Here is a 65,798-nt window from a genome sequence, read left to right as displayed (position 1 = left end):
GCTGACAATCATGCCAGGCGAACTCAGTTACAGTAATGAACTTGCTGAACTTTAGCTGAACAGACACGTGGAAACATAAGAAAAGGGAGAGAAAGTCACAATGTGTTTCCAAACAACAGAAGACAACGAACAGCTCAAAGTCAATTTACCAGTTCTACTAGTTTCTATCTTCATCAAGAGCAGATCTTTGGGGTCTTAATGAGACCGTGCCACCCTCAAAATCTTTATTTCCCAAAGGAATAGCTTGTCAAAAATATTAAAAATTATCTAGTTATTTTTAATTACAAAAATGTGAGTGAAGCACTGAAAGGGTTAAATGGATGCAATTACTCAACGAAAGCTGCAGTTCAATATAAGCAGGTGTGCCTGTAGATTAGTACACCTCAGTGTTAGTTGCCTTCAGTATGAAGAGGCTTCAGTCTGAGAAAGGCCTCAGTGTGAGGTAAACCTCAGTATTAGTAGGTCTCAGAGTTAGTAGGCCTCAGTATGAAGAGGCCTGGTGTGAGAAGCTTTGGTGAGAGGAACCCCAGGTTGAAGACCTTGTGTGTGAAGGCTGCATCATGTAAAAAGCTACTGTGTGAGGCTCCTGTGTGAGAGGAAGCTCAGTGAGGGAGAAGCTGTTTATCGGCATGAAAAAGAAGCCTAACATGAAAACAAAGATAGAAGTATAAAGAACTTTATTTGTGTTATGGTCTTGTAAATAGTGCAACCATATTATTTTACTAAAAGGAAAGCCTCCTAAATAAGAGATAACATTGGTCTGTGTTTTTTTGTTCTTTTTATCACTTTTGGCTACTGGTGCTGGGTCACACTGCCGCTAATAAGTTACTCTGCTGTACATTTATGAGGAGGGTCTTTTGTTAATAAGCCTACTTGCCTAACATAGCTTACTACATTTTTAGAGAAATAACCACTACCCCCCCACCCCCCCAGACGCACACACTTAAAACCGTGTCCAAAAATTATTCTGCCTCTGTTTCTCCAAGTCAAGAAATTTAGGTTCAGGTAAACAAATCAATAACTGAATGGTGCTTGTGCGTTTAATTTTTTCTTTTTCTTGAATAATTTTAAAAGGATACCATTATCAAACAATTACTCATTGAAGTACTGCTGCCAATCTCCACAAAAATAAGGCCCAGTGTGCTTTAAAAAGTTTATATAGGAGTATCTCTGGAACAGTAATTGTTGCATCTCAGCCATTTTAAATGTAAGTGGTCTGATTACATTCAGCCTTTAAAAAATATATTCAAGAAAAAATGGCACTATGGCATGCTGGAAACTGGGTAAGAATGTCAATTAAAGTTTTTTTTAAAAAAAATATGGCTAAGACTGCATTTAACAGGGGAACAATTTAAGTATTTACTTTTAAAGGTAAGTCTCTAAATGAAGGATGGGCAGTGGTGGGTCTAGGAAGCAAGTTGCTGGATTGCAATTTATTACAGAATACAACCCTGGAGGGATTTAAAGTGTCCTTCCCGTTAGTTCTTCTCAGTTTTCCATCTGTTTTGGCTGACATTTAATTGAGCTGAGCAGGTGAAATGGAAAAAAAATGTTCTGTAGATATTTTTTTCAGCAAGAAAACAAAAAATCCAAAGAGAAAGGGGCTGGCAGTTTCGGAATGATGGAAGGGGTTTGTGGGATTCAAGGAAGAGACTGGGGTGCACTTTACCCAGAAAAAAAAACAAAAACAGGAAATAATTTGCTATTAAAAATAGTTGTGGGCTGAACTACCGCTGTAGTCCTCTCCTGTTACATTCTATCTCTGGAGATCAACAGCTAATATTTACCAGGTAGACTTTTTATGTTCTGCGAATTGTAGGAGTGGTTTCCATACAACTCACATAAACTAAAAGGGTACGACTTTGCCCTTTTAGTTACAAACTTTTGTGCTTTCCGTGCTGGTTGTCTAAAACAATTACAAACACTACCCGTTGAAAGGTCTTGTGGCCTGGGATGTGATAGGGCCTTTTCTGTGGTGGCCCCTCGGCTGTGGAACGCCCTTCCCATGGAGGTGAGATCAGCCCCCTCGCTAATGGTGTTTCGAAGAAGATTAAAAACCTGGATGTTCGAACAGGCATTCGGATAAACAGTGCAATGAATGTGATGATCACAGGAATGGAAATATGGACGACAAATTGGATCACGACTCTAGTGATTAGATGTATTGGGTTCTTACTGTTGTGTTAATATTTGTATACTGTGTTCTTATGGTTTTAAATTGTATATCATTGATTGACTTTTTACCCTTGTTGTAAACCGCGTTGAGTCGCCTGTTGGGCTGAGAAACTGCGGTATACAAGTAAAGTAAATAAATAAATAAATACTTTAAATATATCTAAATATACAAATATAGCTCAAATGCTATTTCCGTCTCATCTTTGAGCAAATCATAGTTTTGACCATCTTGATGCCATAATTCAGACGCAGAATGATTTCAGCTTCCTTGCAGATTCCAAGGCAAGGGAGGCACACACAAGGCCAAGGCTATTTTTGATGCTCTCTATCATAGTCCTGTCTGAAAGCACCCCTTGTCAAAGTATTTATGTGAGGACTTGAGAAGTACAGTTGAAATAACCAATCACCTTGCAACTGAATAAAATATAGGGTTGTTGTAGGTTTTTTTGGGCTATATGGCCATGTTCTAGAGGCATTCTCTCCTGACATTTCGCCTGCATCTACGGCAAGCATCCTCAGAGGTAGTGAGGATGCTTGCCATAGATGCAGGAGAAACGTCAGGAGAGAATTCCTCTAGAACATGGCCATATAGCCCAAAAAAACCTACAACAACCCAGTGATTCCGGCCGTGAAAGCCTTCGACAATACATTGAATAAAATATATTTTCGCCAACAGATGGCAGCATTGGATTATCTTGTGGTACTCTTATTTCTGTTCAATTTTATTTTGCAGTAAGCAGGCTCCAGTTTCTACAAAGAAGTAAAACAAAAGGCAGCTTGATTCAAGAATCAATAGGACAGATGAAAAGAATACTGATCTTAGTTTCTCTTTTTCCTCAGTTTCACCCATCTTGGAATCCAGCTCAGCACTCATAACGTTTGCCAAGCCACAGTGAAGCCTTATCCATAAGGGACAGGTCTCTATTAGGTGGGAGCATTTTTCCACATGTTGAAAATAGGATGGTAGATTACATTTAGAATAATTCTTTTTCTGAACACAGGGTGAGAAATAACAAGACAGCACCCTACCTTAGGTGTGTTTTTGGCCAGTCCCTGAAAAGCTACTCCCCTGAAATTTAAAATACAGGGTTAGTCAAAATGAATAGGCCAATAAGAAAATTAATTGTACCCGAATGTATGTTTACTGTAACCAAACCACAGCTACGTAGCGACAGATAAACTATCAAAGTTTTTTTTTGAGCAACACACATGTACGTTAATGCCGCTAGGCGTCGCTAGGAGTCGCTGTTTTCAAAATGGCGGAATCAGGCAAAGAGAAGGCGTTTTGTGTGATGACATTTGCTAAAACAATGTCAGTAATTACGGTCCAGCGAGAATTTCGAGCCAAGTATGGCAAGGAACCACCTCATCGACATTCCATTGCGAGGTGGGTAAAGCAATTTGAGGAGACGGGCTGCTTATGCAAGGGTAAAACCACAGGACGACCACGTGTCTCCGAAGACACAGTGGAATCCATTCGTGCATCCTTTCAATGAAGTCCCCAGAAGTCGACAAATTGTGTTTCCATGGAATTGAACGTTCCGCAAAAAACTGTGTGGCGCGTGTTACGCAAACGTTTGCAGTTCAAGCCGTATAAATTGCAAATGGTGCAGGCTTTGAAAAAAGGTGACTATTCGAAACGACACGATTTTTGCGAATCAATGCAGCGAAGACTAGAGGAGGAAGGCTTTGCCAACAGACTGGTCTTCAGTGACGAGGCAACGTTTCACCTGTGCGGGAAGGTCAATAGGCATAATCTCCGCTTTTGGGAATCTGAAAATCCTCATGCCGTATTGGAACATGTAAGGGATTCGCCGAAGGTAAACATTTTCTGTACAATAACCAACCGTCACGTGTTTGGCCCATTCTTTTTCGCGGAGAAAACCGTAACAGGCATAGTGTACGCTGACATGTTGTCTGAATGGTTGATGCCACAGTTAGAAGAGAAAGTGCCCGATTTCGTATTCCAACAGGACGGTGCCCCTCCGCATTGGCACAACAGTGTACGCGAGTACCTCAACGAACACCTTCCCAGACGTTGGATTGGCCGTGCTGGAGTGACTGATCTTCCATTCCTCCTGTGGCCCCCCAGGTCCCCCGACCTCACACCATGCGACTTTTCTCTCTGGGGGTATGTGAAAGACACTGTGTTCCAACCTCCATTACCGCTGACCTTGGACGACTTAAAACAGCGCATATGTGCTGCATTCGATGCCATTACGTCGGATGTGCTGCAACGGATGTGGAATGAACTGGACTATCGCTTGGACGTCTGCCGTGTCACACGGGGCGCCCATATCGAACATCTCTGAAGGTGAGACAAAACTTTGATAATTTATCTGTCGATACGTAGCTGTAGTTTGGTTACAATAAACATACATTCGTCTAAAATTAATTTTCTTATTGGCCTATTCATTTTGACTAACCCTGTACTGAGTGGTAATCGAAGGTAGCAGAGAGCTTCTTGAGCACAATCATAGAGTTGAAACAGACCGCAAGGGCCACCCAGTCCAACCCCATTCCGCCATGTAGGAAACACAACCACAGCACCCTGACAGATGGCCATCCAGCTCTATTCAAAAGCCTCCAGAGAAATAAACTATCACACTCTGAGGTAACATACTTCACTGACAAACAGCTTGAACAGCTCCCACTGTCTTCAAATCACCCCAGAAAGGGTTAAAAACCAATACTAGGAAGAATGATAAGCCAGGAGGTACAGAACTAAACCAGAATTGGGAGTCTCTTCCCTGAACAACTTTAGGCCAATCGTTACCTCATGACCTGAGATACATTACAGGATCTAGGATCCATATCAGCAGAATACCTTTATCAGGTCAAATGAAAATCTCTAAATACTGTGCAGGCTTTACTATTGTCCAGAATCAGGCAAGCTTGTACCCGGAGCAAACCTAGACAAAGACTACATGCCTTAAACATACTCCCCCCCCCCCCCCCCGCCCCCTTTTATCTGCTTTTCACCTTGCCCAATAAAGAAAAGAACATTTTCCTTGGGCAGTTTGTACAGGTTGTACAGTTTGATGTTGCAACTGTGTTGTCTTAATGTAGGTATAGGGTGAGGCAGCATAACTTCCTTTTTTAAAATGCATGCCATTCAGTCGGTTGAAGACGTAGCGGACACAGTTCGGTCGTCATCATGCGTTGGAACAGTGAGGAGCGTGCTTTTGACGTTGAGGCCTACTTTTCGAGCGGATTTGAAGTGGCCAGCCCGCTCTCCAGATTTGGCCCCTTGTGATTTTTTCTATGGGTTGTTTTTTGAAATCCCATGTTTATGTGAACCGTCCAAGGACCCTACAAGATTTGAAGACTAACATCCAGGAAGAAATTGCCAACATAACACCTGCTATGCTGGAAAGAGTCATGACAAACACCAGAAATCGGTTTACTCAGTGTATGGAGAATGGAGAATGGGGGATGTCACCTACCTAATTTGATCTTCAAAACTACGTAAAACAAAACTTTAGGTATGCGCCTACATTATAAAAAAATATTTTAAAAATCTGATTCATACAATGGGTTTTATTAAGTTTTGAAAAAAAGGAAGTTATGCTGCCTCACCCTGTATTACATGTTTTCTTTCTGTTTTGTTTCTAGCCAGTACAGTTGCCCATCCTAACTTTGCTTTTTGTGCTTCCTCACATGGTTTCTATTAGAATAAAATGAGAGAAATAAAGAATCATGATCAAGACAGAAACAATTCTGGACAAGAAACAATCAGGGCCAGTTAATGCCTCCCAACAAAGAATTCCCCCCAGGCAGGAAGCAGCCAGGCTTTGAAACTGTGAGGTCATTCAATGCTAATCAAGATGGCCAATTACAACATTCACACTTGCCTCAAGCAGGCAAGAGTTCTTTCTCCCACCCTGGACATTTCACAGATATATAAACTTCACTTGCCTACTTTCCATCAGACCTCACAACCTCTGAGGAGCAAAACATTGGGAGAGATTGCTTCTGGAACATGGTCATACAGCCTGGAAAACTCACAGCAACCCAATCATGATCATTAATCTCAGTTTCTTGGAAGTAGAATGGTGCAAAATGGAAATAATACATATATTAACCATAAGGTGGCAGCAACATTACAGTCTCCTGTGTATCCTTTAATGGCCTTGGATATAATAGTTTTATAATATTTGGGGCAGTAAATGATTGACAGCTTTCACTATGGCAAGCTGCCTGGAGCTTCAGCACTACAAAAATCCACCCAGTGCACATCGAATATAGATGTATGCATGCATGTATGTGTGTGGCAATTCCCCTTTGGTCCTTTTTTGTTGTCCTTGACAAAATCCCCCACCCTCAATTAAAAGAATAGACAATCTTATAAAGCAAAGAAAACAAGAATCCCTGAACTCCAAGCATAGTGTTGACTTGTACCTTCCCTTCCCTTACATAAGCACCACAATTTTTCTCTGGAACTGGCAAACGTGACGTCCATATGCAACATGTGTCATTTGGATAGAGAAACAAGATCTTTTTGCCTAAATCTCACTCAATGCTGATGGTGGAAACCAGACTAGGGAAAGGTGTTACCTGCTGTTTTGATCTATTTGCCATTTACTCATATTTTTTCCAAGATAACCATCCGTGGAAGGTCGAAGAAATATCTTGCTATAGGAAAAAGGAAGTGACATCCAAAGAGCTAACCACCAATGTTGAAACAAAACCTAGATCAGGTCCAGGTCGAATTTATTTGTTCTCACATAACACAGTCAAGATAAGCCAATGTCCGTATATTTTCAATATGCAGGGGTCTAGGGGCTAAGACTCCCAGTATGCCCTGCTTTCAGTTGTTCAGTCCAAATGCAAATAGTAAGCACTGCTGAAGCAAAAAAAAACAAAAAACACCTTATTGTGCTCTTCTTGCCATCAGCATCTCCCGGATGTTGTCTTCAGCTTCCTTTACACTCCGTTCCAGATATGATTTTCGCTGCTGAAACATGCAAAGGGAGGGGGAGACAAAACACACTGAAAGTTAAACAAATGTGTGCTGGGATTCAGTTCCAGAAGCACAACAGCAATTGAAAATTTCTCCTGCTGAAACGGGAGGAAGCACCATGAGATATTCCTCTGGATGATACTGTGGCTGGTATATTTGTTCTGTATGTACAAGACTGTAAGCTGGACACAAGACACAGTAACTTTTGGGATTCACATGTCAATGGCCAAATGCTTTGATTTCAACACCACTAGTAAGATCACACTCCATTTTGCATTTATCATAGTAATAAGCAGCAAGTTGGGTGGGAAACAAGTCATGGGATATACAGTACATGACATAACTTCACAAGGATGGTAATATTTAAAACAACAAGGGCTTGCTTTTTTTTTTTTTGCTCAAAATGTTGATTCATTTATGAAAAGTGAGTATACTAATTTCAGGTATTTTTAACATCAGTCAAAAAAATCAAGTCATGCAAAATATAGTTTATGAGTTAAAACAGATTCCAACAGATGGGTTAGCCCTTTTAGATGTCGCTGTGCTGTAGGGCAGAACTATGGGGCATGACGCCATATGGGATCCTCTAATACAGTGGTTCCCAACTTGTGGGTCCCCGGGTGTTTTGGCCCACAACTCCCAGAAATCCCGGCCAATTTACCAATTGTTAGGATTTCTGGGAGTTGAAGGCCAAAACATCTGGGGACCCACAGGTTGAGAAGCACTGCTCTAACAGAAACAGGGGTTCACAAAAAGTTTGTGTAGCTTGCCACCTAGTGGCTGTTTTAGGTATTTACATGAATCCATCAGAAAAAAGGACCACCAATGGAGTATATATAGTAATAATAACTTTATAATAATAACTAATAATAATAACCCTCCATCTCCCCAAAGGGACTCAGGGTGGCTTACATGGCTCTAATCCATGGCCTAAAAATACTATGTCCCTGCCCTTTGCTACTGCACTTTTAAACTCATAATGTCCCTGTTACAATCTGCTCTTATCCATATGTTGCTACATGCACCTTACTGATTAACCTTTTTTCTAACCTGTTTGCACTCCATCCTGCCTCCCACAACGAGACTTGAAGTATGTTGTTGCTTATGATGTCTGTTTTATTATTGTTATAATGTTGTTTATGCTGTTTTATATTATTGTTATATTTTATATGCTATGTTTTTAACTCTGTGTGACTGGGCTTGGCCCCATGTAAGTTGCCCTGAGTCCCTTCAGGAAGACGGAGGTATAAAAATACAGTAGTTATTATTATTATTATTATTATTATTATTATTATTATTATTCTGCCACTCAAGGCTGCAAACCAAGCATGCCAGCATGGCATGAAAATGTTGAAGATGCTCTACTTCCTGCAGTGTTAAATATTCAGACATTGTTTAATTTTTATGTAAAAATGAACAAGTACATCCATCTTATTTGTATGTAAATTTGTTTTCATCTTTAATAAATGATAAAATGATATGTACAGCAAAGAATTATTTAAAATGTTTGATTTGTATGTCTATTTTATATACCTATATGCCCGAGGTCATGTAAAAAAATTCTCAAGCAATAAGGGGTTCCAAAAAGTTTAAGAGGTTCTGGTGTAGGGAACAAATGTGGGAAGGAGTTCCACTCTGCATTTTTCTATGGAGAAGCACAAAATGTAGTGGGTCCTTAATTCTCACCTTGCTAGACAAAAGGGAGCTCAGCTATTGTTCCTCTTCAAGACAGGAAGAAAAGAGATGTAAATATGCTCTCCTTTCTTTTCCTTCTTCATCATTATCACCATCCAACGTATGCATAAACAAACACTGGATGGCCATCTCTCTGGAGTGTTTTAGTTGTATATTTCTGCACGACAGGGGACTGCATTAGATGGCTCTTGAAGACACTTTCTGCTTGTATGATTCTCTTATACTTCTCTTTGCTCAGCAGGCATGTAGCCCGGGGGGGGGGGGGGGGGGGAAGCGGCTTGAGGGGCTTCAGCCCCCCCCCCCGAAATTTTGAAGATGCCCCCCCCCCGAAATTCTCATGGTAGTCCATGAGAAGGCCTTACTGGTACATTATTTAAACTGTTATGTTTATTCATATCATGATCTGATCACCATGCTCAATATATCCCGTATGTATGGGGGTATTAGGGTAATGATACAAAAGGTTTGCTAGGCTAGACCCTCTTTCACTCAGACTCAGCCCCCCCCCCCCCCCGAATCAAAATCCTGGCTATGGGCCTGTTGCCCAGCAAACGACATGTCTCTTTTCAGAAAAGAAACAGGCAAACAACTACACATCTACACATTCCAGAATACAGAGCATATTCTTTTTCAAAATATATATCCCCCCCCCTTATCATGCATACATTGAAATACCATATTAATCTAGCAATACTTATGTAATATATTAGTATAAACTCTCCCAGGAGAAGAGTAACCCTGTTTTAAATAACTGAATATACTGCTGCCTACGTAATGGCTGAGTTGTGTTTTCCTAAGCTAAATGATATCTAAGTAAATGATATCAGGACTTTTGACTCAATCACTCTTAAGAAGTATCACAACTGAGTAAAAGTGCTTGACACATCAGCAAAGTATTTCTGCTTTGCAAGCCAAGGCCAAGGTAGACGATTTACACAAATCTCTACACCACATTGCTGACTTATTTTCTCTGCTAGAACAGCAAATAGTTACTCACAGACATAGATCATCTAATACAGACCTTACCAGGTTGGCAAGGCATGGGGAATGTGTAGGAGGGAAGCAGAAGAATAGTGGGATTGCAAAAAGCAACAGAAGATTTGAGATTAAAAACTTGAGAGATCATAAGGGCCATCTAATCTACACCCTTGTTTTGACAGAATATACAAATAACTCCACTCCTGAAAGATGCCCATCCAACCTCTGTTTGAACTAAGTCCATTGCCCTTCAAGGCAGTCCATGCCACTGAAAAGCAGCTAATACGTAAACAAAAAAAATTAGGACTGTTTAGAAAGAATCAATTGGTTTATGTGCTCATTTTTGGAGCACTGGGAAACAACCCTCCTCCATCTTCTGCATGACATCCTTCAGATATCTAAAGACAGCTCTCTGTCTTCTCTTTTCTAACATAAACATATCCAACTTCCTTAATCATCCCTCACATTTGATCATCTTGGTCACCACTCCCTGAATCTGTTTCAGATTATTTACTAATTAATCTTTATTTGGAGTGTTTAGAAAGCATTCTTCTTGTTGTGTGCCTTCTTGTTGCATTCGGGTAATTTCTGACCTGTGGCAACTTTCTCGCAAGGTTTTACTGGCTGAATCTATTCACAAAACAACATTTTCTGCTTTAGTAAAATTTCCATCCTACTCTACAACTCCAAAAAGAGTGTCCAAAACATCTATTATATACATAAACTATATAAAATAACCACTGTGATACAACAAAAGTACACTATAGCTGAGGGGTAGACGAAGTGTGGCTCTGCGCCTCATGCATCCTCATAGGCATGTTTAGGTACAATTGACTCCTCAAAATTAATTTAAAGCCCCTACCAGCATGATAACATAATATCAGAACATTAAAAAGATGAAAAAGATCTTCAAAAAGAAATAAAGTCTCTCTGGTGAAGCAATTCCAAGTAATGTGCAAGATGTCACCACATGATTTTTCAAAAATATTATTCTCTGGTGTCTCAAAATAATTTACCAAATCTCTTGAACATCAGCTCTCAAAAGTGCAAAAGCACAAAAGGCTGGAAAATTGTGGAACAAGCAAACACAAGATCAAATCAAAGATGCCTCCAGGAAACAACTTTTCTCTTATATATATGAAGCAAATTGCACGTGGAAGTATTAATATGATAATGCCCTGCTTTCAGGATTTCTTCAATGGTTGAGGAAATCCAAGGGTGGAAAACTGTTGGGGATTGTACTGGTGAGGGAACATAGATTGGAGGGCTACAATTGCACCTCTCTTGAAAAAAATAATTCAACCTTGCTTTTTGCTCCCAATGCCCTCTAAAAGATGAGAATAACATTTTTGCTATGTTTTTTGAACTCTCCAATTTTACATTAGGGCCAGAAGATGCTTTAACAACAGGCAGCAGCACATAAGTTACTATTACTCCCTTTTCCAAAATTTCTCTCTCTTCGAGCTAACACAGCTTAGTAGGAGAGCTAAGATGTCCTCCAATGAAAGGTGTAGAATATTTGGTCGACAGAATAGACTTTGGCTATACATGCTTCAACCCTAGGTCAGTATGGGGAACTCCTGAGTACAGAGCATTTTGGTCCACCAGACTGGTTCTCAATTCTATGGGAGCATATCATGGACATGACCAGATCCTCCAGGTCCTTTTAAGGCACTAGGAAAGAAAGGGGTGCAACTAGCTTTGGGTTCAGATGCAACCACGTAGCCTGCTCCTTGAGGCTGAAGTTGGGTACACCCTATTCCTCCTACCTCCAAATCAGAAGAAATGCAGGAGGCGCAAAGCCAACAGATTTCAATCACTACATGGAAAAGGAGGCCTTTTGGGTGCTATTGGAATTGCTTTGTCCATCACTAGTGTTGATTAGAACAGTGTGTGACAATCAACGTAGCTGCATAGTCACTTTGTACTTTAAGGGAAGCATCTTCTATGGGCGCCATTTCAGTCCTTTCACCTCTTTGCTTCTCTCGTGTTCCTCCTGCTCCCCACCAATTATGGAGTGGCTGTTCAGTAGGAAGACTATTCTCTCTTTTCTTACTAGCTCTAACGTTTGTCCATGGAATGCATGCTGTCAACAAGAACAGGGACCATTGTTCTTGTTGAAGGAGAGTAAAGCTCATTTCCATGCTAGTAGCAACAATGACAGTCTAATTAAACTGTGCCACACAAAAGACACAGATGTATTTTTCACTAAGTGAGAAATCCCTGAAACTTCTGACTGAATTTTCCAATGTGACATACATGGACCTGTTGATAGGTAATGACCACATTATGATGTATAACTTTAAGGAGAAAATCACAAATATCAAAACATCACATGCGAAACCTGCCTGGAAAATGGAAACCAAACTCCTAGCTGTGGATGAGCAATGATGACTAGCAAGTCCACAACATGAGAAAAGCTTGACAAACAGTTTATCATGATGGATCAATATGATAAAATTCATGGTTTCTTTAAATTGTCCAAGGATGTCTTAAACAGAAATCAACCACTCTGAAAAGGATAACTCCAAGTTCTCAGGTGCAACCACCACCACATCCTGCAGTTGAGAATTCATAGCTTTCAGCCAGCTGCTTCCAGGAGATGCTGATTAGACAGACTACTTGCTTATTCCCTTATATTCCCTGCCAAGACATGAATGGTTTCTTACTTAGCTGGCCTTGAACAACTTGTGACAAAGCTAAAGCTGTCGCAGACAAGAACTCTTGGTACATTGCCATACATGGCTGGTGGGCTGTGATGAGCTTTGTGGCTCACAATTTGTTCAGGGGTGTAATCAAATAATATCCTGTAGCTACCATATTTCTGGCTCCCATTTAATCATCAAAGCTATTTTCCTAATAAAATCCACAATTAGCTGCCACTCAAACAAATATACAGAAAAGAGATCAAAGCCAGTCATTCTGCAGGAATTCCACACACACAGGAAACACCCATGACTCAGAATTCCACAATGACTAGTCTCTTAAAACAAAGCACACAATTTCCCAAGGGGAGCCTGCCTTGCCTGCACCTATCACATGCTGAATCAGACAAGAGAGTACTGAACTCTTGATTCCTAATGGGTAGGGCACCATATTGTTTATGTTTGCATGGCCATTGCTAAGGAGCACCTAGCCGTTACCATCGTGATTGGAGCTTTTGGGACAGCAGCTCTTTACAGATTAGGGCCTGAATCAGTGATTTCTGAAGTTAGAGCTCCATGTCTCTTTTGACTTCAACTCCCAGAATGCACAGCTTACAGCAGGGGTCCTCAAACTAAGTCCTAGGGGCCAGATACGGCCCTCCAAGGTCAATTGCGTTATTATTGTTTATTATTTGCGCTTTTGGTTTTGTTTTATTTCATGAAATTGTTGTTTTGGGCTTGGTCTCATGTAAGCCGCACCGAGTCCCCATCGTGGAGATGAAGCAGGGTACAAATAAAGTTTATTTATTTATTTATTATTTACCCAGCCCTCGCTTAGGGTCAACCTAAGTCTGAAACGACTTGAAACCACACAACAACAACAATCCTATCTCATCAGCCAAAAGCAGACCCACACTTCCCATTGAAATACTAATAAGTTTATATTCGTTAAAATTGTTCTTCATTTTAATAATTGTATTGTTTTAAAGTGTTTTTGCACTACAAATAAGATATGTGCAGTGTGCATAGGAATTCATTCATGGTTTTTTCAAATTATAATCCGGCCCTTCAACCGTTTGAGGGACTGTGACCTGGCTCTCTGTTTAAAAAGTTTGAGGACCCCTGGCTTACAGTTAGTGGTTTGCAGCGCAGCAATACTTGGGAACTCAATTAATTACAGGCAATTAATTACAAGACCCCTTCTCAAAATTACTTTATGCTTCTCTGAGTCCTCATCTGGCCCTAACAGGACTGGGAACCAAAGGCTTAAAGTGGAACATGCACCCTTTCTTCCTTAAAATGGCCTCTGAACAGTTTATGAGCTTTGCTGTAGTTTGCAGACCTAACAATGCAGACAGACTAGCTAGTTCTCAGTTACAGGTTTCAAGTACCAGCCGAATGCTCCACGGTCTGGTCCAAAGATGACTTGTCAGCATCCCTGCATCTCTAGACCTAAACAAAAAAAGCAGCGTTCCTTTCTGAAGATGCTTCTCTTAAGCATAGGCATCACATTTTGAAGTGTCAGCCTGTTTGATCTGATGCTCAGATGGCATCATCTACGAACGCTTGGAATCCTCAGGCATGATACAATTGCCGTGAATAAAATCCCCTGATGTAAACAGTCTTGTGACACAGTCTCAAAAAAAATGTCTGGTCTATAGTTTCTGAATCTCTAGATACTTCTCATTTTTGACATTCCTGTATGAGAACACTCTTCAGGAAAGTGATTGCTGTATCTTGAGACGTAGCTCAGCACCCTTGATTGTCTAGAGAACATTTCTGCCTGGCATCCAAACCTGGGGGGGGAGAAGAGGGAGTAATACTCCTGCTCCACATTGAGGTGGTAGACAGGAACAGTGTGAGGTTACCGTGGCTCTATTTGGTTGCTGGGATTTCTGCCATCCTTGAAATGCCTAAAATTGTCCGCACAGCCCCTGCTGAGTGGAAAAAGATACTTTGCTACATTCTTTTCAGAGCAATAAAATATTGTTAAGCATCCCATGATCTGTGCAAATTAGTTTATTGAGACGATTAACCACGTGCTTTTGGATCAAAAGAGAGAAAATAACAAACAATGACATTATAGTAACAGTTGAAAGGGACCAGAAAAGCTCTGCCAATTATATTAATATGAAGGAATTTAAGGAAATGACCTACACTCTAAAATTATCTTAAAGACATACAGAACAAGCTATTAAATACTCAAATGTAAAACAAAGTAATCACAAATTGCTTTTTAGCAGGAAAAATAAGCACATATCCTCCACCAACAACACATTGCAACAATGACAGTTGTAGTCCACAACTGTCAATTTCCTGTCTTCAAAAACTATTGATATCAGTCTATTTGAAAGAATCTTATGGCATCTAAAAGACTTACACACACCCTGTGTCATTTGCTTTCATAGATTAAATCCACTTCCTTAAAAGCACTTTTCTTACCAAGTTGACAGATGCATATACATAGGCTGCAGAGTACTTGCATATTATGAAGTAGGACAGAATTGAAATGCAAAAAGTGCTTCTTAAGCTATTTAATGTGAGGAAATCTGCCCCCTTTGTAAGTATGCCAAGGCTCAGAATCATATTTATACTCAGTCACTACAGCTGTGCATTTCTTTCCATGGACCAGAGAGTGATGGGACAGAGAAAGATCTCAAGCTCATATGAGAGAATCGAGTCATAGGATCATAGAATCAAAGAGTCTCATGGGCCATCCAGTCCAACCCCCTGCCAAGAAGCAGGAATATTGCATTCAAATCACCCCTGACAGATGGCCATCCAGCCTCTGTTTAAAAGCTTCCAAAGAAGGAACCTCCACCACACTCCGGGGCAGAGAGTTCCACTGCTGAACGGCTCTCACAGTCAGGAAGATCCTCCTCATGTTCAGATGGAATCTCCTTTCTTGTAGTTTGAAGCCATTGTTTCGCGTCCTAGTCTCCAGGGAAGCAGAAAACAAGCTTGCTCCCTCCTCCCTGTGGCTTCCTCTCACATATTTATACATGGCTATCATATCTCCTCTCAGCCTTCTCTTCTTCAGGCTTAACATGCCGAGCTCCTTAAGCCGCTCCTCATAGGGCTTGTTCTCCAGACCCTTGATCATTTTAGTCGCCCTCCTCTGGACACATTCCAGCTTGTCAATATCTCTCTTGAATTGTGGTGCCCAGAATTGGACACAATATTCCAGGTGTGGTCTAACCAAAGCAGAATAGAGGGGTAGCATTACTTCCCTAGATCTAGACACTATGCTCCTATTGATGCAGGCCAAAATCCCATTGGCTTTTTTTGCCGCCACATCACATTGTTGGCTCATATTTAACTTGTTGTCCACAAGGACTCCAAGATCTTTTTCACATGTACTGCTCTCGAGCCAGGCATTGTCCCCCATTCTGTATCTTTGCATTTCGTTTTTCCTGCCAAAGTGGAGTATCTTGCATTTGTCACTGTTGAACTTCATTTTGCTAGTTTTGGCCCATATCTCCAATCTGTCCTTCAGATAACCTAAACTCAAGCTGTATGTGGCTTTAAGGATCATAATCAGCACTATATTTTCAAAAATACATGATATGTTTCCAAGATTTTGAAATTTCTCATTACATTAATGCGACACGCCTATACACTGCAGTCAACACACTGTGTTACAACACAGTTTGGAAGGTTCTGCTCTAGGGATTAAGACAGGAAAAGGGATTCCACTGGAATATTAGAGACAATGTCCTGATGGTGAGCTGTTTGACAGTCAAATATGCTGCCTCGGAATGTGGTGGAGTCTTCTCTGGAGGTTTTTTAAACAGGAACTGGATAGCCATTTGTCAAGGTGCTTTGAATATGTATTCCTGAATGGCAGGGGAGTGTACTGGATGGTCCCTTGTGGTCTCTTTATGATTCTGTGCAGTTCACGCATTCTCCCATGCTCTTCCAGTCAAGAATTGGTCACATGGACATGATCCAGCATGAAACAGGTAGGTTGAGATGAGGCAGGGAAAATATGCTGGCAAAGCATTAAAGTCCCTATCCCACCCACAACTAAAGTAAACAGGAAACTGGAGAATACTAGACTGCATAGATTATTAACTGTACTCTCTTTCCAGTAAAAGGAGTGTAACATAATCCCCATTTAACCATAGCCCTACCTACATTATATTGTGAATCATTATATTTCTACATTTTCCCTCTTAATCCTCTATCACACATGTATGCAAATATACATTCACATTTCTCACACTTGTTAATTATATGTATACCTTACCTTTCTACTAAAGATTAGTGACATATCATATTCAGTCCATGAGGGATCAAGCTGTCATAAAATATTTTATGACATTTCTTATATTTTCTCTTGCCTCCGATTACGAGCAATTTACCTTAGTGTACATTGATAGGCTCTCCCAAGGACAGCAGACATTATATAGATGAAAGCGATGTTTACAGCTCTACAAACAAAGTTACAACATCTCAAGATTTAGAACATGCCTTTGAAATCTTGTAGGTGATAATCAGAAGAAATAGATTATTCTTTCGTAGAAATCATGAGGAGACTATTTATTTATTTAGCGTATTTCTACCCCGCCCTTCTCAACCCCCGAGGGGGGATTCAGGGCGGCTTACAAAAGGCAAAATTCGATGGCAGCATAAACAATAAGATAAAAACATGTATAACAACAATTATAACAATAAAAATTTTAGCCATTAAAACAATCAAATTATTCATCACCATCTATAAAACCAATAAAATGCTCAACGTTCACCATCTCAAGAGTCCGTAAATTCGTCCACATTGTCAGATACCATCAATTCTAGTCGTCCTTGTCCTTTATTTAACTGCCAGATTGGCCAAAGGCCTGGTCCCACATCCATGTTTTTAATTTCCTTCTAAAGGAGAGGAGGGATGTCAATGACCTAATTTCCCCGGGGAGCCAATTCCACAAGCTAGGGGCCACCACTGAGAAGGCCCTGCTCCTCGTCCCCACCAATCTCACTTGTGATAGAGGTGGGGTTGAGAGCAGGGCCTCCCCAGAAGACCTCAAACTCCGAGGTGGGACGTAGAGGGAGATGCATTCGGACAGGTACGCTGGGCCGGAACTGTATAGGGTTTTGTAGGTCAGAACCAGCACTTTGAATTGTGCTCGGAACTGGATCTATAGGGCATTCACCCTTTTATTGGAAGTAAAATAGACAGCTTTTGATCAATCTGTCTAAAAATGGGTGGTTTAATCTTGGGAATAGAATGCCTTAAAATATAACTGCATCTGATGAAACATTTCAAAGTTACAGAACGCAAGGTGTTGATTGAATTTGCCAATATTTTATTTACCATGTCAGAAGTGGATTGAGGGTACAATTCTAATGTATAAAAAACCACAAACAAAATTGAAAACTTGGCATTATATTAAATGTCTTTTGACCAGAAGCTGGCCACTAGGAGTGTTGCTGTGAGAAGATCCTCCATTGTGCATGTGGCAGGGCTAAGGTAGCAGGTGATCTGTGGTTTGCTCTTCTCCACACTCGCATGTTGTGGACTCCACTTTGTAGCCCCATTTCTTAAGGTTGGCTCTGCAATTTATAGTGCTAGAGCACAGCCTGTTCAGTGTCTTCCAAGTCGCCCAGCTGTCTGTGTGCCCAGGAGGGAGTTTCTCATCCAGTCTCAGACACTGATTGAGGTTTCGGGTTTCAGTCTGCCACTTTTGGACTCTCATGTGCTGAGTGTTCCTGCTAGTATCTCTGATCTTAGGAAGCTATTTCTTGATTTAAGATGTTGGTGTATCAGTGTTCTATACAAAAATCAAGTTTTCAAAATGACAGAACATTCTGGTCAAGCCATTTTGAAATTGAAAATGGCTTTTTTGCAGCCTTACACTAAGTGCTTCCCGCAGTTTGAAATCATTTTATTTTAGCCATACATTGGTATGCAATTAGTCATACATCAAAGCCAAATGTCAGTCAATAAAAAGTCACACCTTCCTGGCACACACCCGTCGGAACTTTTACGTGCCCAGTAGTTATGTACAATAGAAAGGAAGAAAGCTTCCCCTTTTAATGTTTAGTAGGAAGCAGCGTAAAAGGTGTTTGAAAGGGATAGGCATGAGCTAGACAGGAAGCTGTGATGCTGCAGTCACATACCTGAAAGCTAAGGTGTGTTTTGGCAATGATGATTCAAGGCTTTGTCAACTCAGTTTCAAGATAAAGCCAAAAAGCCCTTCTCAAGTTGTCCAAACTTGTTCATCTTTTCCACTTTGGAAAGGACATCATATAAGGTAAATACAAATTGTCCAGTGCAATATTGATGAATAGTGATTAATTAAGTGATGACTGACAGGATATAGTTTAGAGCAATGAATTATCAGATCTAGTTTATTTATGAACTAAACTTCTTTCTTGGCTTTCAACCCAAACTGGTGCAAACAATAAAATGCAAATTAAAAATAAAATCTTATTTAAATGCAACTTCAAAACAAATTAAAAATGAAAGTTAAAAACAGATCAACAAAAAGATGGAGGTATCACTTGGTCAGCTAAATCCTTCTAGCAGGTCTGTGTATTTACTAAATAGTATGTGGGACAAAATGGAATTTTGAGATATATCACAAGGCAACAACCTTGACATCTAACGTAATCTCTCCAGCACCACAGTCTCAAATTGCCTCTCAAGAAGAATATAAACACTGGATCTATGCATATCTTAGTTTTCACCTTACTTAGAAAATGGCATGTTGACTCTCCTGAATCTTCTGTGCAAGTTAGGACACTGACCTAGAAAGCTATGTTTAAGGATCACTTCCAGATTCATCAGTGACTCTGATGGAAAAACCTCATGTAACTAGTTACTAGAGGAAAAATAGTACCTTCCTCATGTTCTGTACATAATTGTAGAAGTGCAAAGTGTCAATAGAAATAGTCCAGGCTTAAATTGAATTTTAATCTTCAAAATAGTCTGTATTAAAATGTGTATTTAAACTGAAGAAGCACCAATCCAGTGTACTCTATCCACTACAACTTACCTTGTGATCTTTTTAAATCCTAGGTGGAAAAATGGCAGTGATAATGACCAGGGACGGCTGGCTGCCTGATGTGGTCTTCATGTTTTCTCTGCTCTGTGGAATGAACCTCAACTGAACAATGGGCCATATAAAAAATCTATAATTTTGCCCTCTAAAGATGTCCTCAACTTACATATGAGGTGGACGGTATTTATCAACAGTTTCAAAAAATGACATTTTCCACATACTGACATACTGTCGTTGGTGTGTAAATATTAAAAACAGGAACTTAGCAACTTAGCAGGGTGGAGATGTTTTAATACCAAAATGTCAATTTGCTAAGGGGGCAAAAACCCTTGTCTTGGACTTGGCCTCAACAACAGATACATCCCCTTTTAAATCAGTAAGATGAGATGCACTTTGGAGTGGAGGACTAGCAGGTACCTCACCACCAACACCACAACAACTGGTCTCTAGGGCATCCTTCTAATGTCATCAAACACAGTCTAGAGGTGGAAAAACAAGGGTTCCCCCTCCCCATAAAATAAAAAAACACACAGGAAACTCCCACCCACCCTCCTCGTTATCATGATTATGCAGCTGTATCAACATCAGGATGCCCAAATTAAAATACAGGTGGAACACAACTGCCAAGGGACGGTGGTATTTTTGGTGGGGGTGAGTGGCATAAATAATTAGTTTTACTTGGCTATGAGGGGAAGGGGGTTTGTTTTAAAAGCTTGGAAAGTTTGTTTAAAATTGGAAAGTTACAAAAGGAGGAAAGCACAAACATTTTCCTAAAACACTGAATCAAGGCAAAGGTGATTCTAAGAGCTCCTGATAAAATCACTGGTTTTATAAGCAAAAAAATAACACATACAAATATAGACTATGTAAAAAAAATTGAAAAAAATCTGTTCTTGGTTTGAAAATATTATTTCCTGTTTAATTGTGGTACTTATTTTGAAAGTAGTTGTTATACAACAGAAACTTTGTTTTTGTGACTGCCACAAACTATGTTGAATTGGTTGAGACTAGATGAGATACTCATTGAAAAACTCGAGCGAAACATACTGTAGGATGTTCTTCAAAAACAAAGTTTGCGCAGTTTTATACGCTTTCCCCGTGTTTTTATGACAGAACTAATAAGGACACAGGAACAAAAATCGTGTTCCTTTTCATTATTTTAAGCCAAAACAGAAAAGAAATTTAGAATTAAAATCTACATGATAATTTGACTTCTGCATACAGTAGGAAATGTTATGAAATGAAGAGAAGCCTAACAAGTTGTTATTCTTTTGAGCAGAGAGAGCTTTCTATGCTCATCATTTTGAAGGCAATCCAAATGAATTGCAACACCCTAATTATTAAAATTAAGTATTAAATTATTGATTAGTTAAACTAATAATTAGCAGAACACCACAAAATTTAAAATAATTTACAATATTTGCAGGACACGGATCTCACAGAAGTGGAGAAATATCAAAAAATGAACACAAAAAAGTAGAAATACAATAGGTTCCTTACTACTGAAAACATTTTCCCCAAACCAGAAGCCTTCCTAAAGTGAATTATTAAATTGAAGAAGTAAATCTAGATTTGAATTGATCAAATAAAATCTTTACTCATTTTAATCTGAAGACACTTTATACTATAAGCCTGCTAAAACTCATCAAGGGATGACCTTCATAGACTAGAACAGTTTAGCTGCAGCTTAGAAAGAATTGGAATCTTTATTCCAGTGGTTTCATAGGACAGGAATTCTGGTGGAAGACAAAAGAGTATAGCAATCCTTATGGACAGCCATTTCTATACATAATGAAGCTTCAAGAAGCATGAAACACAAAGCAAGGGGCTTGACCGCAGTATAAAAACAGAAATCCCATTTATCAAAAATGCCAACAGGCTTGGCTCTCCTGCCCATTCCTATGGCAAATATAAATCCATCAGTGCAGAAATCCACCTTATAACAGCCTCCCTCTTATTTGTTATTTTTAGCTACTTCATCTGACAACGCCCAACAACTAAGCAGGCTGAGAATAGTAAAGAGGGAAAATGATATATCAAGTACTAACAGAGAAAACACAACTACAATCACTTCCTTCCATGAGGAGGAATGGGTGTTTCCCATTCCTTTGATATCAAAAAGTTATACCACATTTAAACACAAGTACTGCAGGGGAAACAGATTATATTTTTCTGAAAGCAAGTTTTCCTACAATCTGTGGATCGTTTTTTAAAAAAAAAAAAACAAGGAGGAAATGTGATTTTTTTTGTCAGCAAATTTTAACAAATAGGAGGGCCTGCATCATTCCTATAGTTCCAAAATACAACTCCCCCTTTTCCACAATATACATCTTAATAAAACAAATCAAAAACAAGCAATATTATCAAGTGTTTGGGAACACACATTTTCAACTCAGAGAAGGCTGTCCAGGACAGAATGCACTTCTTGAAAAGGGGCCATACTGCAGCTGTAATGCACATATTTTGCAAACTAAGGGCTCTAGGATGAGATGCCTACATATTTACATCACAAAATTAGGGGTTGTCTTTTGGAGGGTTTTTTTTTGGGGGGGGTGATATTTTCAATCCATAAATGGTTTAATCCATGGCTGCAGAATCCATGGATATGGAGAGTTAGTTGCAATTCCACTGTTATTGTTGTTTGTGTGCCTTCAAAGTAGTTTGAGTGATGTCAACCCGAAGGCAAACCTATCACAAGATCTTCTTGACAAGATCTGTTCACAGAGGGTTTGCCTTTGCCTGTTTCTGAGGTTGAGAATGTGTAACTTTCCTAAGGTTCCCCAGCGTGGTTGGAAGCCTGATTTCCAGAGTTGTAAAGCTCAAACCGCTACACCACAATGTCTTTCTATAATTCCACGCAGTCCTGGAAACTGCGACAATCACCATGAGCTCATGAATTATGCGGGAGGTTCAAAAAGCAAGACAAGTAAACTATGTCTTTTGCAAGTCTTAAGAAGAGTTCCATCAAACCAGAGCAAGGAGAGGGCATTCAGAGCTTGAAAGTATGCAAAATGAAGTTAAGAAAATAAGGTAGTCAAAAAGGAATTTTAATTGACAGTATATAATTTGAGCCCAAAAGTTGTACCCCAAGCAGAACAGAAGAGGCCAGCTGTGCTGTCCAAGGGTATTAAAAACAAAGCTGAAAAAAGACTCATCTTTTCTGTTTAGACTAGCAAGCTTTCTGTTCATATCATTTCCTGCAGAAGCACACTTGTAATAAGTGTTAACTACTGTTTTATAAGTGGGTTTTAAGATGCTGGATAATAATTACCCCAACTAGCCGCAACTAGTGTGCATTTTTATGGCTGCAGGTTGCCTTGGGAAGTCAAGTTAGACATTTTAAATGAACAAAAGAAACCCTTAAAGACATTATCTGATGCTAGTTTGATACTGAGTAAATGCCACCTATACAGTGAATGCTGGAAAGGCGTGAAAGAAGTGCTACTGCTTAAATCTGTTCAGAAAATTGTAGCAATAATGGGACACTTTGGTATGCAATATCAAGGCCTTTGTACACGTCTTAAGTGTTTCCCCATTATAATATAAAATTATACCACCATTCCATTTCACGCTGCCCAAAAACATGGCTACAGAGATCATTTCATATTTTGCAGTGCACTATACAAGGATACTCCAGACTACCACAAAACCAGTAGAGCAATAGAAATGAAGCTTTCTTTGGGGTACTGGCCCTTAACTATTTCCAACTGTCATAGCAATGAGGTCACTATGGCTACCATCACAGAGAAATGACAGCTGTTATTCACAAATACATTTTTGAAAGAGGAGCAAATATAGCTCTAACATGTCTGCCATTTTTCCTGGAGGGCATCTGACCTGCACTGGCCGCCAAGGCTGTCCTTAGCTGCCGAGTCAAGAGGACTTTGTCTTTATATGATCAGACCTGACATTCAGTCCCAAATGTTATTAAAATGTTAACTTACTTCATATCATTAGCACAGTTGTCCCCGAAGATATCTATTCCCTTCTTTCCATTTTAAACAAATTGCTAAAATTAGACGCTCACAGATTGGAAAGTGCCAGAAGACCTTCCTCAATGAAGGACCTTTTAAAATATATTTACGCTGCCACAAACATATTTGCCATGCCACTGTCTTTGTCAAGGAGAAACATTTCACTGACCTATCTTTAAGACTCAGATTATTGAATGCTGACAAGGAAGGTTCCTTCAGCAATTACACAAGAGGGGATAGACTGGCATACTGGTCTTTTGGAAAAGAAATTTCTGCAACAGGATATCTGCACGAAATGCACAGTGACGATAACGCATAAGAAACGCACTGCAACTTTAAAAAACAAACATGCCACTTACAGTTATGCAAATGGACTTCTGTTTCAACATTCAAATTTGGAGAAGAAAGGCACTATGAACATAAAAATAAAAGATTTAATAGAAGAACGATTTTAGGGATCAAAAATGTACCTCCAGTTCTTTAATTTTGTCTTCTGCTATCTTCTGTTTTTCTAGCAGCTGGTTGTGAATTACTCCTTTAGACTGAAGGATAAACCTATGGAAACAGAAGGGGTTGGGGAGAAGACAAATTTGTTTATTAAACATTGTAGAATTAGATCATTTAAATACCTGAACAAACTCTTAACAAGGAATACAGCATACAGATGCTAAAGATCAGAGGCTTGTTTCAGTCTGCAGCACTGAAATTGAGTGTACTGAACTTGCATGAAACATGGCCTCCTGGCTGGACAAGATACAGTAAATGCATATTCGGTGCAACAATAACACTATGTAACAAACTTTGAAAAAAAATGTTGCTGGTTTGAAAAGATTATTTCCTAATTAATTTTGTGGTACTTACTTTTAAAGTAGTTGTTATACAACAAAAACTTTGCTTTTGTGGCTGCCACAAACTATGTCGAATTGGTTGAGAATAGATGAGATATTCATTGAAAAACTAGAGCAAAATGTGCTGCAGGATGTTATGCAAAAATGAAGTTATTGCAATTTAATAAACTTTTTCCATGTTTTTATGATAGAACCAATTAGGAAATGGCATTTATAACACAGGAACAAATACTGTGTTAGATAATGTAACCAGACAGTTGGAGGGACGGTAATAATTATTTTTTAACTGACAGGGTAATCCTGGTAGTGTCTATATCCAAAACTAATATCCAATTTGATGTTGGAACTTAGGGTAAGTCGAGAATTTTGTTGGTCTGCCTTGTTTCACAACAAAAACATTCTCCATGGAATCCAACACATACAGTACCTAAGTTTACTAAACCTGCAATTCAAAACAACTTGTACACTTTGTTCTGGTGTGGTCATTACAGTAATTCTTATCCTTCAGTCCCTGCTTGCCATCTGTAAGCCCATCCATTCCCTAGCAAGAACCTACTTCATAATGTGAAAGGGAATATTAGTCTGCCAGTGAATTCCACAAAATCAATATTTTGCAGAGTGGCTTCAGACTAATGTTAATAACTTCAGACCAAGAAGCACTACTTCTTCCAGGTTTCTGAGTAGAAACTGAACCTTTACTGATGCTAAAAACCATGGATAATGTTTTGGGGTAGACTCTCCTACCTTCTCTTTTTATTGTGCTCAAAAGGAGTGGCTGTAAAATTTGAAAATGTACTGTAAAATTCTCAAAAATAGTTTTGTAGATACTATTCACAAACATATTTTCCAAAAAAACAATTTTGATAATTTTGACACATACATTTTAAACCATTTTACTATTTAAGTTATACGAGTCTTCAATACAATTTTAAATCTACATAAAGTCTCCAGAACCATAGTTCCAGGACTCAAACTGCTATACCACACTGGCACTCTAAGAACTGGTTCATAGAAATTCAAATGCTTAAGAGACGAAGGGTGTCACATCTCAATATTTTCTTTATTTTAATAAGAGTAATTGGGAATTCTCTGTCCCAGGGACCCCAAGCTAGCAATATAAACTGAACAGAAAAGGTATACTAGGAAAAAATAAAATCCTCACTAATGGAAAATGACATTAGACATTAGACCAGTGGTTCTCAACCTGTAGGTCCCCAGGTGGTTTGGCCAACGGGGATGTCAGGAGGCAACGGGGATGTCAGGAGGGGAGAGGCTGAATCCCCATGAAACATATCAGCTCTAGATTATTAAATATGGTTTTCTGTGGGCGAGCAGATGGTGACTACTGGATGGCATATGTTCTGTATCAGAAACTGAAGCTGATGTGGTCTATCTAATGCAATTTTCTGAATCAGTACCCCCAAATAACCAAACCGAATCTAAAGTTGACCAAAATCAATTCGTAACTCTTTTGGTACTAATGTTGGAGAGTGGTCCCTGGTAAAAGTGGTCCCTGTTCAAGTGGTCTCTAGTTTAAAAAAAGCTTGGGACTCACTGCTTTACAGCAATTGCAGTTGGACTAATATTTTTTGAATATTAAAATAGCAGGCTGTAGGTACAAGAAGGAATCAATTGCTGGCAGAATTGCAAGGAGGGACCCATCTTGGCCACCTTAGAGAGAAAATTCCAAAGACTGGGATCATCTACTCAGAAGGACCTTGTTCTTCAGCCCCCAAAGGAGTCTGAGACATAGGGAAGAGTCATCCCAGAAGCATAAAAGGGCTCTTAAAGGGAGATACAATCTACAAATAGCCTGGACTGAAGCCTCATTGGACTTTATGGGTGAAAAACTGCACTTTGAATTATGCTTGGAAACAAAGCGGCAAAAATATGACAGTAAAGTATCAAATCAATATAAGCATTGACCATGTTCTCAATCTCCAAATGTCTGCTACAAGTAGGCAAATAAACTCTGCAATGCTATGTCCTCAACAGTACTAATTTCAATATTGTATACGCTATAATTAATCCGATTTTTGTGCATTACTTAATAGGAAGACAGTCAGGTCAAGTTGACCAAAAAAGCAATGTAGATCTTTTTTTTCTCAAAGACCTTGGAGACAGCTGTATGGATCATATTCAGTTATATGTGAATGATTATTACTAGTGTTATGTATTTCAGAATGTATTTTTCTTTGGGGTATTGTCATGTAAATTTTCAAACTTTTATCTTAACACAACATTACTAATAAATCGCCATTAATAGTGTAGCATACCTACAACTCACAAATGTAAAACTGCATGTACAATGATTACTAACTAACTTATGACATGAGCTGACTTTGATAAGTCCCTGGAACCCTATTCCCCATTTTTTTAAAAATAAAAATGACCCTATTTCCATGGCATAGGAACAAAAACTTGATATTTACAGCAAATTTTGCCTCCTAAACTATTGCAAGAATTATTTAAAAAAACAAAAGCAAAACAGTAGCTCTTAGTTGCTCCAAGGCCTAGAAGCAGCATCTCTCTCACTTGCATTAGCTTGCTCAGGGAGGCAGCTCTGGTCTACTGCTCTAACATATTACATTACTTAAGCAAACAAAAATAACCACACAGCTTCCAAATGAGGATTTTTGCATTGCTAGACACTTAACTACATGGTAGATTTATACCATTGTTCATACTTCACCCTTCTAAAATATAGAAGAACACCCCTAAAATAGCATTTCTGATAGCATAATACTGGCACATAAAGGATATAACTGACTTTTAAAAGGTAGTATGGCATCAATTAGCCTTATCACTAAAGTTCATATTTAACTGTTTTAAAAAACCAATTGAAGTGAATGTTGTTTCTCTTTAATGTTCAGTAGATAGGAGGCAAACATTGGCCTCCCTCCACACAAATTAAACTAATTTAGCAGCTGAGAATCCTAAATGAGTTTAATTTGCAAGTGCTTTCAATAAATCAGAAGTGAATGATATTCCAGGCTAACTCAAACATGTACAATCAAATGCTTCCTGGGCAAATGCATTTTTGTGAGACAGATCTCACAATAGATAGTTCCACAAATTTGCACAACATCATTCAGTTGCGGGTGGGGAAGGACTGCAAGAAGAGCCCACATCATACTAAACACAATAAAAATATCGGAAATCAATTCTTTATGTCTTTTAAAAGATATTCTAGATGAGGGGAGAGGAACCTTCAACTTGTGAGCCTATTCTGGTGTGTTAAGAGATTCTGCGCTGACCTCCCCTACAAAGGCCCAACCCTTCTCAGAGAAGAGGAGTCCCTGTTATTTTCAAACAGTAGTGATTGTGGAAATTGTACTTCTATGCCACCACTGGGCCTGCATTGTATCACCCAACAAAGGTGTCTTGAGTGGCATTCTGTCCCACACAGAAAGAATGCAGAGAATTCAACAAACTTTTGTGACACTTTCACATAACATTTTGCAGACAAAATTGCTCAGATGTGCTCTGAGTTGGATACGGTTGACACAGATAATAATAGCAATAATAATAATAATAATAATAATAATAATCATCATCATCTTTATTTATACCTCGCCACCATCTCCCCAAAGGGGACTCAGGGCGGCTAACATGAGGCCAAGCCCAGAATTACAGTACAACAAAATAAAATACTAACAGCAAACAGAAAATAAAAGCACGGTGGGTGGGCCAAATGCACAGAATAAGACTGATAAAACCCTGGGTGAGATAAGTTAATGGAGAAGTATGTGTCTGTGGGGGAGCTCAGAAGGGGTGGCCAATGGGATTGGCCTTCATTAAAGACAAGGGAAAGTGCATCTTGAGGACAGAACTATAGTTGGGACAGACATGATATGGGGATATGTTATGTATTGTTGGCTCCTGCTTGTACAGCATTGCTGAATATGTTTCAATTTGTGCAAGTTGAGAATATGCACAGAATACTTGGAAGAGATAAGAACCACCACATGCATACAGGCAGTCCCCACGTTATGAACAAGATCAGTTCTGTAGGTTGGTTCTTAAGTTGAATTTGTATGCAAGGTACGTTTTTAAAGTATAACTCCAGCCAGACATACATACATACAGATAAATAGACAGATATATACACAAACACGAACACATAGTTTTGGTTATAGCATAGGAAAGGGTTAACACCCCTGTGGTGTTGGTTTTTGTTTGTTTTGTTTTTTTGCTGTCTGTGCCCATGTTCAGAATATTTCACCTCACTTTCTGTCCCTGTGATAATTGGATTTTGAAAAAATTGACTTGCGGAAACAAGGATAAGTGCTAAAGCTTCAGTTGAGACACCTTTCCCCCATGAAAATATTTCAATAAATCATTTGATTAATTTTAAATTAGAAAACAAATATAAAAAGAGAGAAAATAAAAATATTAAAAAGCTGTACAAAGAGAAGGAAAGAAAAGAAAGCAGTAAAAAGGCATGAAGAGAACAGTTAACAAAAGGACTCGATAGCAAGCAATGGAGATGCAACAGAAACATCAAGATAACATCAAATTTCTCTTTCCCCCTCAGCATTTTCCACAACTGTCTTGGATTTATCCTGTTTTAGATTCTCTGTACTGTTAATTATAGTTATATCTAGTGCTCTGCTGAAAGCTAAGCTTTGTTCCACTGCTTTTTTGCAGTAAAAGTTTGTTTTCCATGATGGATGCTCAAATAACACAGAAGGTCCAGTCATAACTGACTCATTCCTGTTGTGGTATCTCTAAAGGGGTTCAGTGGTTTTCATAACATTTGTAAAGTTAGATCCTGAAAGATTAGGATTTTAACACCTCCACATTCTGACAAGTACTGTTTGTGGAAAGCTGAAGGATCTGTGTTTTTCTTTGTAAATCCTGCAACAATGTCTTATGCTTCATTTGGTTACTGAAGTCTCTGAATTGAAGGCCTCCGGACTCATTCAAAACATTTCTCTGAGATATGCAGTGCTAAACAAACATTGTTTAACCATGAGTCACATTATCAGGTTCTACATAATCGTGAATGCTACAAAAAGAGAATGCCAGTTTTGTTTTTCAAAATTATGCCACCTGCTTTACAATTCGCTTGTAAATTCTTGAGGGTCTGATAATTTTTTTTCTTTTGAAATATGCTTACTTACATATAATGTCTTGTTTGCAGTTCCAGTTATTTTTTTCATGTAAAGTTGCTATCTTTATCTATAGGCTTATTTTTTTTCATGTAAAGTTGCTATCTTTATCTATAGGCTTTAGTTCCACTATTGGGCCAGCTTAACTTCTAAATGTGGTTGCCTAAAGAAATCAGACCGACCTTATGCAGCTGTGGTAGTATATATAGTTATATTCTGTTTGGACAGCTGTTTTGAAGAGTGATCAGAAACCTCAGATAGTTCAAAAAGGGGTTGTTGTTTTTTTCATGCCAGAAACGACTTGAGAAATTGCAAGTTGCTTCTGGTGTGAGAGAATTAGCCGTCTGCAAGGACGTTGCCCAAGGGATGCCCAGATGTGTTACCCTCTTGTGGGAGGCTTCTCTCATGTCCCCACATGGGAAGCTGGAGCTGACAAATGGAAGCACACCCCATCTCACAGATTTGATTCGCTGACCTTCAAATCAGCAGTTCAGCCCACACAAGGGTTTAACCCATTGCACCACCACGGTTCCAAAATGGTTCCAAAAAGGTGGAACCAGGCTATTGATTAGGAAATATTACAGCAATCACACTATAGTGTCTATAGTATAGCCTGTTAAAACAGCACTACTGGCTGCCAGTTTGTTTCAAGACACAATTCAGAGTGTTGACTATGACCTATAAAGGTCTGTATGGCTCAGGTCTAGACTACCTGACACATAATATCTCCCTGTGTGAACCTACCTGAAGCCTAAGAGCACAGCTGGTGCGGACATGAGAACATTTAGTAATGTTTTCTTAGTAAGTCCCTCTTAATCAACTGGCTTGCAAGGATTCTGGTGAAAGAAAGATATGTCTTGGTCCTGAATTAATTCTGTTGTCTGTCTCATCCTGATCAGCACAGTTTTTCAAATGATTTTAACAAGAGTTTTACAGCTAATCTTATTTCTCAGCAGGCGGAGAACAAAATTGTCAGCCAAGTTGCTCATCACTTGGCCTCACTTTGCCTCTTAACCTGCTTGAAAACTCAGCTATTGTGTTGAATATCCCTACTAGATGCAATGTCATGAAAAACAGGTAACAACTGGCTCACAAGACAATTTCAGTCTATTCTGTCTCATTTTATGCCTCTTTGGTTGTTTATGCAGGCCTTCACGGTAATGTCAGTTTGGATGAGCTTAAGGGGCTGATGTATCTAAGACTCAGCATTCCAAAAGTCAGTTTTACAGATTTCCATTCCAACAGACTGATATTCAGTTTCAATCCCTTGGCTGACAAGTCCCCCAAATTGGCACTGCAACACACAGAATTGCCATCTGTTATGACAGACCATGCTATCTGTAGTAATATCAATAAGTTTTTGTTCAGGTTCATCATGAATCTCTGGATTTCTCTACTAAAGAGTGGCTAATTTCAATCTCTTGAACCCTGGATAGAGAATGTAATCGGTAAACACAGGTGTCCTTCAGACTAAAATGAACCACCAAGGCTTTAGTGAATACTCTAGGAGAGGTGCAATCAACATAATACTGAAAACAGACAAAAATCATGTTCACTGTTACGGAGTCATACATGTATGAATTTTTTGTTGTTTATTCGTTCAGTCGCTTCCGACTCTTTGTGACCTCATGGACCAGCCCACGCCAGAGCTCCCTGTCAGCTGTCACCACCCCCAGTTCCTTCAAGGTCAAGCCAGTTACTTCAAGGATACCATCCATCCATCTTGCCCTTGGTGGGCCCCTCCATAATGAGAAGCTTTCCTGTCTTCTCATTATGTGATCAAAGTACTTCAACTCTGCCTCTAATATCCTACAAAGTTCAATGTATTTGGGGATACACACAGTAGTGATTAATGTCTCTACTATTTTCATTGCTTTGATGGATATTCAAAGTTATATTTTAACTCCTCAGTACCAATGTAAGATTATTTACAATGTCAATGTAATTAATTGTGTACAAACCAAATAGCAGATCTAAACTGTGATACTACAGTGATGAGAAGCAATGTGAAAAACAAGTGGAGTGGAAAGAAAGTAAATATAGGATCAATAAAAATGTTTCAATATGTATTATTGCCTTTAACATTTTCTTCTATGTATAGGTTCTATATGTATAATAAAAATAGCAGCACTGTTAAAAGGTCCATGGAGCAACAGAGGCACACAGCAGTGCGAGAGAATGCAGCAGAACCAATAAAACTATTTAAATCACATTCGACAACATGCTGTCTCATTCAGGTTCAAGTTGTCATGGTGTAGCAAAGCTTGCCCCCCTTCCCCTGCACAGTAAAAGAGGCATCCAGCTCATCTTATCAACATGAACTATTTTCCCAGGAAGCATTTTGGTCTGGGAGGGGGGTTATTATTATTCTGGGCTGTTTGTTTTTGTAGTAAGAAAAATAAGGATTTATTAATTGGATAATATGTTGTAGTGCCCAAAGGGATAAATGAAGAGAAATTTCCCCATTAACCATTAAGCATAGAAGCAATACACAAGAAATACAGAACTATGCTGGCATGGCACAAGCCAGTCCACAAATGTCCTCACCAGATTGAGAACCAAATCAAACGTCTTAGCAGCAAACTCAAAACTACTGTTATGGTATAGTCAGATAAGCAGTCAGATAGCATTAAGTGGCCAAGCATGTTCTCATGGTTGCACATTAATCTAATGAAGAAGGAAGCGTACTGACACCTTTATGGCAATCCAGAACCTTCCCAGTAACTCTCCTAACACATTTTCAGTTTACGCCTACTAGAACAAGTAGATTCTCCAGCCAAAATACCAGAGTAATGCTACTGAAATACATACAACATAACATACATATTTCAAGGAATGAGTATATTTAAAACACATCTATAAAAAGGATGAGCCTACTAATGAGCCAGGTGGTAATCAGGTACAGAGCCTTCCAAGTAATAGCATCTCTGTCATGCTCTACTGTCCTTGCCAATTTAATCCCTATTGGCTACACAAATGAACTGTGAATTTTCTCTTCCAACGTGCATTATTTCATACTTACTCTGAACCACACCAGCCTCTTTTTAAACACTTGCAATCACTTGTTTTTATCATCTTGTATCATTTGGGGCCCTTCCACACAGCCATATAACCCAGAATATCAAGGCAGAAAATCCCACAATATCTGCTTTGAACTGGGATATCTGAGTCCATACTGCCATATATTCCAGTTTAAAGCAGATAATCTGGGATTTTATTCAGCTGTGTGGAAGGGGACTCAGTGTCAGTCTCACACCTGGCTACCCGACAGCTTAGCTTCAAATTCAGCTCATTTCAGAAGAAATTGCAAAGCACCACTTCAAATTCTGATCCTATGGGAGAATCCACACTTTTTGCATCTTTTCATTGCAAGAATTGCCAGCTTTATTTTCACACCTTATGTCTAGTTATTAATTCATAAGAGGACCTAGTCTCTAATCCAGGGGTAACTCCTGAGGTTCCATGTAACCCAGTACTCTTTTTGCATACCTTGATTTCTCAACGCTCCTCAATCTGGTCAAGAGTATAAAAATCAATGAGACAAATCTGCTAGAAGTAGAAGCTTCTGCTTCCAAAGCTCATTATTTAAACAGTTCCATAGATTTGCCTTCAATGTTAACATAAAAGCCTCAAGATAACTTTACTGCTGAAATTTTAGTTAAAATCCAACCGCAAGAACTCTGGTTGATTTATGCATAAGGCAATGTTAGTTTTGTTGTTGTTGTTTGTTTGTAGTACTATACTTTAATTCTTATCCCCTCCAAATGGATATGGAAGGTTGATTGTTATGTCATTTGCTGTCTTTGTGGGCCGCCCTAGTATTCCATTGTTTTTCTATTATATACTACAAGTTTTACTTCTAGTTCAAACTTAGATTTAAACAATGTCATTCATAATGCACGGCTTCTACCAAACACTTTAATCCTAAACAAAATGCTAGACTAAACTGATGCTGAGGAGTATTAAAGCAGAATCAATTTTTATTTTATAAATATCAGTTTCCTATAGCATAGTTCCAATGGTAGTAGCCTGTAAAAACCATTATCAATGGGAATGGGGTGAAAGGGAGGCAGACAGCTAACACGTTTATTGGTTCAGACATACGAAAAGCACCCTGCAGCTACTATCTTCAAGTCGCCTGGCATGACTTTCAGTACATCAAAAAATAAAACAAAACGGAGTATATTAAGGCTACAATCACCACATACTTGAGGGTTCACTGTAGCTAACAGCCCATAGGAGGCTTATGTAAGTTTCCTTTAAAATGTGGTGAGAAAAACGAGAGTTCAATGAAGTCCTACTGAAATCACACATTCTATTACATGCCATCAAGTACCTGCATACAGCAGAACAGAAGCAGCAACATACCCCATGTACAGACTTTTAGTCTTAGAAAGTTTGAGAAGCAAAAATACTCTTTCTCCCAGGATAGTTATTTTTGGCTTCATATAAGAAAAGCCAGCAATGCACAGCAGGGGATGATGAATTGGTATAATTGTAAGCGACTAGTATCTGTTGCTCAGGAGACACTCTGGGATCTTGGCATCCTGCCAGTACATTTTAATTCTGTTAGTTCATAGTCTTTTGAAAGGCTTGTTATGTAGCCTGATACACTCACATACACCAATGTCTAGTTTTGCTGCTTGAACTATTTGTGCACTGACATCAACTTTTTACTTTAAGACTTATGATGAAAGTTTAGATTCCTAACGCTCTGAATGAATACTTGCAGACATTTCCTTTGACACTATTTGAGTATGTATATCATTAGCAGAATGTGTCGGGATAAATAAATACTTATCGTCTCTGCCGTATAAAGCTCACAGCATTTCTTGTCTTGAAATGTCAAAACTGTTATAGGCAATTTCCTCTGTTCTGTTACAGGGACTTATTCTGGATTTCCAATGATGGCAGAAGGATATTACTATTATATTGCTTGGGGTCAAACCCACTGCCTGCATGGCAGCAGAAGCTGAGAACCGTGCTCCATGAATTAAAATTAAAATGCCACACAAAGTGTCACAGACAGATGCTGAGAGCCCCTAAATGACCCACGTGTGAATATTGGCTCATTCCTAGTTCAATGAGAGAGACGGGGAATCTATTTCTGAGGCAATGAAGTTGTTGTTTTAATTTCTGGTGACTGGGACATCATAATTCTCCAATCCTATCCCTCCCAATGTTTCAAAGGAGAGCAAGGTGTTAATGATGGAATGCCTAGGAATACACCTAATTTGTTAACTGAGGCATGTATATCACTTTTTGCACAAAAACTAGTTTGACCATAGCCCATAACAAGCTTTGTGAATTTAAGAAACCTTTCAGGTTCAGATGAACCTTTAGAAACAAATTGGCAGGAATCTTAAAGTCTGACACTAGATCTGGAGATCTCCCTATGCAATCTAATGATGGCAAGCAATTCAGTAAAACAGAAAATCAAAATCATGCCACCATAGTTACAGCTACACACTCTAAAGAAAAGGGTCCACAGCAGTGCTGGGGTGAGGATGTGAGAGGAAGACATATTTATCTTGGAGTGGTAGCAATGGGGCAGTGCCATATGTGATCCAAGATAGCGCTGTCACATTGAGAATATTAACTATTTCAAACCAGGGCATGGAGTCCAAACTACAGGATTGGGATCTGGGCTGGGATTCTCACCCACATGCTCATGATAGAATATAGTAAATACCCAATTCCATCAAAAATCTGAACATCTTGAGACATACAAAAACATTTTCAACACATTTCTGTTTATCAATTTTATCGACTTTACTAAACATTAAGCTGTTTTGGCATCATTTTCACAATGTTGCAAATTGCTCTTGATATGCCATAAGCAAACATGAAAAACACTGTCACTAGAGAACGCTAGATTTAGAAACTCTAAAATCAATTTATAGATGAAAGACTGAACATAACTGAAACAGCACACATACTTCTCCCTGCTCTTTCAAAACAAATGGAATAACTAATCTTAAGAACAGTTCATGCAACAACAATACAATGGAAAGAACCCAGCAGGATCAGGATTGCAATGTTTTGGCAAAAAAAATCTCCTCCACATAAAACAATAAAGATCATATGGAGAAAAAGCCCAAGAGGTTTACAAGTGAAACTAAATCTTACGCTCCCATCTCTGTGGGTCAATGAATCAACTACGAGTTTTGGTTCAAATATTACAAGAGCTGTCCAAGGTGCTAAGACTATTTTGGGAATATATCTGAATAGCTTGGATAACTTCTTTTCACAGACATGAAAGCCATCAGCTGTCACTGGATTAGTGTAGGCCATAATTTGGTGCTAATGGGGAGTCAGATGACTACAAAATCAATTTTTTTGGAAATCCACTTAGTTCTGTTTCCAAGTTCAAATGTGACTCACATTGTTTGGGTGCTGTTCCAACTGAAAAAGCAGTTTAGTTATGAAGATAGCACATTTTGACATTAGCTGCAATGGGAACCATTAAATACCACCTGAGACTTTATAAGACAACTATAACATGGAATATTCACAACATTACTTAAAACAAGAACAATTACTTACATTCTTCCTACACCTTCATACATCCGTGTTTCATCAGCCAGTGTCATAATTTCTGTATCAGTAAGATGTGCATGCTTTTTTGTCCTATTCAGTTGATCTATCTGTAGATCTGCAAGTTTCACCTTTTGCTGAGTATCAATGACCTTAGCTTGAAGTTCAGTAAATGCCTGATAGGGAAACAGCACAAATAAAGACACAGTTAGCAAAACAATCAAAAACTGAATTTGCTCTCCTATATTTGCTCTCCTTGAGACTTGTCTACATGGGTAAAAACATTATATGAACCCCTCAGGGGCTTCAGTGACCATTCATTTATAATGTATATCTTTGGACTTTAAACTATTTCAAAAATCCTTGCCTTTTATCTTGTGGTTTTACAGAAAATCCAGACTTTTAGATGTGTGGCTGTCTCTCCAGGTAGCTCAATTTGCTGTGTCGCTGGGGGGAGGAATCAATGGTGGGTAGAACTGGTTGGTAAGAGATTAAAGTGGTTGGTAAGAGGTGAACCACTAGAAAGTGGTTCCTTCCCAGACTAATTTTAAAGGCTCACATATTAGTATTAGCATAACCCAATTTAACAAAAAAAGTTTATTTGCATGTACGATGGAAAGAATAGAGAAAATGGGGAGAGTCCAATGTTTGTTTTCCCCCTTAAGCTTCTCAAACCCAATGCTTGCTTCAAGTCTCAGATCAGCTACATTTACATCTATTTCCCCACACAGCCACAGCTGTGAGGAAAGAAAGATGGCGAGTCAACGTGAGCAGGGCTCAGATGAAGTAGGAATTGATATTCCTATGTTTCCTGACCTCACCATCACTTCAGGTTCTCTCTTTTATAATTCACGCCTTGGAGGAAAGCAAGATTTCCTACATGTTCACTCAGTCATCAATCACAATGAAAAGTGCAATCTCTAGAAGTGGGGGACCTGAAAAGGTAACCATGGATGAACTAGATAAGTTCCTCAGATGTCATAATATATCACTGAATACCAAAATCAGGTCTGTCTGTGATACTGCATTTCTGATTTCTATGTATGGTTATAAAAGCTGGACAGAAGAAAAAACTGATATGAAGAGAATCAACTCATTTGAAATGTGCTACTGGAGGAGAGTTTTGTGCATATCATGGACTGCCAAAAAGGAAAATACAGGTAAATGTGTCCTAGAATAAATCGAGCTTGAATGTTCCCTGATAGTTAAGTTGGCTAAGGTGAGACTTCTCATACTTTGGACACACCATGAGAAAACATGATTGACTAGAAGGTATTGTCTTGATAGTTTTTTTAATATCTTAATTATTGTCTTAATAATGGTTGGCAAGGTAAAACGCAGTAGGAAAACTGAAAGGCAACATTTCAGGTGAATAGATTCAATGAGGAAAGTAATAGTCCTGAGTTTCCAATACTTGATAGCACAGGATAGCATAACTAGACATTGTCACAGTCAACAACAAACTTGTACTCCTGTTATTCAGTAAGTCAGCAGAACCTTTTATTCACTTAAATCAAGGGTGAGCAGATGTCAAGGTTGTGAGATCTAATTTGTTATAGTTTACTTCTTATTTACTTACAAATATTCACATAATACTAAGATTCCCTCAAAAATTCTCAAGTAGAGTACAACAGTAAAATATAAAGCAACAACACTATACAAAATAGTATATACTTCTTCTGTCAGGGATGTACAAATTCACCAAAAGCAGGAGCTACTTTTTACCTCCCAGGGACAATATTGTAGCAATGCACCTAAATTGTTAGTGATATGACATCAAAGTATTTTGCAGCACTTCTAACACGTTTCTATGATTATGGGACCAAAAAAGGCCTAATTTTTAATAGGGGCATAGAAGCTTGCAGGGGTGTCCTTAAGAGCTGCAAATATGGAATTTGGGGTTTATTTCCCTGTTTTATGTGGTTCAACAAACTGATATTAGCTTGGGTTAAATGGGGAAGGTTTGTATAAAGTATGTTTCTAACAGAATATTGTTCTAGCATGTATTTACACGAATCCTGAAATTCAGCAACCAGCAATAAATACAAAATGTTCAAGACACACTAGGAATAAGGGGACAAGACATTTCTGAGAATTAGAACAAGCATTTGTTATCAGTATCATATCACAAATTCTTTCCCACAACAGCTTACTCTGGTCTCCCCTTCAACATGTTCTTTAGAAATGTAATTTAGAAAATGAGGGGATTTTTAAAAATTGCTATGTTGTTCAAAGAAATTGAGTCAGAAACCCTTGCTGACCTACTGGAATTAAGTCAGATAACTACAATCTCCCTCAGCTCTGACTTGAGTTAAATAATGATTACAAACTATGTGTCAATGTAATTAATCAAAGATTACACTGAAAATAAAAATAATTATCTAATAGCTGCCTAAGCAACCTATATTTATGTCATCTACTATAATCTCTCTCTAGTAAAACAGCTGGCCTGACTCATTCATTGATATTTACTCAGCTAGTGAAGTGTTCTCCCTGTCACCTCCCTTCATTCAACATGTAGAGAAAGTTTTCATTACACAGCAACTGTAGGTAGGGAGGGAACTTAACACCATTTAATTGCTGTGGAGGGAAAACTACTATAGCCATGCTGAGCCTAAGCTTCGTGAGCTAAGAGCACGAGTTTTCAGGGGGTTCAGTGTTAACACACACTTGCCCACTAAATGTCTGGTTGGTTAGTATAATTATAGCTGTAGTAAAAGATAGCACAGCTGCAACCGTTCAATGAGCAGCATAATCTCAAACTCTCTTTTTAATTTTTTTTAATATCAGGTGTAACAAAATAGTGGATGTTGACAATCCTCCTTTCGCTGTATCCTTTTCATGACATTATATTTTCTACAAAAATCTGTGTTACCATGCAAATACTGTAACAAAGCCTATTCAGATATATTCCTAGAATCAAATATGTTTTATTTTCGGCAGAAAATCAAGAAAACTCTATCACTGTATTTTTGCCTCAACATTAAAGAATCTCTACATACAAAGAAGAACTATCACACTTTTATATACATAATGTAAAATGTAAAATACATGCACACATGTATATGGCTCTAACAGAATGCCAGCCACTCCCAAATAGAGTACACTCATTGAATTAATTGTTGATTAGATAAAACAAAAGGCTTAAATGGGGCTACTGTAGTCAGGACGACCAAGACAGTTTAGGCCACAATCTAATTATAACAAATTATTATTATATGGCATATTGCAGATATGCTTTCCATGCTGACGATTCCAGGCTGAACCTTCAGTAAATAGTATTTCAGATAGAAAGGCTAGGATATACAGTATTTCTGATTGAGATCTAGAAGACACAGAGCAAGTCAAACAGAGATGGAATGATCATGTGAAGGAGTTCAAGACAGGTTCCTATTGCTGTTATAGTTTCAACCCCTCCCGTGATCTTTTTTAACATAATGTGTTCCATATTGTAGCACTAGCATTCACTACACACAGCATTCATAGCATGTCTTCAACAGCTATCCCCCTTTATAATGCTGTGACATACAAAACCAGTTCTAGATATGATTCACAGATAACTAAGAAGAAGAATGACTGTCCTACCCACTACACATCCTCTGGTAAATGGCCATAGCAATAATGATCTGGTTTGTCCAGTAAAATACTGTCTATGCAGAAACATTAAATGAAATTCACAAGTCAAAATCTATGCAGTTAATTACAGACTGTAACAATGTTTTCAAGGATAAATACATTTTCTTACTATTAATTGGACACTAGACAAGGTTGGCACCAATCTGCCTTCTCTTGGAGGAAATGTCCATAGGGAGAGTGTTACTTCAGAGAAGGCTTTGGTATTGAATTCAATACCATGCAAATACTGCAACAAATTATATTATATGGCAGCGTGGACTCAGATAAGGCCTTTGATCTTTGACATTGTTGTTTTTAAATTGTGTTAGATTTTAGCCTGTTCTTGTAAGCCGCTCCGAGCCCCAGGGGAGTGGCGGCTTATAAATTTGAATAATAAATAAATAAATAATCAAAACAGATATTGTGGATTATCTGCCTTGATATTCTGGGTTATATGGCTGTGTGGAAGGACCAAAAGACAATCAAGGAGATGTGTTCTCAAGCTTCTTCTACAATGCCATATAAAATCCAGATTATTTGCTTTGAAGTTGATTATATGGCAGTGTAGACTCATATAATAATCTGGATTATCTGATCTGATAATCTGGATTATATGGCAGTGTAGAAGGGGCTTAGTGTTTTGTTTAAACAAGAAACAGTGGACTCTTCAATGAACTGTATGTGTGAGTAATGCTTCCTTAATACACAAAAGGCAAAATCTCGTCTGATAATTGAGCTAAGCAGGATCAGGTCTGGTTAGTACTTGGATGGGAGACTACCAATAAAAACCAAGGCCCCTTCCACACAGCTGTATGAAATCCACATTGAACTGGATTATTTGGCAGTGTGGACTCAGATAATCCAGTTCAAAGTAGATATTGTGTATTATCTGCCTTGATATTCTGGGTGATACGGCTGTGTGGAAGGGCCCTTCCTTGATTGTTAGAGACTCATACATAAAGGGCTCTGCTTGGATGTTATCTGCTTCTAGATAGCTCTGCCTTGACAATAGACAGACTTTGAGATTAAAGGGCCTAACCCAATGCCTAGTAAGTGGGAAGGTTCTGATGATTTCACTAGAATTTTGTTCTAAGGGGTAGTCCTAGTGATATAATTTTGAGAATGGACATTGACCAGAATTGCTCGGGGTAGGCCATTTGAATCTTTTAAATATGGCAAATAGATATTATATACTAGTGTATATACCCAATGATGCTTGTGTGTGTACTTTCTAATGAGTATTAGGAATACTCATTGTTAACGTTATCATTTTATGAATGTTTCAGGATGGATATACACTGCCCTGCATTCCAGGATCTGGTTCCGGATTATCTGCTTTGAACGGAATTATATGAAGCCCATTCAACCTAGCTGAATAAAATTCTACATTATTTGCTTTGAACTGGAATATATGGCAGTTTGGACTCAAATAACCCAGTTTAAAACAAATATTGTGGAATTTTCTGCCTTGATATTCTCGGTTATATGGCTGTGTGGAAGGGCCCCCGAGTCTACACTGCCAGATAATCTGGGACATTTTCCACACAGCTGTATGAAATCCACACTGAACTGGATTATATAGCATTGTGGACTCCGATAATCCAGTTCAAAGTAGGTAATGTGAATTATCTGCTTTGATAAACTGTATTAGATGGCAGTGAAGAAGGGGCCTGGGAGAACCGGTTCTGAGGCAACTTCCATTTGGCTGTATAAAATTATATGGCAGTGTGGATTCAGATAATCCAGTTCAAAGCAGATATTGCGGATTATCTGCCTTGATTTTCTGGGGCCCCTTCTACACAGATAAATAAAATCACACATTTTCTGCTTTGAACTGGATTATATGGCAATGTAGACTCAGATAATCCAGTTCAAAGTAGGTAATGTTAATGATCTCCTTTGATAATATGGATTATGTGGCAGTGAAAAAAGGGTCTTCTCAACCTGGAGTCCCCAGATGTTTTTGGCCTTCAATTCCCAGAAATCCTAACAGCTGGTAAACTGGCTGGGATTTCTGGGAGTTGTAGGCCAAAAACATCTGGGGACCCCAGGTTGAGAACCACTGGTAAGAGAACCACTTAAGGCCTCTTCTACACAGCTGTATAAAATCCACATTGAACTGGATTATATGGCTGTGTGGACTCAGATAATCCAGTTCAAGGCAGATATTGTGGAGGTCAACCCTCCTGTTTAAGGAGCTCCATTGGCTGCCGTTTACCTACCGAGCCCAATTCAAAGTGCAGGTGCTTACCTACAAAGCCCTGAACGGTTTGGGACCTGCCTACCTGCGTGACCGCATCTCCGCTTACGAACCCACGCGTTCTCTTTGCTCATCCGGAGAGGCCCTGCTCGCGATCCCACCTGCGTCGCAGGTGCGTTTGGTGGGGACGAGGGACAGGGCCTTCTCTGTGGTTGCCACCCGACTTTGGAACACCCTCCCCAAAAACATTAGACTAGCACCCACGTTCACAGTCTTAGGAAGAACTTGAAGACTTGGTTATTCCGATGTGCCTTTCCAGAATAGGATAATCCCCAACACTCTGTACCAGAAGCACTTTATTAGAGTTTAATATTATCTGAACATTGCACTTGCCCAGAACTCCAACATACCACCTCACACATCCAGGACTTTTAACCTGTACCCATCATTGGCCTGGCCCTGATTTTATTGTGTAATAGTGTAATGTTTTGTTGTGTTATTGCTTATGTTTTAATTTGCTTGCATCGTTATTGTTTGTTGTTGTTATGTTGAGGCTTTGGCCTTTGTAAGCCGCATCGAGTCCTTCGGGAGATGCTAGCGGGGTACAAATAAAGTTTAATTATTATTATTATTATTATTATTATCTGTGGGCAATTCCACACAGCCATATAATCCAGAATATCAAGGCAGAAAATCCCACAAGAGCTGCTTTGAACTAGGGGCCCTTCCACACAGCCCTATATCCCAGAATATCTGGGCAGAAAATCCCACAATATCTGCTTTGAACTAGGTTATCTGAGTCCACACTTAGATAATGTGGGATTTTCTGCCTTGATATTCTGGGATATAGGGCTGTGTGGAAGGGCCCTTGGTTATCTGAGTCCACACTGCCATATATTCCAAAGCAGAAAATGTGGAATTTTATTCAGCTGTGTGGAAGGGGTTTTAAAAGCACAGGCACCCACGAGTAGACATAGTCTGATGTTGATAAAAGCCTAAGCCGCCGTTTATGCCGGGTTTTCTAGGCAGAACTGAAGCAGAGGGGGTTGGCTTTGAGGCTGAGAGAGTGTCACCTGCCTCCCACTGCCCTCGCCCAACACTCAAACCGCTTTCCTGTGGCCTAGAGAGGCGGCCCCATCCTGAGGCGATGCTCTGATAGTTTCCTAGTACAAACACTCCAGGAAAAGGCGTTTTGTCTTTATGGCAAAGGCTCCAACAGGGCCTCTGGTGCTGCCATGAGCCCCTGAGAAACTCCGCTCCCGAAAAGACTCGCCTCAGACGACAACGGCCTCACACAGCTCTGGGCCTGAGCTTCGTTTATCTCTCTCCATCCCCACCCGCACCCCCTCCCGCCCCATACCTTTTTCAGCTCAAGGTCCACGGGCGCCGCCATTTTGCCTGCTTTGAACACGACTGCGCCTGCGCGCTGAGCAAGCCGTTCAACTGACGGCGTCCCCTTCGCGTACACATGCCCCGCGCTGCGCATGCGCAATAGGGGGATCCAGGCTAGAACTGTGTACTGTGGATAAGGTTGGACAGGGATACTTGGGTACTAGGTGATTCAGCAGCTCAAGGTCAGCCTGGGCTGGGGGATGCTGTATAGCCCAAACATACTTCAGTCTTAGTTAAAATCCAAGAAATTGCAAGTAGCCAAGTCTGGCCCACACTGGTCTCAGTTCTTGAAGTGTAATCAGAGATGACCCTCATCCCCCAGGACCCTGTAAAAGAGTTCATAATCAGGGAATTCATAGTTTTGCCAAGGACACCAGGCTGGAATGATCCAATAATCACTTATCTCTCCCCCATGGTGGAACCTAAGGCTCTTTCCATGGCCCCACATGGCAACGCCCCTGTAACCCAAACCAGCATCTGATCAATTTGGCTATTATTTATGAATTGGATTCCCTTTTTGTGAATAAAACTCCTGTTTTATGAATGGCTCAGTGAGCTTTGTGTCATCTTACATGAACTCTGGGTGACCAAGATGAATCTTCCCTTGATCCTGCATGCCTTTCCCTTCCCATATAAAATGCAGTATATTCCCCATATCCCCATCCATTATACGTATGTATGTCTGTATATCAGAAAACCAAAGTGCTCTTCCAGCAGTCACCAGCCTATTTATTTATTTATTTATTTATTTGCAACATTTCTATGCCACCCTTCTCACCCTGAAGGGGACTTAGAGCGGCTTACAAGGAACGCCCTTCCTACAGACATTAGGCTGGCGCCATCTCTCATGGCATTCCGAAGAAAGTTGAAGACCTGGATGTTTGTGCAGGCGTTTGAGTAATTTAGTGCAATCTGGTAATGAAACATAGGAATGGAACAATGGACGACGAACCTGGACTACGCTTGGATGATGAGAAGATTGGGTACGGTTGTTTTTTGTAATAATTGTGCATTGTAATTGCTTTTGGTAATTTATGGATAATGTGTTAAGTCAATTGTTATATGTTGTATGGAACCACTGCTGTTTCTACTGTTTTTTTACTGTTTGTGAACCGCTGTGAGTCGCCTTCGGGCTTGAGATACAGCGGTATATAAGCAAAGTAAATAAATAAATAAATAAATACAATATATTATATTATTAGCATAGTACAATATCAGTATTAAATATTACTATATTGTACTATACCATTATATTGTAATATTACATGTAATATAAATATATAATTATATTATTATTAGTATTATATTGCATCAAATTATAATATTATAAATATTTCATGTATATATTTATATTCTCTCTCCAATCCCTCTCCAATGCCAGAAATACAGCTTAATGTTGTAACATTAGAAAATGTTGATCATTTCTGCTACCTTGGCAGCCACCTCTCCACCAAAGTCAACATTGACACTGAAATACAACACCACCTGAGCTTTGCAAGTGCAGTTTTATTCCGAATGAAGCAGAGAGTGTTTGAGGACCGAGACATCCGTAGGGATACCAAGATGCTTCTTTATAAAGCTATTGTCCTCCCAATCCTGCTATATGCCTGAGAGATGTGGACTGTCTACAGACGTCACATGCAACTCCTGGAACGATTCCATCAGCGCTGCCTCCGGAAAATCCTGCAAATCTCTTGGGAAGACAAGCAGACAAAGGGCAGCATGTTGGAAGAAGCAAAGACCACCAGCACTGAAGTGATGGTCCTCCGCCATCAACTCTGCTGGACCGGCCACGTTGTCCGGATGCCCAACCACCGTCTCCCAAAGCAGTTGCTCTACTCCGAACTCAAGAACAGAAAATGGAATGTTGGTGGGCAGGAAAAGACATTTAAAGATGGGCTCAAAGCCAACCTTAAAAATTCTGGCGTAGACACTGAGAACTGGGAAGCCCTGGCCCTTGAGCGCTCTAGCTGGAGATCAGCTGTGACCAGTAGTCTGTCAAGCTAACCCTGACTGAGACCGCCTTCCACCTGGAAACCAATGCCCTCACTGCGGGAGAAGATGCAGATCAAGAATAGGGCTCCACAGTCACCTATGGACCCACCAGTACACCCATCTTGGAAGACTATCCTACTTGGGCAACAAGGGATCGCCTAAGTAAGTAAGTATGTCTATATAAAATATGAAGCAAGGTAACCCTTTCATGAGCTTTGCCACCAACCCAGGGCTCAGGAGTTTTCAAACTTCCTGAGCCAATAATCCCATTAACAAAGGTCTTGACAGAAACTCATTTGCATGGACAATAAGTAAATGGGCCCTTTTCCTGGACTTCGGAGGGCCTTGTTGGCTAGACCATCCAGGACAATGGGACTTATGGACATACAGAATCACCCAACCATACATTTCCCAACTGCAAGGAACCAGGGATTGTCACCGCCTCCCCACTGTGCCATTTCTCCATCTCCAAAAAGGAATTTCAATTCCCATCATCAAGCCAATTTTACAGAGCAATATGACGATGGAACTGGCTCTTTGGAGCTAGACAGAAGACGTTATTTCAAGACTCAAGACAATAGCCTGGGCTGAAGTTTGAGGGCTTAAGCTATCACTTTGGCCCCTTTATCAATACAGGCGCAGAAAGTGCCATTCATAACCCATCATCATGGCATTCTTTTCATTGTTTCCCATTTGCCCATCTCCTTCCACCTCATTGGCTGAGCGGCCAAAGCAGTGGTCGGGCTCTCATTGGATCTCCTGCTGGCTTGCTGACGTCACAGCCAATCACAATGAAGCCAGTTCAGGGGGGTGGGGGTGGGCATGGGAATTTTTGAATCTGACAGCCCTATAAATATTGTTTTTTCTGCCCATCCAGCATGTCAGCTCCTTGGGCAGATAACTGCAGTCATGATCACTTCCAGCTGGAATGAAATAAAACTTTGGTGGCTTTTGCTTCAACTTGGTGAGATTTTATTTTGGAAAATTGAAGGAAAAATCTTTCTTGGTGCTTGCTGTCTTATCAGGTGTTCCGGATCCTCTTTTTGGGTCTGGCCGGTCTCTGTCTAGGTAGGGCCTTCCAAATTCATGTTTGACATCAGAAGGATGTTGTTCCAGACTCCTCTGTTATCTTCACCTATGGCAGTCTACCCCCAGTGCCCCATAATACATTTTTCTTTTGAGGTATTGTGCAAGGGTAACATGCATCCTTGGAGCAAGATCATTCTACAAACACGTACGAGTGTTCCTTCGTTCCTCTGTGGTTGGTCTCCCCAGAGCATCAATGCACACAGAGGGCAGATAGATTTCTTGAGGAGTGGAGATGTTGCACAGACGCAGATGTAGCAATAGCAAAGTAAAGATTTGCCACTTTTGCACAAAACCTCAAGTGGGGGGAAAAATCACAGTGAGCCATTGTGGGAGAAACAGGAGGAGAACATGTGTAGACTCATGAGCGAGACATCTGGAGACAAATTAGAAAAAGAATGTGGAATTGGACACCGTGATACCTCTGTAGCAGTGGTTTCCAACGCTTGGTCCTCCGGATGTTTGGGACTTCAACTCCCAGAATCCCCTGACAGCTTGTCCAACTGTTACAAATTCTGGCTGCCAAAGTGCAAAACTTCTGGAGGAGCAAATGTTGGGAACCACTGCTCTATAGCAACTTACAAAATTAGCACTAATGTTCTAGCAATACAAACACAGTGTGATTTCTAGTTAAGAGCATCCCAATTTGAGAGTATTTTTCTCAGACCGGGTTTCACTTTGATATAAGAGCAGTGTTTTGAATTAAGAGCTAGCATCAGAGGGAGCACTAGCGCAGGAGTATAGGGCTTTGGGGCTTAAAGAGGCAACCTCTGTGTCTCCGTGCCTCATGGTCTGTCCACTTTAGGAGACTGCTGCCTGCTTTGCTCTTGTCCGCTTTAAGAGAGAGTAGATAGATGTTTTGGGGCAACTGAAGAGAACATTTCTGAAACTCTGCTATATGTTTGTTGTGCATTGGCATCTCTTTGTTCCTAACAGTTCAAAGAGATATCTAGGTACATCAGTCTAACTGCTGGGAAACCTAATTGCCTTGCATGAATGCTAGTTGATATTTACCACTAAGGAGAAGGTTGACTCAAGCGAGTTTTTAACTCTTCTCAGGAAGATCATACTTCTGAAACTCTGTTATATATGTTTTTTGTGCATTGGCTTATCTTTGTTCCTAACAGTTCAAAGAGATATCTAGGTACATCGGTCTAACTGCTGGGAAACCTAATTGCCTTGCATGAATGCTAGTTGATATTTACCACTAAGGAGAAGGTTGACTCAAGTGAGTTTTTAACTCTTCTCAGGAAGATCATACTTTGCAAAAGGTTTGGATCTCTAACAAGGTCATGCCTTTCCTAGGGTTATGATTATTCCAAAGGGTTGTGAATATCCATTTTCCAAAAGGTTATGGAGGTACTTTCAAAACATATTATAAGTGGACTATGAGAAGCAAAGGATCTCCAGCAAAGGATCACCGCCTTGTCGGGGCGCTGGAGCTTGAGCACCTCAATGATGTCATGAGCGAAACCGTGAAGGGCCACCCAAGACGGGACGGTTGTGGCAGAGAGGTCAGACCAAGCGTGATCCCTGGGGAAGGCAATGGCAAACCACTCCAGTATCCTTGCCAAGAAAACTAAATGGACCAGTACAACCAGAGATATGTCGGTATGCCATTGGAAGATGGGACTCCCAGGTCGGAAGATGGCCAAAATGCTACTGGGGAGGAGCAGAGGATAAGTTCAACTAGCCCCAGATGTGATGACGCAGCTAGCTCAAAGCCGAAAGGAAGGCTAGCGGCCGACGGTACTGGAGGCGAACGACGAATCCGATGCTCTAAAGATCAACACACCATAGGAACCTGGAATGTAAGATCTATGAGCCAGGGCAAATTGGATGTTGTTATTGGTGAGATGTCAAGACTAAAGATAGACATTCTGGGGGTCAGCGAACTGAAATGGACTGGAATGGGCCACTTCACATCAGATGACCACCAGATCTACTACTGCGGACAAGAGGAACATCGAAGAAATGGAGTAGCCTTCATAATTAATAAGAAATTCGCTAAAGCGGTGCTTGGATACAACCCAAAAAATGACAGAATGATCTCAATTCGAGTGCAAGGAAAGCCTTTCAACATCACAGTGATCCAAATATACGCCCCAACCACAGCTGCTGAAGAAGCAGAAGTAGATCAGTTCTATGAGGATCTGCAGGACCTACTGGATAATACACCAAAAAGAGACATCATTTTCATTACAGGAGACTGGAATGCCAAGGTGGGAAGTCAAATGACAACTGGGATCACAGGCAAGCATGGTCTGGGAGAACAAAATGAAGCGGGACGCAGGCTGATAGAATTCTGCCAGGAAAACTCGCTGTGTATAACGAATACTCTCTTCCAACAACCTAAAAGACGGCTTTATACATGGACCTCACCAGATGGTCAACACCGAAATCAGATTGACTACATCCTTTGCAGCCAAAGGTGGCGGACATCCATCCAGTCGGTGAAAACAAGACCTGGGGCTGACTGTAGCTCAGATCACGAACTTCTTATTGCCCAATTTAGAATAAAACTAAAGAGATCAGGGAAAATACACAGACCAGTTAGATATGATCTCACTAACATTCCGAGCGAATATACAGTGGAAGTGAAGAACAGATTTGAAGGACTAGATTTAGTAAACAGAGTCCCAGAAGAACTATGGACAGAAGTCCGCGACATTGTTCAGGAGGCGGCAACAAAGTACGTTCCAAAGAAAAAGAAAACGAAGAAGGCAAAATGGTTGTCTGCTGAGACACTGGAAGTAGTCCAAGAAAGGAGGAAAGCAAAAGGAAACAGTGAAAAGGGGAGATATGCCCAGTTAAATGCGCAATTCCAGAGGTTAGCCAGAAGAGATAAGGAACTATTTTTAAATAAGCAATGCATGGAAGTGGAAGAAGACAACAGAATAGGAAGGACAAGAGACCTCTTCCAGAAAATTAGAAACATTGGAGGTAAATTTCAGGCAAAAATTGGTATGATAAGAAACAAAGATGGCAGGGACCTAACAGAAGCTGAAGAGATCAAGAGAAGGTGGCGAGACTATACAGAAGATCTGTATAGGAAGGATAACAATATCGAGGATAGCTTTGACGGTGTGGTGAATGAATTAGAACCAGACATCCTGAGGAGTGAGGTTGAATGGGCCTTAAGAAGCATTGCTAACAACAAGGCAGCAGGAGATGATGGGATCCCAGCTGAACTGTTTAAAATCTTAAAAGATGATGCTGTCAAGGTGATGCATGCCATTTGCCAGCAAATATGGAAAACACAAGAATGGCCATCAGACTGGAAAAAATCAACTTATATCCCCATACCAAAAAAGGGAAATGCGAAAGACTGCTCAAACTTCCGTACAGTTGCCCTTATTTCTCATGCCAGTAAGGTAATGCTCAAGATCCTGCAAGGAAGACTCCAGCAATACATGGAGCGAGAGTTGCCAGATGTTCAAGCTGGGTTTAGAAAAGGCAGAGGAACGAGAGACCAGATTGCCAATATCCGCTGGATAATGGAGAAAGGCAGGGAGTTTCAGAAAAACATCTACTTCTGCTTCATTGACTACTCTAAAGCCTTTGACTGTGTGGATCATAATAAATTGTGGCAAGTTCTTGGTGGGATGGGCATACCAAGCCACCTTGTCTCTCTCCTGAGGAATCTGTACAAGGACCAAGTAGCAACAGTCAGAACTGACCACGGAACAACAGACTGGTTCAAGATTGGGAAAGGCGTACGGCAAGGCTGCATCCTCTCACCCAACCTTTTTAACTTGTATGCAGAACACATCATGCGATGTGCGGGGCTGGATGAATGCAAAGCTGGGGTGAAAATTGCTGGAAGAAACATTAACAACCTCAGATATGCAGATGACACCACTCTGATGGCCGAAAGCGAGGAGGAGCTGAGGAGCCTTCTAATCAAGGTGAAAGAAGAAAGCGCAAAAGCCGGGTTGCAGCTAAACGTCAAAAAAACCAAGATTATGGCAACAAGAATGATTGACAACTGGAAAATAGAGGGAGAAACCGTGGAGGCCGTGACAGACTTTGTATTTCTAGGTGCAAAGATTACTGCAGATGCAGACTGTAGCCAGGAAATCAGAAGACGCTTACTTCTTGGGAGGAGAGCAATGTCCAGTCTCGATAAAATAGTGAAGAGTAGAGACATCAGACTTGCAACGAAGATCCGCCTAGTCAAAGCCATGGTCTTCCCTGTAGTCACCTACGGATGTGAGAGCTGGACCTTAGGGAAGGCTGAGCGAAGGAAGATCGATGCTTTTGAGCTGTGGTGTTGGAGGAAAGTTCTGAGAGTGCCTTGGACTGCGAGAAGATCCAACCAGTCCATCCTCCAGGAAATAAAGCCCGACTGCTCACTGGAGGGAAAGATACTAGAGACAAAGCTGAAGTACTTTGGCCACATCATGAGGAGACAAGAAAGCCTAGAGAAGACAATTATGCTGGGGAAAGTGGAAGGCAAAAGGAAGAGGGGCCGACCAAGGGCAAGATGGATGGATGGCATCCTTGAAGTGACTGGACTGACCTTGAGGGAGCTGGGGGTGGTAACGGCCGACAGGGAGCTCTGGCGTAGGCTGGTCCATGAGGTCACGAAGAGTCGGAGACGACTGAACGAATGAACAACAACATGAGAAGTTAAAGCTCACAGCCCAGATAACTGCACATGGATGGCACTGCCCAAAACAGAACTGGATTATACTTTATGAATGTGAATGAATTTCAGAATCTACCAAAAATATACTGAAACAAAATAAAGTACTTCAGTCAGCTGGGGAAGAAGAAAAATCCAGTTATTGTTAGGAATTAGCAGCACAAAGGAAACTTCATTTGGATATCGGAAATAAGAGTGATAGGTAGAGTAATAGGGAATGCCGCATCATGGCAAATGTGGCAGTCTGGAAAAGTTCCTAATATGGAAACAATGAACATATTAATCTTTTTCTAGACTGCAGAAAATGCTGTGTTTGAAAATGAGCCACAAGACCAGGACAATTTTCAGTTGGCATAGTGAAAATATCAGTCATAAGTTTTCGAGGACACCATTAAAAGTTGTACTTCCGATATATAAGTCCCATATCAGCTAAGAAGTTATCTGTGTACCATTTAAGGTTGAGAACAATGCACAGGAAGACTCATCAGTCTCAGCAATGTATGTACCATTAATGCATTTTCCTCACAAAGAAAACTTACAGGAACATGCTCTCTGACATTTTTTTGTTTATGTTTGTCTGGGGTTTTTTTTACTCTTTAGGTATAAACTAAAGGAAAAAGGGACAGAAATGTAAGCAGTTGTGTAGAAACAAGTGTAGGATGCATTGAGTCGGGTTGGGTGTTGCTTTTTCCACTGAGCGTACATTTACACCAGGGAGGATGTTAGAGAAGTGGGCTGCTGTAATTTCCTCAGAAGGAGTTTTTTTCCAGCTAGCATTTGAAAAGCCATGAAAAATGCTGTGGTCAGCATCTTGGTTTTATGGCATCTGGAAAATAGATTCCTCCAGCTGCAGAGTACCCACGATTGCTGCTCGGGGCTATTGATTTAATAGTGACTCATAGTGAATGGGTGCCAATAAATGAATCATTCACATCACTTCCTACCATACATATGAGTTTTCCTTGCACCCTCTCATCGAAGTAATTACTATACTCCGCTCTTATAAATATGAGGCCTGCTGGACTCTTCATGGCACAGCTGTAGCAGCCTTTGAGATGGAAGTTAAAATTAAAACAAAAGAACAAAAGCAGGAAGTCAAAAATGTGTACAAGCTGGTTTTGTATTTACTTTGCCGAAAGTTTACTTTACATAAAGTTTGCTAATATGTGTTTCCATGTTACTCGTACCTGTTTCCGATAAATTAACCTCCTTAAAATTACAGCTGCTATCTTTTACAGGTGATATAAAAATGTTATCTTTTAAGGTAAAGGTTTTCCCCTGACATTAAGTCCAGTCGTGTCCAACTCTGGGGGTTGGTGCTCATCTCCATTTCTAAGCCGAAGAGCCAGCCTTTACCATAAACACCTCCAAGGTCATGTGGCCAGCATGACTGCGTGGAGCACTGTTACCTTCCCGCCAGAGCGTTACCCATTGATCCACTCACATTTGCATGTTTCCAAACTGCTAAGTTGGTGGAAGTTGGGCCAACACCGGGAGCTCACGCTACTCCCCGAATTTGAACCTGTGACCTTTTGGTAAGCAAGTTCAGCAGCTCAGCAGTTTAACCCACTGTGTGACGGCGTGAGTGGCGCCACCTATGTATAGAACTGTTAGTTGCAAGATTTAAACTGTTTTATCATGCTTAATCCTGCCCCTTTTACCCTGCTTATGTATAGTTGTATGGACTGGTTACTTATAGCTGTCAATCAGTACAGTTTGGCTCCACCCCTTCCTGCAGGAGGGGAGAGCTTCCTTTTCTTTCTCATTCTGCCATCAGAGTTCCTACCATATGGACGTGAGTAAGAGACTTGACTCTAAAAGACGCTGATTTAAGTTACCTCTTCAACTCTGAGGTTTTTTACCCTTGGGGCTCATGCTTTATGTCCAGATCATCCTGGACAACATTGAGGAGACCTAAGCGCCTTCAAACCGGTTCTTTTGGCACCAAAGGAAGATCCTGAGTCTTCAAAACATAGGCCATCTGAACTGGGGTTGTGATTTGCTCCGGCATTCACAGCCATTGAGGAAAAAGGAAACTTGGTGAGGCTTCTCAGCTTCAAACCCCTTGGACCCAGGACTAATTAAGACTGTAACGTATATTTTCCTTCACCCCTCTGAAGTTTTCCAGCTCATTGCTTTAAAGAAATGACTTTGTGATAAATAAAACTTATTTTAAGTTATTTACAGCATTTTGGGTCTTTGAAAGTTCCAGTTTCCTATAGGAGGGCAAGAAGCAATTCCTTGGGGGAAAGATGCCACGTCCATCCCTCCTTCATTAAGAATAATAGCCCCCAAGTGCGACGGCACACACTGTACCACCGATGGCTCTTTTTACAGATGTAATAAAAATACCAGGAGTTTCCTATTACCTTGAGGGATAATTTCTTATATTTCAGACATCTTTATGTCAATTGAAATATTAACACCATCAGATAACAATAAAGTTGGTATCCAATAATTTACCTACCATCACCCTTTCCTTTCCTCCCAAATACTACTGCCCTGGCCTCGAAAGGAGAGAAGAAGACTGGCAAAGAAGCTTAGTCTCAGCAGACGATGAAAGGTCCTTCACCCACACTGACTGCCACTGCCCTAGAATCATAGAATCCTAGAGTTGGAAGAAATCCTGTGGGCCACCCAATCCAACCCCCTGCCAAGAAGCAGGAAAACCAAGCGATTCTGGCCATGAAACCTTCAACAACACAAGAATAACATCATCATCATTATTTGTAGCACAACAAGATTAATACACAGCAAACAAAATCACTATGCTGGTTGTTGTATTGGATCACATGTCGGACACTTCCCAAGTGTCTAGGACTATGTGATGTATCGGCGAATAATGCATGCAGATCCCAGTAGGGTGGCCGTCTGCAGCTGGCAGATGGTAATTTTGTCAGCACCGATTGTGTTTAAGTGCAGGCCAAGATCTTTAGGCACTGCACCCAGTGTGCCAATCACCACTGGTACCACCTTGACTGGCTTGTGCCAGAGTCTTTGCAATTCGATCTTTAAATCCTTATATCGTATCAGCTTTTTCAGTTGTTTCTCTTCAATAATGTTGTCGCCTGGGATTGCAACATCGACGATCCATACTTGGTTTTTTAACACGATTGTGAGGTCAGAGTATTGTGCTCCAATTAATTATCTGAGCAACGGTGTTATGCCTCTGCTTGCAGTCTGTCTGTGCAATCTTCTTGCAGCAGCTGAGGATGTGATCTATTGTTTCATGTGCTTCCTTGCAGAGTCTACAGTTGGGATCTGTCATCGACTTTTCAATTATCATTATTATCATCTCATCTCCAAGATATCTCATGATGTATGCATATACAAATACAGCTATTTTTAAAAATCCAAAACATTTCTTTTCCTACACCTGTTAGATAAGACATACCCAACTTATGCCCATTCTGGTACATTGAGAGAAGCCACCCTGCCACTGGGCTACATCAGAAACAAACACCATTCTAGAAGGGAGTAGGGCATCAGAGCTGATAGAATGCTAGTGATCTTTTTATCCTCAAGCCAATTTACATCATTCCTTGCCAACATTCAAAACACGCCAGGAGGGCGATCTGGAGCTTTTTATTTTTTTATAGCAAAAGAACCAAGGGTGCCAGGGGAACAAATTCCATAACAGGACAGCAGCCGACAACAGGACCAGGGGAAGATTTGCAGAGACAAAAGTGAGAAGTCTGAGAAGCACCTGAACGCAGCTTCTACATGCTCCTCAGAATAATGTAGACTTCACTCTCTCCCGGCTCTCCTTGTTGTCATGGCTCAGAGTGGTGAGGTGCCCTTGTGTACCAGAGGCAAGAAAGAACCTTCTGTTCTGCTTCAGGTCAAAATGTGCCACCCTGGAAGAATGCTTTACCATTCTTTTGGCATGCACTGCTTGACTCCTGACCTTATCATTGTAGACTGCGTGGAGAGACCCTCAACTCCAACAGCATTTTCCAGTCTGGTGACGCTGATCCCCTCTTTGTCTGCCAGGACAGAGGCTGAATACAGCAATTGCCAAGCATGATACACAGTTCATTAAAGTATGCAGGAATGCAAGCCCAAACCTCCTTCACTATTGATGTACATCTTCTGGCACGTTCTTTGTTGAGCTCAGAAGCAGGGTCAAAAATGCAAAAGAAATTCCCTATTTGTCACCAGCCACAGTATTTCCTGATTGAATCAGCAGATGGAAGAAGCAAGAAACTTCGATCAGAGGAAGAAGCAGAGAGTGCCAAGAACACACCAAAAGAGAGCAGGCAATAAGGCAAGGCTGGGACAAAGCAAGGATGGGCAGGGGGATCTAATCACAGGACGATTTATGCGAGGCCAAGCTTAATGACAGAAAATGTGGTTTGCTTACAAAGGTCCTGGGTTCCATCTCTGTCATCTTGAAATAGGGCTTGACAAGATTCATATCTGAAAGCTTGGGAAACTGATGCCAGTGAGAGAAAACTGATGCTAACATCCAATTTAGGACTCTCTGTGTTTTTATTTCATCAGGAATTATCTGTGGGCCTCATCCAGACTGGGGCTCCTGCACACTGTTATAAAACATTGAAACATTTCCCAGAATGTTTAAACAGAGCAGAGCACCTGATGAACCAGCCTGGACACAGCATATTATTTGAGAACACAGAAACGCTGGACCACTCCAACAACCACCATGTCAGACTACACAGAGAAGCCATTGAAATCCACAAGCATGTGGACAATTTCAATAGAAAGGAGGAAACCATGAAGATGAACAAAATCTGGCTACCAGTATTAAAAAACTCTAAAATTACTACAGCAAAACAGCAGAGAGGAAACAACCAGGCACATCTTAACACCTCTCAGCAGAACATTTTCCCAGACTCAGCCAAGCCTTCAAATGCTAATGAAGGTGGTCAGCTGAAACATTCACACCGAGCTTCACCTGATTGATCTTGCATTTGCTTTCTTAATAAAAGGAAAAGATCCTAAACTGTGCTAACTCTGTTTAATATATTGTGCAGTTTAACTTTGCATGTGGGCAGTACTATGTCAATTGAACCAGAGAGTTAACAAGTCATCTGCTGCTACCACCATCTATACTTTCTTCACTGAGCAGGGAAACGCAAGCCATTTGTGTCATTTTTGGGAGGATATGAGAGATTAAAGTTTATCTTTTCCAAGAGGTGGCAAATTGTGGCCCTCCGAATACTGTTGGATTGCAAGAGCCCACACCTTTCATCACTGCCTAGTTTGGTAAGGCAATAAAAGTTTTTGTAAGAGAAGGCTAAAGACCTTCTCTTCCATGATTCCCTAGCATTAAGCCATGGATATTAAAGTGATTTCAAACTGTATTAATTCTACAATGTAGATCTACCCTGAAACGGGTCTGATAGGTAGTTATTTGTACCAGAACTGTGCCTCTTGAGAACAATAATATTGTCTATACCACTCTAGTTGGTTATTTATTTATTTATTTATTTATTTATTTATTTATGGCATTGAATATTTGCCTTTTTTTTTGTTGGAAACCACCCTAAGTCCCCTCGGGGAGATATTATTATTATTATTATTATTATTTTACTTTTTTTAATTTCTAAAATTATAAATTCAATTTAACATAAACACATTAAGTAAACATACCTTTATCACTAAATTATTCCTATACTCTATAACTACTACAAATTCTAACTAACTATAAATCAATTCAGACTTCTCTCAATTTACAAAACAAAATAATAATAATTAGAATCTGACCAATCCTTATAATCAAGTCACTCATTCACTCTCCAAATACAATATGATAGTAACATATATGCAACATGCAAATTCTAGACATGTCCCATCATTCAATCTTACTCTGTTTTGGAAACATAATGATGAGCACTCTTTGGATATTGACTAGGGTCCATTCATATTGTTTCTCTTTAATACTTTTTTCCCCCTCTTCCCCTTCCCCTTAGTTTGTGCCCCCTCCACCAGGATCAACCAACTCATGTTGTTTCACCATTTCTCTTGCTGGCTTATACCCCTTTCCCTCATTAAACACATACTCGATAAATTTTCCCCATATTTTCCAAAAGTCTGTTTGTTTACATATTCCCCTTTTAATTTTTATATTGCAAGTTAGCTTATCATTAATCACTCTATTCCAAATTTCCCTATACCATTCTTCTAATTGAATTTCTTTTTTTTCCTTCCAATTTTTTGCTATTAACAATTTAGCTGCTGTTATCAAATTAGAAACCAATTCTTTTTCTTCTTGTACGGGAATTATATTATCATGTATAAGTAATAAACCTAATTTTGGTGTAATCTCAGTCTCTATTTTTATTATTGCTCTTATTTCTTTGAATATGCTTTCCCAAAATTTTTGTATAATATCACATGACCACCACATATGAAGATACGTCCCTATTTCCTGACAAGCTCTCCAACACTGATATGAATATTTTTTGTCAATCTGATTTAATCTAATAGGGGTTAGATACCACCTCCATATCATTTTGTAGTCATTTTCTTTAATTTAATTCTGATAGACATATTTTTAGTATTCTCATATTCCATATGTTTGCCCATTCTTGATTATTCATTCCCCCCCCAAGTCTGTTTCCCATACTTCCTTCAAATAATCTTGTTCCTGTTCATTCATTAATAACAGTTTATAGATATCACTTACTGTGCCTTTTAATGTTATATTCTATTATATATATATATATATATATATATATATATATATATATATATATATCACATTATTATTATTATTATTATTATTATTATTATTATTATTATTATTATTGGAGGCCGCCAGGAAATCAGGAGACGCTTACTTCTTGGGAGGAGAGAAATGACCAATCTCGATAAAATAGTGAAGAGTAGAGACATCACACTGGCAACAAAGATCCGCATAGTTAAAACAATGGTATTCCCCATAGTCACCTACGGATGTGAGAGCTGTAGGAAAGTTCTGAGAGTGCCTTGGACAGCGAGAAGATCCAACCAGTCCATACTTCAAGAAATAAAGCCTGACTGCTCATTGGAGGGAAGAATAGTAGAGGCCAAGATGAAGTACTTTGACCACATCATGAGGAGACAGGAAAGCTTAGAGAAGACAATGATGCTGGGGAAAATGGAAGGAAAAAGGAAGAGGGGCCGACCAAGGACAAGATAGATGGATGGAATCCTTGAAGTGACTGGATTGACCTTGAAGGAGCTGGGGGTGGTGACGACCGACAGGGAGCTCTGGCGTGGACTGGTCCATGAAGTCACGAAGAGTCGGAAACGACTGAACAAATGAACAACAACAACAACAACAACAAAATTATTATTATTATTGTTCTGTTGCGCGCTGGGCCTGTAACAGCTGTCTTTTCTATAGGACGTATACTTTATGCCCAGCGGGAAGCCGGGGCGCCTCAAAGAGAGGTTCTCAGGGATTTTTCTGAAGTAATGGTCTTAAGAGTCTTTAATGATACAACAAAGTCTTTATTATGGAACAAACAACAAATCTTCAATGGTTCAAACAACACTTCAAGGCTTTCTTAGTCTAGTCCTCAATGGACTGGTAGCTGACTTTAATTAACTGTACTTTCTCTGTAGGAAAAAAAACCCTATTTAACCTCTCCCAGGGTGTTTACTATCTATGCCTCATCGGTGTGGGTCCTACTACCGATTCCAAATGCATCTGGGTATCGAGTAGACCTACCAGCCGAGGCTTGTAGATATTTCAGATGGAGTTCCGTGGATGTGTAGTGTTGTCCTCCCTCAGAGAATTCTTTGAAACCCTCAGGATTGCTTTCCCTCTGATTGCTGTGAGGCTGAGAGGCTGTGAGCTCTCAGCCAGAGCCTTGGGACCTTTTCCCTGGAATTTCTGTTTCTGTTTCCCTGGATGTTCTTGAGAAAATAATCTTTTCTACGGGACGAGCTGGTCTACATCCTATAGTTTAGCTTCCTTATGTGAGATTGCCCAAAAAATGGCTCCTTTCCCTCCCAGAGCCCTGAACAAGGGGCGAAACCAAAGCTTTATTATGATGGACAGGAGGCCTGCCCTATGACTGCAAACAAAAAGAAAATAAAGTTGGAGCTCCTGGTACAGCCGTACCAGCACAATTATTGTTGTTGTTGTTGTTGTTGTTATTATTATTATACAATATGGTCAAATTGATTTTATGCAGTGGTGGCCCTTTCAGTTGTGTTTAATGAATTAATGTACAGAAACTGAGGCACATTAAAGTAATTTTGGTAGGAGTACAGTCTCCTTTAAAAAATATTTTCCTTTAATTGCAGCCAATTAGTGTCTTCGCTGTTAGTAGAAAAAAAGATCCATAGATAGGATTATGGTGAGTGCTTTCAGAGCATCAAAGACAAACTTGGAGTCAAAATGAAATTGGGTAACTGGAGTCCAAAATAGATGACCCAGACAACTATAGACTGCAGCTAGTGAACTTGAGTTCAGGGGAAACTTGGAAAGAGAGGCATACTCTGACCTTGCTATTTGCTGCTTATACTCCTCACCCACAAAAACATGCTTCTGGGGAGATGCCCATGAACACACCCTAGCACAAATTGCTGAATCTCCTACAGGCAGGATCCCCTTTCCACATAGCGCCTTTGAGGCAATAAAATTAGTGCCTGAAAATAGTGAGCTATGTGATTAAACAATGCTGGGCTGTCCTGCGGGCATGAACACAGACCAAGTGGCTAGCTGGCTGATTGGCAGGCCTCTCTGCCTGCCCGGAGGGGAACTGATGGACCTGAGCAAATCTTGTAGGCCCAACAAACTGTTCCATCGTTGTTAACAAGGTTGTTATTTATTCCAGTTTGTTATTTACTGTTTTATTTTGTTCCATACAGGTGTAAAAGTCCAGTGACAAAGGTGCTATAATTATTTAACCTTTTTTCTTTTGAAGATTGCATTTATTTATTTACAAAATGACGGGCCCAATTTCAGTGCAGTGCATTTCACAACAGTAACATGTTACAATTATGCAAAAAGTGGCAAATGGTTGAATGAATTATCAAGTTTTCCTCTGAAGTATGTGGTTGCCCTACACAATCCTCCTTAAGTAAACAGCCTGTTTCCTCAAATTGTCAGTACCAATGAGAAATGCTCTTTCAATGAGCAAAGCTTGGGGCTGTTTGTGCTCTGAAAGAGACATCCAGTGGTAATCCCCACCCTTTTAATTGGTAAGGATTTCAATCATGGATGATTCATGTTTGCAGTGATATAGCACTTTCAAATCAGGTCAAATTTTTGAAACACCCTGTATTTCTGTATTGCCTCCTAGCCCACTAGGGCTCCCATGGCAATAAGCAAATAATTATGATAATTAAAACAAATATTTAAAACATTATAAAAACACATTAAAGTACTCTCTAATCACTCCTAAAAGTAGTCTACAAATCCTAAGATCCAGTTTTGAAACAGTAAAATGACAATTTCAATCCCTGAATGCCATGAATGCACTGAAAACATCACCTGCAGCAGAGTAGATTTTATTTGAACAGTATAAGGAACCTATTATTGTGAGTACAAGGGAGAGAGCCTTTTCCGCTGTGGCTCCCCGACTCTGGAACTCACTGCCTGGAGAAATTAGGAAAGCCCCTTCCCTAGAAATCTTCAAAAAGAACCTTAAAACCTGGCTCTTCCGCTGCGCCTTTGATGAGTAGGTATATAATCCCTCAAAGTTCTGTCATTGCAGTATACGTCCCCCCTCATGGGAAAGCTTGATTCCACAACTCCCACTAAAATGAGCTCTCCTCCGTAAATTACCTGTTTCCCTCTTTTATCTTGCCCGAGTTTTTAATTAGTTTTAATCTGTTTGTCCTTTTAATCACTACATGTAGCCCGCCCATTGTTATTGTGCCTGTGCATATTTTTTTATTCTTATATTGTTATGTATTTATATGTTTTATGTAATTATGATGTTATTGTTTATTGTTCACGTTTTCGGTTTGTGTTTTTGGTTTTTCTTTATTGTAATTGTTATTTGGGCTTGGCCTCGTGTAAGCCGCTCCGAGTCCCCATTGGGGAGATGGTGGCGAGGTAATAAATAAAGATGATGATGATGATGATGATGATGATGATGATTATTATTATTATTTGGCAATGGAATCAATTGCTAAGGACCCTTCCACACATATAACCCAGAATATCAAGGCAGATAATCCATAATATCTGCTTTGAACTGTTTAATCTGAGTCCCCGCTGCCATATATTTCAGTTCAATGTGGTTTTTATACAGCTGTGTGGAAGGGGCCTTAGAGTGCAAGCAAGGTCTTCTTCTCTGTCCACATATTCAAAAAAAAGCTGGACAGCTACATGTATGACTTCTATCTATGTTTTTATACTTCCAAAACAAGAAATCAGATCCAAAAAGGAAACCAGGCTTCTAACCTAAAAAACTAAAGTCAATTGCATCACAAAAGATAACTTTCATTACATAACCACACAAAGACAGATACACAATAAACAATATATTACTCTAACAAGAGAGGAAGAAAGGGAAACAAAAGACGTTTCTAGGCTACTAAGCAAGCTATGAGAGAAGAATAACAATGAGAAAGTTTTAATAATCAAAAGGAAAATATGTTTAAATCCTTGCCACTGCTCTTTTAGTGATCTGGAGAGATTTAACTTGTTCTGAGTTCTTTGTTGCATAGGGAGGCTTCAAAAGCCTACATGTGTTGCTTTGCTACTGACAGCGAGGAGATCGGCATTTTGTGCACCCCTTTCTGCTTCTGGCATGATCTTCCTCTGTTAGAAAACTACAGAGATAATATGGAGAGGATGTTGAACAGAGAGTTTCATTTAGAACATGGGAAATCATTCAGTGGAATTCCAGTTATCTGGTGTTCTGGAGTTGGGCCAGAAGATCATTTTTTGAAGATACTCACAAAATGGCCAGCAGTGCAATGAAAATATTGAACAGGCAGGGTTGAGACATTATTTCCCAGTTACTTGTGATTTACAACTGAAGTTATACAAAACTTTAGTGTTGTTCTTGCTGCTGCACATGCTACCCACAGTCTACAAATAATAATGATAATAATAAACTTTATTTAATACCCCGCCACCATCTCCCCAATTGGGACTCGGGGTGGCTTATATGAGGCCAAGCCCAACAGCATATTACAATAAAGTAAAATCAAAACACAATAACAATACAGTAAAATACATACAACATAGGAATACAAAGACGATAAAGCAAAATCATACACAGTAAAATAAAATAAATAAGAAAAGACAGACATTACTTAAACAGTTTCTGACATGTGCTTTTAATTCCAGCACCCCTCCCCTCCCCTGTATTCTCCCTTTTAAAATATTACTCTGGATGCAAGAACTATCATTCACAAAACCTTATTGTTTCCCTTGCTACATGTCCTTGTTATGGATTGCTTATGAGGGATTGGTCTTATAAAATGCAAAACAGTTCTGAGGTAGAACCAAAATGGTGAAACTCAACTACTTTGTCCTGGACTTCCTTACACCTGAGTTTCCTCAGATTTGGAAGCTTTAATATTTCTTAAATTAACTCAAATACATGTCTCCTCCAAGATTTATTTGCAAGGCCTTGTTGTAGTGATTTCAGCTAGGATCGTGGTTAAGGAGTCCTTGCCCGGTGAATTTCTGCTAAACCAGATCAGCTTGAACAAAGTATTCCGGATCTGAAGGCAAACTACAAAGGTTTATTACTGTTTGGGTAAAACGGATGCAAGTCACTGCTCAAAAATGTACAAGCACACCTTCACAGAAAAATACAAGACATTGTATACATTTTGACAACTATTCCGACTTCCGATGCCTCCCCGATTGGCTGAAAAACAAGCCGGCCAGGATCTACGCAGACATTGGCCAGGGGTTTCCCTTTCATCACAGATGGAAGGAGGGGACCCCCACAGTGGGATTATTGGTTGGTTTAAAGGTTACAGAGAGGGCGTGAAGCTGAAGAGGACGATGATGTGTGTATGCAGTTGTTTCCTTGATTGACTTAAGTGTCCAATTCTGAAAAGACAAAGGAGCAAGGCACAAAAAACTAAAGGTGAAAATGCTGGATATCCAGAAGCTTCTCTGTCCTTTTAAAGGGTTCAACTTTGTTTTAGCCTTCTCAGTATGAAGTATAAGCTTCTGGACACATCTGTTCAAGTAAACAATATAAAACACCACCCTGGTGATAAAGGGATTATCTGTCTTTCACATATATACAAGAGATATTGTTTTATCTGGTCTGGGAGATAGCTGAAGGGATATTTGCTGATGGTTCAGAGATCTCCATTCTCAGGAACTTATGTTAATAGAGGGCACTGGAGGAACTGATGCCTTCACAGTACATTTGATTTTAACTTTATACACTTAGGAATTAATATACCACATAATTAATACAAGTTACACAAAAGATAACATTTAGTATATTTATTAATGGGTTTAGTTTTGATATAGTTCGGGGTACAGTTGCTGCTGGGTCCTCCTGGAGTTTTCAGCACCCTCAAAACAGCAAAACTTTTATAAAACAGAAATGGTTTTGAAAAGAAAAAGAAAATAATATACTTTGTACAAAGTTCTTCAAATATCTAAATTAATTTGGGAGGTGGGTGTGGTGGATCAACAATACTGTGGGTTTGATTTTTTTTCCCAGGATCATACTGCACATATTGACCAGAGAGCCATAGTCTGTTCCAAGTACTCTGTATAAAATCAGTGTGGCCTATGGCAAGTTACACAATGAGTTCAGCTCATTGTCACTGTGATTATGAATGATTTTGTATTGTTTTTACTTTGCTTATTGTGTATTTTGCTGTGTTGTTGTTTGTGTTTTGGTTTTATCTTATTTTATGTAATATGCTGTTGGGCTTGGCCTCATGTAAGCCCGCACCCCCACCCCCGAGTCCCCACCGGGGAGATGGAGGTAGGGTATAAAGATGATGATTATTATTATTATTATTATTATTATTATTATTATTGTCAAAGGCTTTTAAAAAACTCTAAAATTGCTAATCAAGGTGGTCAGTTGAAACATTCACACCTAGCTCCAGCAGACAAGAGTCCTTTGTCCCACCCTGGTCCTTCCACAGATATATAAACCCTTTTTCCTAGTTCCAACAGACCTCACTACCTCTGAGGAGGCTTGCCATAGATGCAGGTGAAATGTCAGAAGAGAATGCCTCTAGAACATGGCCATATAGCCCAAAAAAAACCTACAACAACCCATTATTATTATTATTATTATTATTATTATTATTATTATTTATCTCAGTCCAAGAGTAAGGTGATGGCAAACCTTACTATTAGCAAGAATGCCCTATTATAAGAGTCATCATAAATCAGAGTTGACCTAAAGGTGCATTAATAGTAATTTCCACTCCCAATCATTCTGTGCAGGAATCTGGCCCTTTGGAGAGCTTCAGCTCATTTGATATGGTCTATCATAGAAATATGTTCTAACTAACACATTTGTTTGAAATAGTCCTCCTACTTTCCATGTAAACTCTACATAGTGGAGGAAGGATGGAAAAAGCCCCCTTCACTCTCTGCTGACATTGTCAATACTAACGGGAGAACAGTGATGTGGATTCAGTACAGATGGTTGGTGGACTGAGATCATTATCTTACTTTCCCACAGGCTAATGAAAAATCCTTGGCTTCGAAACACTTTGACTATTGTCGTGTCTTAAGGGTTTGAAACAGGGGAAGGCTTTATCCCCTTTTACTGATCTTGAGCACCAGTCCTCTTTGTTAACCGCCCACAGCTGACATTAACATAAAATGCCAGATAGCTTCAGAAGGGTTCACCACTGGCTAAGCGGGTGATGTCACCAAGCCATTAATCAAGGAATGCCCGCACTGGCTGCTCACAGGGCAGGAGTTGATGCCCCACCAAGGAGCGAGGAAGGAACTCTGTGCGCCAGAAACTACATGTGTGCCAAGCCCAAGAGCCCAGGTGCCATACAGCAAGACACTAAGATGAAGTTTGGGAGCTCCACAAAAGAGTTCACCCAGTAGCCCTGGAACAGCTGGAGAGAATTGCCCAAAGCTGCCATATCAACAACAATCATACTGATCTGATGGGATAGACAAAACCTAGGTTGTGTTTTTGGCTCACAATGGAATAGACCAACAAGACAGCCTGGTTTGCTTGGCCTGCTGGGTGGAAAAGGTCTCTTGTGACTCATCTAGGTAAACCAATCTCTTGGTGTAGCAAAGGCAAAGATGACAACAAGCGCAATAAGATTATTCTAATCTGGTGTAAAAGCACTTCCAAACTCAGTCACTATGGTTGGTGCAGAGCAAATTTGGTCCAACTCTCAGGACACGCGTTCAACCAAAGGATGCCAATAGAATTATCAGTGGGGTTCCAGACTCACAGATTAGGGCAGAGGTCCTCAAGCTTTGTAAACAGAGGGTCAGGTCACAGTCCCTCAAACTGTCGGAGGACCGGATTGTAATTTGAAAAAAAGCATGAATGAATTCCTATGCACACTGCACATGTCTTATTTGTAGTGTAAAAAACACTTTAAAACAATACAATAATTAAAATGAAGAACAATTTTAACAAACATAAACTTATTAGTATTTCAATGGGAAGTGTGGGTCTGCTTTTGGCTGATGAAATAAGATTGCTGCTGCTGCTGCTGCTGTTGTTGTTGTGTGCTTTCAAGTCATTTCAGACTTAGGTTGACCTTAAGCGCGGACCGTGTAAATGACCTTGGAGGGCCTTGGAAGGTAAATGATCTTAGATTGAGGACTCCCCGGGGTTAGGGGAATTCAGTACCAAGCCTCCTACCTTGCCTGCAAATAATTTAGTGCAGTGGTTCTCAATCTGTGGGTCCCTAAATGTTTTGGCCTACAACTCCCAGAAAACTCAGATGTTAGGATTTCTGGAAGTTGAAGGCCAAAACATCTGGGACCCACAGGTTGAGGACCACTGCTTAAGAGACACAATTAGCAGGATCC

At 39.9% G+C, this 65,798-nt stretch overlaps 1 protein-coding gene across 1 annotated transcript; it reads right to left on the bottom strand.

Annotated features, from left to right (window-relative positions):
• Positions 1-6,854: 6,854 nt before the first annotated feature.
• On the bottom strand, positions 6,855-43,216 carry PFDN1 (prefoldin subunit 1). The gene is made up of 4 exons (XM_060774155.2): positions 43,109-43,216; positions 35,943-36,109; positions 23,905-23,989; positions 6,855-7,132 (listed from the first exon to the last, which is right to left on the bottom strand). The coding sequence occupies exons 1-4, from the start codon at positions 43,139-43,141 to the stop codon at positions 7,049-7,051; spliced, it is 369 nt and encodes a 122-aa protein (XP_060630138.1). The 5' UTR covers positions 43,142-43,216; the 3' UTR covers positions 6,855-7,048.
• Between the last annotated feature and the right edge of the window lie 22,582 nt (positions 43,217-65,798).

The sequence above is a fragment of the Anolis sagrei genome, chromosome 4, assembly GCF_037176765.1.
Source record: "Anolis sagrei isolate rAnoSag1 chromosome 4, rAnoSag1.mat, whole genome shotgun sequence".
Classification (NCBI taxonomy): Eukaryota; Metazoa; Chordata; class Lepidosauria; order Squamata; family Dactyloidae; genus Anolis; species Anolis sagrei.
Note: the sequence above shows the minus strand (reverse complement) of the source record. Positions and strands in the feature narration are given on the sequence as shown.

Excerpts from the sequence above, each read along its gene's own strand:
- PFDN1 (XM_060774155.2), bottom strand. The coding sequence starts at position 43,141 with ATGGCGGCGCCCGTGGACCTTGAGCTGAAAAAG. Across the intron at positions 23,990-35,942 it reads TATGAAGGTGTAGGAAGAAT|GTTTATCCTTCAGTCTAAAG; the intron begins GTAAGTAATTGT and ends CTGTTTCCATAG. Across the intron at positions 7,133-23,904 it reads ACAAAATTAAAGAACTGGAG|CAGCGAAAATCATATCTGGA; the intron begins GTACATTTTTGA and ends TGCATGTTTCAG.